General features: G+C 43.0%; 2 protein-coding genes across 2 annotated transcripts in view; both read left to right on the top strand.

Moving 5' to 3' along the window:
• The first annotated feature begins 526 nt into the window (after positions 1–526).
• Positions 527–30,520, top strand: LOC123774138 (uncharacterized). The gene is made up of 4 exons (XM_069312861.1): positions 527–1,525; positions 24,015–24,083; positions 28,045–28,135; positions 30,441–30,520. The coding sequence occupies exons 1-4, from the start codon at positions 527–529 to the stop codon at positions 30,518–30,520; spliced, it is 1,239 nt and encodes a 412-aa protein (XP_069168962.1).
• A 28,139-nt stretch (positions 30,521–58,659) lies between these two features.
• Positions 58,660–60,948, top strand: part of LOC138356531 (gastrula zinc finger protein XlCGF57.1-like) — a 2,292-nt gene continuing 3 nt past the window's right edge. Inside the window, exon 1 of the mRNA XM_069312697.1 lies at positions 58,660–60,948. This exon is cut by the window's right edge and continues 3 nt beyond it. Coding sequence (XP_069168798.1) covers positions 59,805–60,734 — 930 coding nt within the window. The 5' untranslated portion in view covers positions 58,660–59,804 and the 3' untranslated portion in view covers positions 60,735–60,948.

The following is a 60,948-nucleotide window of genomic DNA, read 5'->3' as shown; positions in this document are numbered from 1 at the left end:
GTGAAAAAGTCCACCATAAGCAACTTCAGGTCACGGCTCAGCAGGTGGTATTAGCTTCAGTCACAATTTTCTTTCACGTTTTTATATGTATATATGTGTGTATTCACTCATGTGCTAGCCAGGAAAATATATATCAATCTGTATTAGCATTTGCGTGATTTGTGCAAACAGCAATACTCGTTCACTGAAAAACAGTGATCGTCATAACTATTTATTGTTGTCGCCAGCTACGGGTTGTTTATTATGCTCGTAGTGTTCGTCCTGTGAGACATAACTCGCCTGCATTATCCGGAGTGCATAATGTCCGCGATGTTGGAGACGATAAGCCATTACAGGTATTGATTCCAATGCGGCCCATTAACATTGACTCCTCCAGGAAAATGCTAGATGGTGAGGGAAGTTGGCGGTGGTCAATGGTTGGGATCACTGTGACTGAGCCCTCACTGTTGATCTTGGCGCGCGACACTGACAAGTCACGGCAGCAGGAGGCACAGACCGTTGTGCCGTTGGCATGTGTGGGCGAAACATGGAGGTGTGTCTGCTGGGAATGACTCCCATTATCTCCATGTACAGGCTCATAGGCGGGCTGCCTTTCACTTGGACTTGTGGCAGAAGTAACAAAGAAACATTGACTCTTGATTCACTCCAAAAGACGAAACGAAACAAAAAGTGGACCGTATGGTCTTTCGTCTTCGGGTTTGCGATCGCGTCGTACTTCTCTTATGGCGGCCTTGGGTTCATGTCCATCTTTGACAAGACTGCCTCCACCTACACGGTCATTCTCAAGGTGGAGGACGTGGTTGGTATGTGTACCAGCATTTTACTCAGGATTCACATGCTAGGCCAAGCGCCGGCACTCATCAAGGCTCTAGGCAGGATGCAGATCCTGTGTGGCATTTACGGCTTCAAAGCTGCGCCCTTCTACAAAGAGAGGCATATTATCATTGTGATGGGTCATCATCTGATTGCCTTCTTGTGCATCTGTTATGGAAATATAACAATGGCACTGAAAGAAAAACAGTTAAAGTTTTTCAGAATTGGCAATATGTTCAAAGCCTCTGTAAAGCCGCTGGTGTTCAACCTGACTATGATGATGTACTGTCATCTGATCAACCTCCTGGCTGTAGTATACAGTAAGTTTTTTGACACAGTGGTTGACGATGTCGGTCCGTCACTATCCCATCTTAACAGCTGGACCAGTTCGTCCAAAAGGAACACAACCAAGAATCTCTCAGCATCTGTAAACCATCTTGGCATTAACGCACCGAGTCGCATCAACTTCGAGAAGGCTAAAGCTTTACTCATCGACTTATACGATTGTCACCACATGATCAAAACCTACTTCCAGTTCTTGATTGCTCTGGCGCTGCTGCATTGTACAATCAGCTCCATTGTGAGCTGTTTCCTGGCATCCCTGCAGGCTCATCGTCACTTTCCCGAGCATGTGGCCGCCTTCGGACAGCTTCTCCTGACGCTCTTCCCGCCATTCTTCCTCACCAACGTTCCCCGCGTCCTCGACATTCAGGTCTCTATTAAGTTCTCTCTCACTTAACTTTGTGTGTATAAAACACCTGGATAGCACTCCAGAGGTGTGCATTATTGTCCAATAATGTCACATATAGTGTCCAATAACGTCATGTTTAGTGTCCAATAACGTCATGTTTAGTGTCCAATAACGTCATGTTTAGTGTCCAATAACGGCACATTTAGTGTCCAATAACGTCACGATTAGTGTCCGTAACGGAACATTTAGTGTCCAATAACGACACATTTAGTGTTCAATAACGGCACATTTAGTGTCCAATAACGACACATTTAGTGTTCAATAACGGCACATTTAGTGTCCAACAACGTCACATTTAGTGTTCAATAACGTCACATTTAGTGTTCAATAACGGCACATTTAGTGTCCAACAACGTCACATTTAGTGTCCAACAACGTCACATTTAGTGTCCAACAACGTCACATTTAGTGTCCAACAACGTCACATTTAGTGTCCAATAACGTCACATTTAGTGTCCAACAACGTCACATTTAGTGTCCAATAACGTCACATTTAGTGTCCAACAACGTCACATTTAGTGTCCAATAACGTCACATTTAGTGTCCAACAACGTCACATTTAGTGTCCAATAACGTCACATTTAGTGTCCAATAACGTCACATTTAGTGTCCAATAACGTCACATTTAGTGTCCAATAACGTCACATTTAGTGTCCAATAACGTCACATTTAGTGTCCAATAACGTCACATTTTGTGTCCAATAACGTCACATTTAGTGTCCAATAACGTCACATTTAGTGTCCAATTACATCAGGCCAATAACGTGTTCAATAACGTTTCCAATAACGTCTACATATCCTTCCCTTCATTGGGATCCTTCATTACCCAATCAGTTTTCCTGCGATTAAAGTCCCCGAGAACTAGAAGCTTTTCTCTCACTCTACATCTGCCCGAAACGCTGCGCGTACTAGTGGCTTTACAAGAATGTAATTACTATGCTATGTATCCTCACAATCCCAATGTACCTTCTTGTATATATATAAATAAATATATAAACTTATCAGCGTTACCCCCTGTCAATGTCTTTGAGACTATTTCCATTACTCTCTTTCATTAATCATGAAAACATATTTTTCTCATAATTAAATAATAAATGTATATACGTTTCCTAAAATACATTAATAAATTTTAATTGTTGTTTAAAATATGTATAAAAGTTGCTAAAAACATTTACTTAATCTAATGTATTTTGCTGGATTAAACAAATTTAACATGCATCAAAATACCTCTTTATCATATATAGATGTGTTAAAGATATACACACACACACACACATATATATATATATATATATATATATATATATATATATATATATATATATATATATATATATATATATATATATATATATGTCGTACCTAATAGCCAGAACGCACTTGTCAGCCTACTATGCAAGTCCTGATTTGCCTAATAAGCCAAGTTTTCTTGAATTAATAAATTTTCTCTAATTTTTTTCGTATGAAATGATAAAGCTACAGATTTCATTATGTATGAGGTCAATTTTTTTTTATTGGAGTTAAAATTAACGTAGATATATGACTAAACCTAACCATCCCTACCTAACCTAACCTAACCTATCTTTATAGGTTAGGTTCGGTTAGGTAGCCGAAAAAGCTAGGTTAGGTTAGGTTAGGTAGGTTAGGTAAACGAAAAAACATTAATTCATAAAAACTTGGCTTATTAGGCAAATCGGGCCTTGCATAGTAGGCTCAGAAGTGCGTTCTGGCTACTAGGTACGACATATATATATATATATATATATATATATATATATATATGTCGTACCTAGTAGCCAGAACTCACTTCTCAGCCTACTATGCAAGGCCCGATTTGCCTAATAAGCCAAGTTTTCATGAATTAATGTTTTTTCGTCGACCTAACCTACCTAACCTAACCTAACCTAGCTTTTTTTGGCTACCTAACCTAACCTTACCTATATATATAGGTTAGGTTAGGTTAGGTAGGGTTGGTTAGGTTCGGTCATATATCTACGTTAATTTTAACTCCAATAAAAAAAATTGACCTCATACATAGTGAAAAGGGTAGCTTTATCATTTCATAAGAAAAAAATTATAGTAAATATATTAATTCAGGAAAACTTGGCTTATTAGGCAAATCGGGCCTTGAATAGTAGGCTGAGAAGTGAGTTCTGGCTACTAGGTACGACATATATATATATATATATATATATATGTCGTACCTAATAGCCAGAACGCACTTCTCAGCCTACTATTCAAGGCCCGATTTGCCTAATAAGCCAAGTTTTCATGAATTAATGTTTTTTCGTCTACCTAACCTACCTAACCTAACCTAACCTATCTTTTTTTGGCTACCTAACCTAACCTTACCTATAAATATAGGTTAGGTTAGGTTAGGTAGGGTTGGTTAGGTTCGGTCATATATCTACGTTAATTTTAACTCCAATAAAAAAAAATTGACCTCATACATAGAGAAAAGGGTTGCTTTATCATTTCATAAGAAAAAAATTATAGTAAATATATTAATTCAGGAAAACTTGGCTTATTAGGCAAATCGGGCCTTGAATAGTAGGCTGAGAAGTGAGTTCTGGCTACTAGGTACGACATATATATATATATATATATATATATATATATATATATATATATATATATATATATATATATATGTCGTACCTAGTAGCCAGAACGCACTTCTCAGCCTACTATGCAAGGCCCGATTTGCCTAATAAGCTAAGTTTTCCTGAATTAATATATTTTCTCTATTTTTTTTCTTATAAAATGATAAAGCTACCCATTTCAATATGTATGAGGACAATTTTTTTTATTGGATTTAAAATTAACGTAGATATATGACCGAACCTAACCAACCCTACCTAACCTAACCTATCTTTATAGGTTAGGTTAGGTTAGGTAGTCGAAAAACAATTAATTCATGAAAACTTGGCTTATTAGGCAAATCGGGCCTTGCATAGTAGGCTGAGAAGTGCGTTCTGGCTACTAGGTACGACATATATATATATATATATATATATATATATATATATATATGTTGTACCTAGTAGCCAGAACTCACTTTTTGGCCTACTATTCAAGGCCCGATTTGCCTAATAAGCCAAGTTTTCCTGAATTAATATATTTTTTCTAATTTTTTTCTTATGAAATGATAAAGCTACCCATTTCATTATGTATGAGGTAAAATTTTTTTATTGGAGTTAAAATTAACGTAGATATATGACCGAACCTAACCAGCCCTACCTAACCTAACCTAACCTATCTTTATAGGTTAGGTTTGGTTAGGTAGCCGAAAAAGTTAGGTTAGGTTAGGTTAGGTTAGGTAGGTTAGGTAGTCGAAAAACAATTAATTCATGAAAACTAGGCTAATTAGGCAAATCGGGCCTTGCATAGTAGGCTGAGAAGTGCGTTCTGGCTATTAGGTACGACATATATATATATATATATATATATATATATATATATATATATATATATATATATATATATATATATATATATATATATATATATATATTATATATATTTATGATACATCATTAAATTCGAGAGTCTTTGGCAAAGGCATAGATTTTTCACTCTTAAAGTCAGAAAGGCAATATAAAAATTCCCTGAAAATTAATTTATAAAATGCACTGATCATTTTTACCATGAAATATAATAGATCTATCATGTAGTATTTGTTTGGTGTTTGGTGTACGTGTTTGTGAGTGCTGTGTGTGTCTGTGTTTGTGTGTAATTACCTAAGTGTAGTTACAGGATGAGAGCTACGCTCGTGTTGTCCCGTCTTCCCAGCACTCTTTGTCATATAACGCTTTGAAACTACTGACGGTCTTGGCCTCCACCACCTTCTCACTTAACTTGTTCCAACCGTCTACCACTTTGTTTGCAAAAGAAAACTTTTTATTGTTTTCGGCACCTTTGTTTCCTTAACTTGAATTTGTGTCCTCTTGTTGTCCTTGAATCTGTGTGTATTTTCTGTTCCGGAGGCCATTTTGTAGCAAGCCTTTGCACCTTTTCCAGTTTATTTATGTTCTTCTTGAGATATGGGCACCATACCACTGTTGCATATTCCAATTTTGGTCTCACAAAAGTCAGGCATAGTTCCTTTAGTTTTCACCATCCATGTATTTAAAGGCAATTCTGAAGTTGGAGAGCGACGCATATGCTCCTCGGACAATGTCCTTTATGCGTTCCACTGGTAACTGTCCATATTATACTATCCAGAACAAGCCCCTAGATCTCATTTTTTGTTAGACATCATTACTTCCTTTCCACATAATTTATAAGCTATGTGGTCTATTTTTCCTATTCCACATTCCATAACATGGTATTTGTTCACATTGAATTCCATTTGCCACATGGTGCACCAAGCACTTATTTTGTCTAGGTCATTTTGAAGGGCATGTAATCGTCTCTTATCTTCCCCAGTGGCTTAGCATCATCCGCAAACATGTTCACATACTTCTATATTACTTCTGGTAGATCGTTTATGTAAACGATACTGGTGCAAGAACTGAACCCTGTGGTACTCCGCTGGTAACACTCCTCCAGTCAGATACAGTGTCTCTGATTACTGCCCTCATTTGTCTGTCAGTTAGAAAATTGTCATCCATGTCAGAAGTCTCCCTGCCACCCCTCCAGTATGTTCCAGTTACCCAAGACAACCTCTTGTGTGGGACTATGTCAAAAATCTTTTTTAAGTTCAAATAAACACAGTCAACCCAACCACCTCTTTCCTGTAGTATCTCTGTGGCTCTATCATAAAAATGAAGTAGATTTGTTACACAGGATCTTCTGTGTAACAAATATTGTTCGAAAAAACATACTGTCTGTCCGTTATTATGTCATTACTCTCCAGGTGTTCAACCCATTTGATTTTAGCTATTTTTCTGGTGTTTTGACTACCACGCTTGTTAATCATACGGGTCTATAATTTAGAGGGTCTTTTCTGCCACCATTTTTGTAGATTGGAACTATGTTTGCTTTCTTCCATTTATCTGCTAAGATTCTTGTACACAAAGATGTCTGGAAAATCAACTGAAGGGGGAATGCTCAGCTAAGATGCACATTCTCTCAGAAGGTGAAACTCCATCTGGTCCAACAGCTTTATTTCTTCCTAGCTCCTTGAGTAATTTTTCCACTTTGTCTCAAGAAACCTCTATGTACTCTCTGGTGTTCATTGGAATTGATGCTGTGTCTGGCTCTCTGAAAACCTCATTTTGCACAAACACACTTTGGAACTGTTCATTTAATGTTTCGCACATTACTTCTTCATTCTCTATGATTCTGTTCTCCATTCTCAATTTCAAGATTTTATCCTTTCCATGCAGCTTGCTTTTCATTAATTTATAGAAAAGGCCTGGATCTGTTTTACATTTGTCTGCTACCCCGATCTTAAAGTTCCTTCCTGTCTCTCCTCACTGCTGTGAACTTGTTTCTTGCTTGCTTGTAATGCTGGTATGTTTAAGGGTTAGGCCTCTTCCTATATTTTACCCATTTTTCTTGTCTTTTCCTCTCTGGCCTTCTTACAATTACTGTTGAATCCTTGATGTTTTCAAGTTCTGCATCTTTGTTGTTGGTATAAATTTTGTTGTCCTCAACGTATATCTCACAGAATTTGGCATATATTTAATTTACTTCCTTGCCTAGCAATAATTAAGTCTTTATAATCAAATTATGCAAAGAATTTTCTAAATCACCTATAGTGTCCGCTTTTGAAATTAAGTTTATCAACTGTTTCAGTTCCCTCATTCTCTTTATGATTATATCACACAGCATATTTAATTTCCAAGAGAATATGGTCGCTCTTTATCAGTGGAGGAAGGTGCTGAATGTCAAATATCTCCTCTTCTTTCCTAGTGAATATTAAATCCAGCATTTACAGAACATCCCCTTCCCCTGGGTTGATTAATGTGTTGATACATGAATGTCTCCAGAATGAGGATTGCAAATTGCAAATGTGCTTCCCCAAATGTCCTCCGTTCTTGATTCATAGGCCTCCCAGTCTATTGCTTTCAAGTTGAAGTTCCCCAGTACAACAACCATGATTTATATTGACCTTTTCTTTCAATACACCCTCATCGTGGCCCTTGTAGATTTGTTTCTCTCAATACTTTCTGTCGGGACCGTTATGGAAAATAACGGTCCCCCTTTCGTTTGTTATCTAGTCCCTCCTTTGTTCATGTGTTGCTTGTTGGTGGATTGAGTGCTCTGATGATTCTCAGTTTATCATCCTGATTCCAAATCTGCAGTGCCATTATATCAGCTTCTCATTGGTTGTTGATTATTAAGTCTCTTACCTTCAAGTGGTCGTTCACCAGTACACCAACACCTTTACTTTCTCTAATTTTTCTGTCGCATCTACAAATTGATCAGCTCCTTGGAAATATGACCTCATTTAATATATTTTCTTCAAGTTTTGTCTCTAAGAGTGCGACAATATCTGGCAGTTTAATCTGAATTATATCGTTTAGATCCAATATTTGTTATCTCACTCCGTCAGTATTAGTATATACAATTTTTTTTTTTTTTTTTTGAGATATATACAAGAGTTGTTACATTCTTGTACAGCCACTAGTACGCGTAGCGTTTCGGGCAAGTCCTTAATCCTATGGTCCCTGGAATACGATCCCCGCCGCGAAGAATCGTTTTTTCATCCAAGTACACATTTTACTGTTGCGTTAAACAGAGGCTACAGTTAAGGAATTGCGCCCAGTAAATCCTCCCCGGCCAGGATACGAACCCATGACATAGCGCTCGCGGAACGCCAGGCGAGTGTTATGAATATGTTCCCACTAACTTTGTTCTTTTATTTCCCTTCATCTAATGATTTTGTTGGTTTGTTTTTATCTACCATTTCCCAGACTTCCCAGTCCCTATCATCTTGCAGATTTTTTTTTATTTCTTCTTTGTTCCTATTCCAGCTTAGACGTTTCGCGTCATCAAGGTTTAAATTTAGCGTCTCTCTTCCTTCACTCGAGAGGTCTTATCTTAATGACAAGAGTTTTCCATCCACATTGTTCTGCAATTTCCTGGCATTTCTAAGCACTTCCGTCATTTGTTTCACTTCATTAAGTGAGTATGTGTGTACTCACCTAGTTGTGCTTGCGTGGGTTGAGTTTTGGCTCTTTGGTCCCGCCTCTCAACTGTCATTCAACTGATGTACAGATTCTGGAGCCTATTGGGCTCCAGAGACATTAGGTGACATCTCGTCACTCTGATGTCTTCCTCCCCCTCACAGTTACTCGCTGTTTCCTGTTGCTTAGATACTCCTTTATCCACTGGAGCACCTTACCTTTTACTCCTGCCTGTTGCTCCAACTTTTTACATCTTTATGACTCATCTGAGTCTCAAGCTTCCAATCGTGCCGCCTTGTTCTATTGGTGATAATTGTAAACATTTTCTTTGTTTTCACCCTGCCAATCCCCTTAAGTATTTTGTCTGTATTATGTCCCCCCCCCTCTCCTCCTCATCCTTTCTAGCGTCGCCAGGTATAATTCCTTCAGTCTCTCTTCATACGTACTCTGGAAAATAGTGTTCCATGTTTTTCATATAATTATTCCAGGAATTTGTGGAAAGGTTATGTTTATCCAAATGTGGTCATGGGTGGAGGAAGTCATTTGAGTACTACTGGTGGGGTTCAGATAACTTGGGTATTAGTGTATAGTTGAGGAAGCCAGCAGCTAGTTGGTTCTTAAGCTGGCTGAGGCCAATATTAAAATCTTCCCTTAGTATTACTTAATTTTTGTTGCCTAACAATAAATTATTGACGTCAACACTGAAATCAGTTACACTGTGTTTGGAATTTTGTATACCACTCCCACTCTTCACGTTATGTTGAAACTCCTTGATTTCTGAATTTGGAAAATATATACCCTCCTCAGGTGTCTCCAGCTCTGATAACTAGTATCTCCTGATGGTAGTAAAATGCAGTACCACCACCTCTCTGGTTTGGTTTACAGTTGTGAACAACTCAGTAATTGGGCATGTAAAATAGCTCGATTGAGTCAACCTTTAAGCACATCTCTGTCAATACTAAAAAGAGAATTAGTTGCTTAGTGCTTTGCAGTGTGGCACTAACAGCATCACTGCGTTAGCTTAGAGACATTATGTTAACTATTGATACATGACGGTGATTTGCTAGTTCATTGTTACCTTGCGTGATGGTGATTCCGGGGGTCAAGGTCCCCGCGGCCCTGTCTCCGACTAGGCCTACTAACAGCATGACAGGGGTTTCTGCACAGAACTTGCAGTTGAGGTCATTAAATTGAGGATTATCACAGATACTTAATAAGAGACATAATTCTGGGTTTATGACTGATTGCAATCAGAACGGTGACTGGAGTAAGATAGATATAACTATAAACGTATAGTTTACGGACAATTAAAATTAATTATTAGTGAATGTATATTAAAAGTAAAGACGCTAATTATAATATTGGCTAAGAATTAATGATCATAAAATGGTATTTTTACTACTAAAATATATTTAACACCTGGTAAAATACAGTGAATTTTGGCCAAAAAAATAATTGATAAAAAATAGCACGAAACAATTTCAAACATGGAATTAAATCAATAAGAGTTGAATAGATGCAATAACACTATTAAGGTGATATAGAATTAAATTTGAATCCAAATAGTTGCACACAGTCTGATCAAAATAATAGTCCAATCAAAATAATAGTCAAATCAAAATAATAGTACAATCAAAATAATAGTCCAATAAAAAAATAGTCCAATCAAAATAAGTCTTATCTAGATAATAGTCCTAACAAAATCTTAGTCTGATCAAAATCTTAGTCCATTCAAAATCCTACTCTAATCAAAATAAGTATAATCAAAATATTTGTACACTGAAATAATAGTCTAATCAAAATGTTAATCCAATCAAAATAGTTGATAACAAATGAGAACGAAGTTATTTAATACATTTATTTATTTATATATATAAAAGAAGGTACATTAAGTTTATGAGAGTACATATCATTGATGTTTTCACATTCTTGTAAAGCCACAAACACGCATAGCGTTTCAGGCAGGTCGTTAATCTAACAGATAATTTTAAGTAGGTAATTTGTAGCAAAATTGAAAAAAATGTCAACAGGTACATTGTAATTAATAGTCTGATGAGGTAACTCATTTAACAAATTCAAGTTCAAGTATGTTTATTGAGACAAGAAAATACATCTCAAAAGGATAGAGTAGCTTAGGCTATTTCTACCCTCTTATCAATTAACTATTGAAAGGTATTTTAATGCGACTGAAAAGCAGGATTAACAGATGTGCCATCAAACTGCTACAACGTGTGCAAGGTTGGAATAATAATTATATTAATAGGAAAAGTAATGAACAAGAAGGTAGGTTGTGAGGTGTATCGAAAGATACAGACTCTACAGCTGTTAACAATTTGAGGTTTGGGTAAGGAAAAGAGGAATCAGGAGAAGCGCCAAGCCATTATGACTATATAGCACTTGGAAGGGGTCACGATAAGGATTTCGGATGGGACGGGGGAAAAGAAAGGTGCCCAACCATATGGACGAGTCACTGTACACTAGGTACAATACAATACAATACAATTTTATTTAGGTAAGGTACATACATACAATAAATTTTTACAAGGATTGTTTGACTTATAGGTAGAGCTAGTACATACAATGCCTAAAGCCACTATTACGCAAAGCGTTTCGGGCATGTAAGCTAGGATAGGGCTAGGCTATGTGAGATTATACCTCAGTTGAGCTTAAGTTCCTGGCCTCGCACAGACGCCAGATGGGAGATTTTACTCAATGAGTTTGCGAGAGTAAACACCGGAGTCCAATTACCTGGATCCTCCAATCACTAGGTCGTTAGCTCCTCAGTTGCTTAAGCAATCTTGAGGGTAGCCAATGGATTCTCCCACCAACTCTAGTATCTAGTGTTTGGGCAATGATTAGGTTCGATCCCCAGAGCCGACACCAATCAAAATCACACAATACTGTAGTTACTTGTATCAGAACAATCATAGAGGGCAGCACTCTTAAAGGTGTTGACGTCAAAGATACTTTGCAACAATAACAAATTTATTCAACAAACTTACTGACTAATACAAAGCAATAACAAGATAACGTTCCGTTAGTGTCCTGAGTGATACTTGACAGCTAATCAATTACCAGTGCAGCAGGAATTAGTCCCACCGTTCTCAGCTGGTAAACATTACTAGAACATGTCTCGGGACCCTCTTGCTTGGGCAAGAAGAACAACAATGAACTAACTGAACATTGGTGTACACTCGGACTCAATTGCAATCAACTCTTGCAGTCGCAAAACAATCAAACAATGAAAATAATCAAAACAAAGCCAAACTTGTCACTAAGACAATCTCCAGTAAATCACATTAGTTACGTTAGCACATGTCCCTTGGACAGCAATCAAATCAAAACAGGTAATTAATTACGTTAATGATTCTGTCACACAGACAAGAACACTCAATTACAATCAAATCAAATATACAGTTACTTAATTATGTTAATTATTGTCACCCAGACAGCTAATAAATCAAAGTTAATTTACGTTAAGTACAATCTGTCACCCAGACAACTAATTAATTAAAACAGTAACTCCTTACGCTACACACAGAAATCACAAGAGCGTGATGTATCAAATGAACAAATCCACACTTCGCAGGGCGAAGAGGTAGAGGTAGAACGGCCTATTGACATAGTTCAAGTGCAGGGGGGGAATTGTGTAAAATCCTGGCTTGTGTCTCGGAGAGGCTGCAGGATCCAAGTAAATTCTGTAGAATTTCTGGTTGCAATTCTTATACCATGTCGTAGCTCAGTCGATTAAGGCAGCATCTGGGATGCTGTCGGACGTAGGTTCGAATCCTCGTCACGGCCCTTGTGGATTTGTTCCTTACGCTAATTACTCTGTAATCAAGTAATTCAACAATCAGTGAGTAATTATTTCAACAATCTGTCACATAGACAGTTAATCAACCAAGATGAATTACGCTATCACACAGATAGTTATTAAAAAGACATCAATTGTTCACTTCAATTCACAACACAATAAACTCACCACACTTTACGATAAATGCACAACAGTACAACACAATAATAATCACAACACTAAGTAATCACTTGACAATTAAAAATAATAATCACAGGCTATCACATAGATAACCCACTCAAATGACTTACACAATCTCTGATTCTCTGAAACGAGACAGAAACATCACATGGAAATTATGTCAGTTCGTATCAGTATCATTAAACAAATCATCCATTCCCATTTTATTTTTACATAAACAATTTCTTCAATCCTTCACACCTTATAGATACAATGTCAGCTAGTTACAGAGAAAGTGCTATTACAAGAGCTACATATTTACAGTAAGTCATCATACATTAATGGTAGGTCTTGTCGTTAATACATAAGTTTGGCCAATGGGGATATTACAGAGTCATAGGGGAGCTTCTGTTTATTATTAGTCCTCACAATACACTACTTGTTTCTGAATCTCATATGTCGTTCATCTACTGGAAGCAAAATGTGGGTACAGTGCAAGGATTTCAGGTAATTTATCCATGGTAATAAGATAGGTTGCCATATCATACAGAGTGAGCTTAGATTTATCTCTAAAAGGCTCAATTTTACAACAATCCAAGATATAGTGTTCGAGTGTGTGTCCCTGCCTATGTCCACACACTTTACTTCATCTAGATCCCTATACAAGCCGAACTGCCAGAGATACTTGTAGCCAAGTCTTATACGAGCTGTGACAACATCTGTTAGTCTACTGACTTTGTTACTTGCCCCATACACATGTTTTACTTCATACATTTCATTGTGATGAACAATGGACCTACTAGTTCCAGTTTGCACTGTTCTACTTTCTTCAAATCCATCTAGGAGTTCTCGTCTAATGACACTTTTAAGGGACCTATTTGATAACTCAAGATTCCATTCAATACTGTCTTTATTTACTGCAGCCTTAGCAAGGGCGTCAACTTTGTCATGTTCCTGCACCCGGGATCTGGTTTGTACTGCTACTACTGGCCTTACCACATCTTCTACAGGACTTGCAACAATAATAAGATGGTTACTGTTCAATTCCAAAGCTAAGTCATTGGCCAGTATTACCTCTATCCCTTCTGTAGGAAGATGGTCAACTACTGCCAATGTACATTTCCCATTGATATATGGTGATTGCAAATGAACCTAAAATGACACTTTGCTTTCCTTCAGTAGGCACTCCCTTGGGTAACGAGCTCTTCAAACCCAGAGATTTGGCTGCTCTAATAGCTCTGAGAATTACTACTGACTTACCACACTGGTCACTCGATACATACCCTTTCTAAGTGCAGGTCAAACAATCCTGGTTTCTCCCTTCTATGTATCCATGGGAAACGGGTGTGCACTGGTGGTGTCACATAACTCACCATCATAACCTCTCTATGAGGGTCATTACCGGCCCTGCTCTGACACTTAGCATACATGTGTCCTTTCTTCCCGCATGTCCAACACACTATGTCTCTCCTTGGACTTGTTCGTCTTGGACTACTTGGGGTTTTGTTCACGGCACTATGGGAGATGGTTCTCCCCTCCTGCTTATACTTAGTAAAAGGCTTTGAGTAGGACTTTGAAACATATCTTGAAGAGGATCTATGGGTTAAAATGTATTCTTCAGCCGTGGTGGCCGCAGCATCCAATGTCTCTACTTGCGTTCCTCCAAGTACGTTTTCAGATCACCTGATAGACGCTCCTTGATATCTTTTAAGAGGATAAGTTGTTCCAGCTGCTCCTTAGTTTCCACCTTCCGAGACGCGCACCATCCGTAAAACAACCGCTTCTTAATGCAAGTGAACTCCTGAAAAGTGTGCTCTGCTGTCGGAAAATCCGACACCATTTAATATCATACAGACAGATAATAAGTGCTGCTGTATTACCAACAAGTTACCCATAGAAAACGTAACTTGTAGTGGAATTACCGTCTATAGAAAACGGGATATCATCACCACATACTATTATAATTCACCAGCTATTCTGCTGGGAATTATTCTTAAATACATAAGTCTTTGGACTTTACCATCATAAAAACATCTTATATAAATTAACTTAATTATCAATATTAAAGTAGAGTAAATGTGACCCTTCTATCACGTTCTGAAATCTGGACAATGTAAGCCAGGCGTCAGAGGGGGGAAGGAGGGCAGCCATTGTTGTGTCACCTCCGAGACGTGTGGAGCATATTTAGCTCCTATCATTCTGGACAATGTCGGCCAGTAACGTCAATAGGATGGAGTGTTAAACAGCCATTGTTTATATTGAGACCAGAGGCTCACACGGGAGCAAATTCGGCTCCTGTTAATTTACTTGGACGTAGTGTTATGGAAACCAAAGGTACCATCTCCAACACGATGTCTACAATCAAGTTAAGTGTCTATCCGAAACCCGTTTATCATTCATTTATGGCCATTAATGTCAGGATATAGGGTGACCCGGTTAGATCACATGGAAGCCTCAAACTAAAGGTAATTAAGCCAGGTCTTTAATGTTCCATGTACAGTTTTCTCTGATATAGCTTGTCATATATAGGATTCTGGCTTCACAGCTAGCGCACTTTTGACAGGTCAAGACGAGGATGCAAGATTATGTGCACCAGTTACTGGGTGATGGAAGCTACCTCAAAGAGGATAATTTGGTGTCTACACCCTAGTTATACCTGGTGGACTAACCTGCTGTACTATAAGAGAAGGAACCTCATCAATGTATGTAGCTATTACTGTAGTTTGATTGGCTGCATATATATTAATTTAATAAACCCCCCCTAATGTGTAGAGGATCGATTTGTGAGATTATGAGATTATTGCAGAAATACAGTCCACTTATCATTATACAAATTGCTATCGAAGTATATAAATTAACGTAAATATAAATTCATATAAATTAAATAAATATAAATCTCACAGGTCGGTTCCCACATTATTTGGTCCTTCGAACCGGATGACGGATTATTTGATCCCTTGAACCCACATTTGGTCATCTTAGTACCGGATGAACCAGTTATCCAGTGGATTCATTAAATATACTAGTGCAGTGTTATTTAAACAAAGCCAGCAGTCAAGACGGCAGCGTAGCCTCGAGGGAGCTCAGGAGCCTCCCTCAGCCCAGTTCAGCTTCGTCAGCGGTTTCATGCACACCCACAGATATTTGGTGGCGTGTTATTTCGTGAAATGACAGCGCTAATATAGAATCCAGCCAAATTAGTGACTGTGTCTTCGCGATATTGTTCACGGATTTCGTGGTGTTACATTTCGCGAGAGATTATCCACGAATTTTGTGGACTTTATTTCGCGAGGTCACTAATAATATTTAATACTTCTAGATAATATTAGAAGTTTCATAGAGGCTAATTAAGAGGCTATTATCAATAATTGTGTATATTATTTCTCCAAAATAGAGAATTATTTAATATATTGCACTAGTGATCACAGTATAATATTTACTAATTGCCAACCCACAACAGGGTAGGATATTAACCATTGACTAGTTGAACTATTATCGTTCATCCTAGTCCCATTATTACCATAGTCAGTTGTACTATATTGATTAACCTAACACCATTAATGAATGGTCCAGACCCTATTTTGGGTGTAATTTTTATCAACTCGAGTTGAGTTGTGTATATATAATAATTTACTTATGATCATTACACCTTTGAGTGATTAATTAGTGTCAATTCCATCCTAGGGTGATATAGAAGAGCTAACCTAAAGGTACTTCCAGTGACACTGGTTTATCACTCAAATCATTAGTGTGTATGATTGTATATATATAATGTGTATTAATTTTAAGTGCTAACCTCTAGTAGAGGTAGGATTATTGCCTAGTGAGTGCAGAATTTACCCTAGGCTACCATTAGTGTTTGTTCAGTATTATGAGCAGCCCAAGTACAAGCCCCACAAGGCTTCACCAACGAGCCAGTATGGATAATGCAGGGAGAATGAAAAGAACCCTTGCAGGTCTTAAAGGCCACTTAACAAGACAGATCAAGAAATGTGAAGATTTGTCACAACAATCAACAGTTGATTATGCTGACCTGGAAAGCTATTATCAAGCAGCTGCAGGTAAATTTGAGCAAATCAAATGTCAAATAGCAACATATGTGGCTGAACTTGCCAACACCAATTTATCAGAAACAGAAATAGACGACATTATGGTTGATCTTGCGAATTATGAAGATCACACTCAGGCCACGTTACAGCCTTATGTCAAATTAATTGCCCAGAACAAGGCAACAGCAACAACAACAACAGTTGCATCTAATACGAGTCAAGCAGAAGCTCGACTCCCTCCAATTAATTTACCCACTTTCTCAGGAAAAGATGAGGAAGATTGGGACGAATTTTGGAACAAATTCGTTGACCTTGTAGACTCAAAACAATCTTTACCAAAGAGTAGTAAATTCTCTTATTTGCAAGGCCAATTATCAGGTGAGGCTAAAACAGTAGTATCCCATCTGAGATTAACTAATGACGGCTATGATCTGGCAGTAAAACTCCTCAAGGATAATTATGCTGATCCAGAAGTAAGAACATCACATTTAGTTCATGAGCTGTTGCATTTAGCCCCACCGGAGGCTTCAGCTGATTCACTCCAAGTCTTCAAGCTGGAGGTAGAATCATTGATCAATGCCCTCAGCCTGACAGCAGATACAAACGGGGCTGAGTGGGTCTTGAAAATAATTGTCCAGGAGAAAATACCTAGGGACATATTGAGACAAATGAGTGCTCATTACAATAAAAGTATCTTATCCATGAATGAAATATCTGAAGGTTTAAAGTCAGTAGTTCATCAATTACGAACACATGACAAATTAAAACCACCAAGTAAACCCTCAGAAACCAATAATAGTAAACCACAGAGTACCAAAGGTACTCCAAATCAATCTAGACAATATAATTCAACACCAAAGTGGAACAGTGGCAGTGTGGGCGTATATGCAGTGGGACCCTCCAAGCCTATAGTTACTGTGTCACCCAAGAACGTGACACCAAAGGGTACTGGAAGCTATGGAACATGTTTGTTCTGCAAAGAGAAACATTCAATGTACCACTGCTCTAATTATCCTAATAGTGACGCCCGTGTTGAGCGACTCAAAGATTTGCAACATTGCACGAGGTGCCTCAGGAAACATAACATCAACGACTGTGATACCCAATTACACACCTGTAATAGGTGTAACAAAGGTCAGCACCATGCAGCATTGTGCAGAGACACCAAAACAACGTCTCCAAACCCCAAGGTGGAAGATAGCATTCCCACCACAGTACAGTACTGCAAGGTGCAACAAACAAAGAGTGTCCAATCGGCAAAGTCTAAAGGTAATACGACTTTGCCTACTGCCCAAATTACCATCCTGAATAAGAGGGCCAAGGTCCATACCCGAGGGTTGTTTGACCAAGGATCCCAAAGAACATATATCACTAAAAAGTTGGCAGATGAACTACAATTAAGGCCTGTAGCCCAGATGTCATTCAACATCTCAGGGTTTGTAACAGATGCAGGACCTCAAGTCTACCAGGTGGTACAACCATCAGTACGTTTAGGCAGGTACGTCTGTCGAGTACAAGCCATTGTGGTGGACAAAATACCAGTAGACCTACAAGTTCAAGGTCTGAGAGCAACAGCCAAATTCCTGAGAAATAGAGGAATAAAATTGGCAGATAATATTAAGTCTGATCACCTCACCGACTTCGGTCTCCTTGTAGGGACAGACTATTGCCATCGATTCATCGGTAGCCCTACTAAATATCAGGGCATAACCATGTTAAAGTCTGCAGGAGGTAAATTACTCTCAGGCCCAGTATCAAGCCTGAGGAGACCTATGCCTGCAGATAAACAATACCAGTAGAGATCTAAATTTGTCAGCTGATTATATTTCTCCAGTAGCATTATACTAAGGAGATTACAGCTGACTATAGTAACAGAGGTTGATGTTAGTATCATCATTTAAAGCTGAAGATGAGTTCATGAGGCCTCAGTGGCAAATCAGTGAACAGTAGCCTAAAACAGCTACAAGTCACTGCGACCAATGTCACTGAACCCACTGCAGTCTCAGAACCATACTTTACTTTAATGATGAGCTATTCAATCTTCTGAATCAATTAACTAAATTAAACCCTAATAAATCTGATGACTGATTTGATACATTTATTATTTAATCAAGATGTATTCCATGGGCCTCAGTGTTTATATATCAGTGACCAGTTACCTGAAGAAACTTCAAGTTATATCTAATGTCACTGATCTCACTGCAGTCCCTGAATCATACTTGACTGTAGTACTTGATCACATTCAGTCTTCTGGGTTAAATAATATGTAATAAGGCTTGAATATTAGCCTTTCAAGAGTTGACAGGGAAATGAAATCGCATTAGACTTCTAACCCCTACAACTCTAGTACGGGACATCCGTCCTGTACGAACAGACACACAAATGTGTGATTACTAACTACTAACATCAAATTAATCTAATAATTCGAAGGAGGAGTATCGGTGTTCGTCTGTTCTAATTAGGACTTCGACCCGTGAGCAGCCCCCTGGGGAATTATGTCGGAAAATCCGACACCATTTAATATCATACAGACAGATAATAAGTGCTGCTGTATTACCAACAAGTTACCCATAGAAAACGTAACTTGTAGTGGAATTACCGTCTATAGAAAACGGGATATCATCACCACATACTATTATAATTCACCAGCTATTCTGCTGGGAATTATTCTTAAATACATAAGTCTTTGGACTTTACCATCATAAAAACATCTTATATAAATTAACTTAATTATCAATATTAAAGTAGAGTAAATGTGACCCTTCTATCACGTTCTGAAATCTGGACAATGTAAGCCAGGCGTCAGAGGGGGGAAGGAGGGCAGCCATTGTTGTGTCACCTCCGAGACGTGTGGAGCATATTTAGCTCCTATCATTCTGGACAATGTCGGCCAGTAACGTCAATAGGATGGAGTGTTAAACAGCCATTGTTTATATTGAGACCAGAGGCTCACACGGGAGCAAATTCGGCTCCTGTTAATTTACTTGGACGTAGTGTTATGGAAACCAAAGGTACCATCTCCAACACGATGTCTACAATCAAGTTAAGTGTCTATCCGAAACCCGTTTATCATTCATTTATGGCCATTAATGTCAGGATATAGGGTGACCCGGTTAGATCACATGGAAGCCTCAAACTAAAGGTAATTAAGCCAGGTCTTTAATGTTCCATGTACAGTTTTCTCTGATATAGCTTGTCATATATAGGATTCTGGCTTCACAGCTAGCGCACTTTTGACAGGTCAAGACGAGGATGCAAGATTATGTGCACCAGTTACTGGGTGATGGAAGCTACCTCAAAGAGGATAATTTGGTGTCTACACCCTAGTTATACCTGGTGGACTAACCTGCTGTACTATAAGAGAAGGAACCTCATCAATGTATGTAGCTATTACTGTAGTTTGATTGGCTGCATATATATTAATTTAATAAACCCCCCCTAATGTGTAGAGGATCGATTTGTGAGATTATGAGATTATTGCAGAAATACAGTCCACTTATCATTATACAAATTGCTATCGAAGTATATAAATTAACGTAAATATAAATTCATATAAATTAAATAAATATAAATCTCACAGGTCGGTTCCCACATCTGCTGTTTTCTTAAGGTTACAAAACGTCTGCCTATATGCTTCAGGCACCAACTGGTAAGCCATCAGCACCACCTTCTTGACAGCGTCTTCAGTCACTTACTAACAGTGTGGAGAACGTTGTTTGGGCCTTCCCAGTCAGCAATGATTGAATCATAAGAGCTCTATTGACCCTCGGCCAGTCCAATGAGGCAGCAACTTTCTCGAAGGGCAGCAAAGAACTTTGGCACCTCGTTCTTATTGAATTTAGGCACCATTTTTCTATTCTGCACTTGGTCGAAACCACTTTATTCCCTTCTACCACTTTATCTTAGCATTTCCAGTTCGTGTTGACTTTCTTTCTCCTCCCTTTCTTTCTGGTCTTGTCTCTCTCTCCCTTTCTTGTCTTTCTCTCTACGTCTTGTCTTTATCTCCCCCTTTCTTCTCTTTCTCTTTCATTTTCTAGTTCAAATTTGTTCAACTCTATTTCACGTTTCATTTCAATTTTCTTCTCTTCCCTTTCCTTTATTTTCTCACTTTCTCTCTTTCTTACCTTTCTCTCTCTTCCTTTTCCTTTTCTAATTCTAACTTTTTTCTTGCGATTTCACAATTTATTTCTAATTCTCGCATTTTCACTGTCAATAGGCTCACATTTAGTTCACCTCGATCACTCTCACCATCACTGTCCTGGTCCTCCTTGTCAGTGGAATCCAGGACACTCGCTACTTTGCTACGGACTAAACATTCCTGTTTGCCGCCTGGTTTCAAATACCTATGCACTTTGGATAGGATTTCGACACGTGAAACATTTTCTTTCACTTTTAATTCTAGGTAGGTGCTTACCAACACTAGCTCTGGTTTCTCTAAAAGCTTCAATTTGGAGCGGCAGCTCTCCCATTTTAAGAACTGAACATCGTCCAGCATATCAATTGTAATTTTCTCCGCCATTGCTCACTCTCTTAACACAAAAAGGGAATCTGTACAAAAGGTGTTGCATTAGTCACTTGTCCGGTCCCGTCAAACTTATCTGACAAGAAGTCGGATCCCGCTGGGGATGCCAGTTATGTTATGGCGTCACTTTGCCAGTAACTGGATTCTTTTCACATCAAACTTTATATGGGGCCATAGTGTCACTTCTTACTCAATCCAACCCCGAATCATAGGTAAGATATTTAGAACTGGCAGTAATAATTAATCTAAAGGAAAAGGGGGTAAACAACACAAAGCAGAACCATCACCAAGTGTACTTCTTAAATATATATGCACATATGTATATCACATAACACAGCAGGTTTCACTTTCACACAGGACACTATACAAGAACTTCTGCAATTTTCTTTCCTGGCGAGTCCACTTGTATCTTCTATTGTACACCACTCAAGGTTACCTCCCTGAGTCTTTTATGGTCCTCACACTGGCAAGTTTACCTTTCTCAGTAAATCATGGGCCAGTCCTCTACAGTATCGTCACGATGCCAAAACACAACTTCACTTTCAGCAACACGTTTGCAGAGGTCTCCAGCAACATGCTGACAGGGGTCACTAGCAACACACTGGCAGGGGTCTCCAGCAACGCATTGTCAGGGGCCTCTAGCAACACACTGGCAGGAGTCTCCAGCAACACACTGGCAGGAGTCTCCAGCAACACACTGAAGGGGTCTCCAGCAACACACTGGCAGAGGGTCTCCAGCAACATGCTGGCAGGCTTCCATACAGGCTTCACTTATAACAAGCCTTAACAGATGGACATTAATTCCATCTCGCAACTCAACTTGGCCATCCTGGGATACGTCGATCCAATCACCAATATTTCACTAAGTATCACAGAAAAATCACAGTCTACACCGACTTGGGTGCTTATTCCCATTGAAACATGTCTTGAGTTCAGGATAGCCCTGGGTGAACTGATTCCTGTCAACCAAGGGAATTACCCACATCACTTCTGAAGACTAAAATATGAATAGTAAAAAGGAAACTATACAGGTGTCACCTGAAGAGTAAAATATGAATAGTAAAAAGGAAACTATAAAGGTGTCACCTGAAGATTAAAATATAAATAGTAAAAAGAAAACTATACAGGTGTCACTAGACCACAGCCATCCACTGGGGAACAGAAAATGAGGGTGGGTATGCTCAACAGATGGCATCGACATCATCACAATTAATTGTTGATTAATTGCACTGATTTTTTTATTTGATTTTAATCAGGATCCGGTTCGAAGGACCATAAAATGTGGGGAAATCTATCAGCGAATAATTTCTTTATATTTATTTAGACTGTAAATTTATTAATTATTATTTATTAAGTGGACTATATATTATATTATTTATCTTCACTGACAAACTTCCACATCACACAATTTTAGGGTTTATAATTTCAACTACACGAAAATTAATTCACGAGTTGTTAGTGTAAATTAGATTAATTATTATCATATTACTGAAATCTACCAATTATTATGATTATTATTTAAAACATTTCACAGCTTAGCTGTCTTAATAGTAGAAGTTCTGTGTGGCCAAGTGATTCATGGTATTGTTTAATGTGCAGGATTAGACAAGAATCAGTCACATTGTATCGCTTCTCTAGGCGGCATTCCATATTAGTAACTTCCATGCCTCAATATACCTGCCAATGAAATACACCATTAAATCAACAATAGTGTATTCAATTTATATGAATTGATTAAATAATATGACATGAAATATGATATTAAATTTGCTCACCCATGGTTGTTATTAATTATACATTATAACTGCTACAGTATGTAAATAAATGATAGACCTCTAACACTACAAATACTGAACGGGTACAATGCCTTCTCATTAAACGATAGTGTCAATTTGAGCAGCACAATTCCACGAGAATAACTTGTAGATCACAAATACTGGGGGTGACAGTCGACACATTACAGCGTTCCGGTTTCAATATGGCTTCTCTCTTCCTCTCTCCCTCCCGCATTGGGCATCTTCCCCAGATATGGTACAAAATTGGATGGAGTAGTTATATTTAATTAATTTAAGTACTGATAATTAAGTTCATTCCTGGGAAAAGCCTTTATGACTATTACAGTTCACAGACTGTTGTTTTAAAGGATAATTTATAATATTATTTGCTGATGAAGTTAATTTTGGCCAGCGGCTATGTAATTCTCATTTTCTAGTGCAAATTTACCACGTACACAAATTCTTAGTAGGGTTAACTAAGGAATTTTATTATATGTTTGTTTAATATGCATTTAACTTAAAACTAGAAACTATTCACTTACATCTTTTGCTAAAAGTTAGTAATAGGTGTCGGAATTTTCGACAGAGGGGAGAATGGTGCCTTACTATCCATGGATTGCGAAAACCTGCAGCCGTTGGTATTTGCATAGTTGTTGATAGCCTTGCCTGGTGGATTGGTGTTCTCACCTCCCTGCACATTCTTGTTTTGGGCGATAAGCACGCCTGCTTGTTCGTAGGTAAAACAGCTTGGACCCGGAACTAGTCTGGCAGCTTAGATGTAGAAAAGAGGGTGACTAGTTTGGGGTGATGTAAATTGGTTTCGGCTAGTCTCTGTTTGCTATGACATATTTGGTCGCCATGTACTTAGTTTCTGTCCCATGAAAAATGATGTCATCTAAGAGTCGCTGAATACTTTACAATCAGCTAAAATTGTGAATCGGCGTCGGACTGACTCTTAGGAGTCGTCCTAATGTGTTGCACAGGCGGTGATGGTAAAGTTGCACATCTATTTAGAGCATGTTGCACATGTGTTGACGGTATTGTGTATCCAACAGAGGGAGAAGCTACGGGTGCAGTTCAAACGGATGCGTCACACAACAAGCAGAGCCATGGACAAGACTGAGGTGAGTATATTCTGAGCCGCCTCACATCCTCAAGAATAACCTTGAAGGTCTTATTTTGTTGTTGTTGTTGTTGTTATTCATACAGTTTTAGTTTAGTTCATTTATTATGCACCCCATACCCATCTTGTGGGCGGTAGTGGAAAGGGTTACAGAGGCACATAATGGGTTCAGGGACTGAACCCCACAATTCATTTAGCTAAGCAAGTTACAATCTTGATGAGCTAGTTACAAAATTCAATATAAGTCATCACATCAACAATGGGTTCGAGATCGACCTCAAGTACAGGTTCTACATACAAGAGTTCTTACATTCTTGAACAGCCACTAGCATGCATAGCATTTTGGGCAAGGCCTTAATCCTAATTTTCACACACACACATTCCCAGGAAGCAGCCAACACCAGCTAACTAACACCCAGGTACCTATTTACTGCTAGGTAACACCCTTATGCCCATAAGGGTGAAAGAAACACTGCCCATTTGTTTCCACCTTCTGCCGGGGATCAAACCCGGACCCTTAGGACTGTGAACCACGAGCGCTGTCCACTCAGCCATTAGGGCTCTATATGAAAGCCATTTAAACATTCGTGGAAATAAAACATTCCATAGTTTGTTACGTCCCAGTTTCAGGAACTAATTGCTAAACATTAAATAAATTTATATATAGTAATTATTCATCAATTATATTTCCACAAAACGAAATTGCAATAAAAGCTACTGCAGTGTTGATTCGACTTAAATAAAAATGTGAAAATGACCCTTGGAGAGTTAATTTTTCAATTACCCTCGACAGTGAAGAAATACGTAAGAAATATTGAGAAGATTCATGTTAGAATCATTAATCTTACCCTTTCGGTCATATTCAACATATATTGCTTCACAGATAATAATAATAATAATAATAATAATCACATAGCTTAAATGATATTCTAGCTCACCTAGATCAAGATGTAATGGAAGGGAAATTATTTACCTTAATTCTCTCTGCTATAGAGTCGACATGTCCTCTGGTTATCTTGAGATAGTTATCTTGAGATGATTTAAGGGCTTTAGTGTCCCCGCGGCCCGGTCCTCGACCAGGCCTCCACCCCCAGGAAGCAGCCCGTGACAGCTGATCTATTTTACTGCTAGGTAACAGGGGCATAGGGTGAAAGAAACTCTGCCCATTGTTTCTCGCCGGCGCCTGGGATCGAACCCAGGACCACAGGATCACAAGTCCAGTGTGCTATCCGCTCGGCCGACCGACTCACTGGTGATTATAGTTAAGATCCTCTGTGCCCGTGGTTGGCCCTCCGTTGATCAAGGTCCGGTACACACAAGGTCCTTAGATGACTTGTTGTTGCGTGTCCTCGCCTTGCTCATTCCCGAAAGGCAGGTCCTTCTCCTTAGCACTGATGGCAGGTCCCTGCGCAGGTCGTCTCCCTTCTCACACACTATAACTGTAGACAACCTTGCAGTCTGGTTCAGTGTCCCGTTCTCATCCTTCCAGTGGACTTGACCCGGTCGTAGCAGCTTGCTTGACGTGTCAGAACGTGGCCCGCAGGGCGCCACACATGACCCTCCCAGCGCCGCCATTCACCTCCGTCGTAGACTAACAGCAAAACAGTCTCCGTGGTGTAGTGGTAAGACACTCGCCTGGCGTTCCGCGAGCGCTTTGTCATGGGTTCGTATCCTGGCCGGGGAGGATTTACTGGGCGCAATTCCTTAACTGTAGCCTCTGTTTAACGCAACAGTAAAATGTGTACTTGGATGAAAAAACGATTCTTCGCGGCAGGGGATCGTATTCCAGGGACCTGCCCGAAACGCTACGCGTACTAGTGGCTCTACAAGAATGTAACAACTCTTGTATATATCTTCAAAAAAAAAAAAAAAAAAAAAAGAGCTCTGCGTGCACTGACACCAACTAGGCCCTGCTTGCACATACTCCCCAGGAGTCAACTAGTCTTCCTCGACGTCTTTAGTACTATTGCGGCTGCTTAGGTCCACTGGCTGAGGCTTCCTGGCCTCCAAATCGAGAGCTCACTTGCGTGTGTCCGTGCTCAATGACAGGCGGTGACATTCTGAGCTCCGCAAGGCTAAGGGCCGCCCGGCACCCACCGCCCTGTGATGTCACACCCCCTAGGGGCGCCACGCCATTGGTCACTTCTGTCACGTGACCTTACCTGTCCAATCACCAGACGGCAGGCGCCCTGGTCCCTTTGGCGGGAACCTCCTCGTCTCGGTGCCATTTTGCAACACAAAAGGGAGTAAGCCACTTGTAGAGCCAATACTAAAACAGTCAATTCATCTCCCATACGATAACTCTGAATACCTTTAAATATACCAAAATGCTCCCTGTGCATCAGAGAACGTGCAGGTTGCGGAGATATGACTCTTTACGCCAGAATAGGAAAGATGTAGGACGAGTCACCGTCACAATATGCAAATGAAAACTCCTCACCCCTGAAGGAATCGAACTCAGACAACCAAGGTTTCATGCACCTTAGCTGGTACAGTACTATACGCTATACATGTCTAGTACTATACTAGAAACACATGCTGACCTCCTGACACATACTGACGCCGTGTTATCCATCACGGATATCCATCATATTGACACCATCAGACACCAATATGTAGCCATCAATGATATAACTTCACCCACTCTACGATTAACCGTAGGAGTGCCACAGGGCAGCATCCTTGAACCTCTCCTATTTTTTTATATACATCAATGACCTGCCTAATGTCTCTAACATCCTTAAACCTATACTATTTGCTGATGATACTACCCTCATCTACTCTGACCCCAACCCACACACTCTAAATAATGTTGTAAATAACGAATAAAAAAAATTCACATATGGATGTCAACCAACAAACTCTCCCTAAACATAAAAAAGACCTACTACATCTTATTTGGAAACAAATTAACAAATGCAATTCAGCTTCAGATAGACAATGTTAATATCAGCAAAAAAGATAGAAATTTCCTTGACCTATACTTAGACAAGAGACTAAACTTCACCACCCACATACAACACAACCAAAAAGTCTCAAAACGGTTGGTATACTCTCTAAAATCAGACATTATATGTACCAAACTCTGCTCTCCTCTCATTATACTACGCTCTAATCTATCCCTATCTTACATATGGTATCTGTGCATGGAGTTCAATCACTGCAAACTACCTCAAGCTCATCATCACCCAGCAAAAATCTGCTATCTGGTAAAAAAACTGCTAAAAGAACAATAACAAACTATGTTTTCAGACAACACTCAGCCTCCCCTTGTTTAAATCCCTAAACATGCTAAACAAAAACTCACTCCACACATTCTCTTGTGCCATTTACATGTACAAAACCCTGTTTATAGATGCAAATCCTGATTTGAAACTTTTCCTGGTCAGATGTAATAGAACCCATGATCACCACATCAGAAATAAATACTGTATTTCTTTGATATTCCCAGAGTCAAACTCAATCAGTGTAAACATTCTATGCAAATAAAGGGACCTAGTCTATGGAACTCACTCACTAATGAATTACAAAGCTGTCCAACCTATGCCTTATGAAAAAGTAAAACAAAAAAGTACCTTAATTCATCCTCATAGTTTCCTACCTATTTGTTCAAACTCACACTGTATCTTGTGCCAAAGCTCCCCCAATATATGTACCTAAGACAGACAACTTCACCATTGTAATCACTGCTATCAACTTATATCATGTAACTTAAGTTATATTGAACGCAAATTTTACTACAATGTACCAGTTTCTTCACATTTTCTAACAATGTACCTAATAATATTCTTCAATTTTTTCTATAAATTACCTACTTAAAATTATCTGTTAGATTAAGGACCTGCCCTAAACGCTATGCGTGCTAGTGGCTTTACAAGAATGTGAAAACATCAGTGTTCTGTACTCTCATAAACCCTATGTACCTTCTTGTATATAAAAAAGTAAATAAATCAATCAATCAGATGCTGGACCTGTTGGAGTTGCTGGAGGAGGATCCGGGATTCAACATGGGAGGCTTCTTCACCCTCAGCCGCGCCAGGATAGTTGATGTGGGTACTCACTCACCTGTCACTATCCTCTCACCTGTCACAACCCACTCACCTGTCACTATCCTCTCGCCTGTCACAACCCTCTCACCTGTCACTATCCTCTCGCCTGTCACAACCCACTCACCTGTCACAACCCACTCACCTGTCACAACCCTCTCACCTGTCACAACCCTCTCACCTCTCACAACCCTCTCACCTGTCACAACCCTCTCACCTGTCACAACCCACTCACCTGTCACAACCCTCTCACCTCTCACGACCCACTCACCTGTCACAACCCACTCACCTGTCACAACCCTCTCACCTCTCACGACCCACTCACCTGTCACAACCCACTCACCTGTCACAACCCTCTCACCTCTCACGACCCACTCACCTGTCACAACCCACTCACCTGTCACAACCCTCTCACGACCCACTCACCTGTCACAACCCACTCACCTGTCACAACCCACTCACCTGTCACAACACTCTCACCTCTCACAACCCTCTCACCTGTCACAACCCACTCACCTGTCACAACCCTCTCACCTGTCACAACCCTCTCACCTCTCACAACCCTCTCACCTGTCACAACCCTCTCACCTGTCACAACCCTCTCACCTGTCACAACCCACTCACCTGTCACAACTCTCACCTGTCACAACTCTCACCTGTCACAACTCTCACCTGTCAGAACCCTCTCACCTGTCACGACCCACTCACCTGTCACAACCCACTCACCTGCCACAACCCTCTCACCTGTCACAACTCTCACCTGTCACAACCCTCTCACCTGTCACAACCTTCTCACCTGTCACAACCCACTCACCTGTCACAACCCTCTCACCTGTCACAACTCTCACCTGTCACAACTCTCACCTGTCACAACCCACTCACCTGTCACAACCCACTCACCTGTCACAACCCTCTCACCTGTCACAACCCTCTCACCTGTCACAACCCTCTCACCTGTCACAACCCTCTCACCTGTCACAACCCATGCACTCACCTGTCACAACCCTCTCACCTGTCACAACCCTCTCACCTGTCACAACCCTCTCACCTGTCACAACCCACTCACCTGTCACAACCCTCTCACCTGTCACAACCCTCTCACCTGTCACAACCCACTCACCTGTCACAACCCTCTCACCTGTCACAACTCTCACCTGTCACAACCCTCTCACCTGTCACAACCCTCTCACCTGTCACAACCCACTCACCTGTCACAACCCACTCACCTGTCACAACCCTCTCACCTGTCACAACCCTCTCACCTGTCACAACCCACTCACCTGTCACAACCCACTCACCTGTCACAACTCTCACCTGTCACAACCCTCTCACCTGTCACAACCCTCTCACCTGTCACAACCCTCTCACCTGTCACAACCCACTCACCTGTCACAACCCTCTCACCTGTCACAACTCTCACCTGTCACAACCCTCTCACCTGTCACAACCCTCTCACCTGTCACAACCCACTCACCTGTCACAACCCACTCACCTGTCACAACCCACTCACCTGTCACAACCCACTCACCTGTCACAACCCTCTCACCTGTCACAACCCTCTCACCTGTCACAACCCACTCACCTGTCACAACCCACTCACCTGTCACAATGTTATACTCAAATTCTGTCAGTTGAAATGTAACCAATCACAGGCAAGTAGGCCTCTGACGTCATGCCAGACAGAGGAGCATCAAGCATGCTCCCAGCAGCCTCAGTTATCCTCACAAACTCAGAGTAGAAGGACCTCGGCTGGGCAGATATTTACCTTGCTATCTCAGTCAATAAATATATACAGAAGCGACTACTGAGTCTACATTCTACCCGAACAAGGCAAACGAATACTGGTAGCAGCAGTGGGATCCAGAAATTTTTTTCTGGAAAGAAAAGTTCAAGTACCCAGCATCGCCTCGTGTTCCAGCCGCCACCGCCACCGCCATAAGCCGCCATCCTGCCACCCACGCATCAAATATTGTGCCAGACCGGGGTCCTGCCATCAACCACTACTCCAGGCCAACGTTTCAGAAGTAAGGGTCAATATTTTCCTGTGAGAACGCTCATTCATCAGTGAGGAGGAAGGAAGCTTCCCGCGCCAGCCATTTTTTTGAATCTCGCGCCACCACGTGGGAACCACCTAGTGCACCCACCACCACCACCGCCACCCAAGCTGACAGTATCTAAGCTTTGTGAGTGTTCAAGCTACTGAAATCGTGGTCAGTCATCGTCGCAAGCATCACCTGATCATCGTATGTGCTGTATTGTTCCTTGAGAATATTTGGTGGACTGCAATTGTTTGACTAGTGTCGCCTCCCCAGGCTCACACACCTCGCCTCCCTCTCCAGCTCACACCTCGCCACCAGCCCCTGCTACATCGTTTTGTGTGAACTTCTCCTAGAAAATTGTATTCTCCACCGCCATCGTCGCAATATCGTCGTCTCCGAGTTTATCTTCGCGCTCCCAACATCAATTCCCAGCTTGGGGGTCTCCACGGAGCTTCGCGCCACCGCCGCCAGGAGCGCTCCCATCGCACCAGTTTGTAAACAAGCCCTCACATGGTCCTCTTCACACGTCTGGTCACCGTTTTTCGTTTTGGCCACTGTTATATTGCAAATCCTGCAGCCCTGAGTTAAGTAAATATGAGCTAAGATATCGTGTGCTATGATTTAATGAGGTTTAACGTAAATATATCCAAAATATCTTATGAATTAATCTTTCAGTGACTTGTTAAATATTGGAGCCGGTTTAGTACTCCAGAGGCCCACAGTTTCTCTGAGACATTTCAATATTCCCTGCATATGATTCCATTATTCATTAATTGTTACTAGTGTCATTAGTGAATTCAAAGGTGAGAGAAGTAAGAAATAATTGTTTCTAGCAGTTATATACATTCCTGTGTCCAGTTCATGTGCTACATCCATATTTCTTGCATTGCCACTTGTTGTGTTGAATCTTTTTAATGAAATTTTGCAATTGCATTTCCCAGTTTTTATATTCTCAATTGCTGTGCTTAGTCTGGTTTAATTAATTTACACACATCTAATTCCAGTCATTTTTTTAATGAAAGATTGCTAAATTTAGTTTACAATTGCTAGTTCTTAATTATTTTCTTGCCTAGCCCAATTTAATAATTTTATTTCTGCCATTTTTACTTTAGCCAAGTTGATATTTTTTTGTGTTTATTTTTGTGTATACTATTTCTGATGCCAGGTGCACTTAATTATAATCTGCGTTCAAATATTACTTCCACGGCTGTGACAATGCCTACCACTGTTGAAACCCCTTCAGAATCAATGGGAACAGTTGCTCGTCCCAATGGCCAGAGATCAGCTCAGGAAATGGCTATTCCTCTTTTTGCTGGGGAATCGCGTTTATTAGAATCATGGTTTAGTAAGGTTGAAGCGAAAACAGTTGCACGTTTTTCTAAGCCTACTGATGCCGAATACTTAGCAATTGCACGGTCAGCCGTGGACACAACCAAAGGTGATGCACGTTTTGTTGTTGATGAGAAAGCCATTGTTAGCCTCCAGTCTTGGCCTGAATTTAAGGATTTCTTTCGCCGTCGCTTTGTTAATAAAGGAGACCTTGACCCATATAGGTTAGTCAAGAAAATTGCCAATGCCACCATGCAGCCTGGTGAATCGTTTAATGCGTTTACTAGCTGTCTCGATCAGTATCTGTATGCCTTAGTTTCTGCTATGAATAATTCAACTTGGTTAGATAAAGACAATAATCTGTCCCCTGAGGCTATGGCCAAAATGATAGCATTTGGTACTTTAATGCATTTTGCCCCCGAGCATACAAAACCAATCGTTGAGCAACAAAATTTTGGTGTTAAACATGAAATTGGTGAAGTATTTGAGGCTATTAACAATGCCGCAGATAAACTAGCTCCCCGAAGTGCTCAACTGTTGCCACCCTCTGATGCTGTAAATGTAGTCACAAGCTCTCAGCATCCTCCCACAAATTCTCAAAACTCTTGGTCGCAGAAGCGTACCCATGCTCGTAGCCCCCAGTCAAATTCGCCGCCTCATAAAATGCCGAAACGCCATAGTCCACAACCATCCACTCCCTCATGTTGGCATTGTGGTAAGAGTAACCACCTTGCAAGGGACTGTTGGTCCGCCCCTAGATCATCACCTCCTAGACAATTCTCTCGGCCCCCTCATCAATCTAATCATTCTAGGCTTCCATATTGCACGTACCATAAACAAGTTGGTCACCACACTGCGGATTGTAGAGCTAGGCAAAGGACATCTCCACCTCGTAACTCCCATGGTCAGTCTTGGCGAGGCTCACAGCGTCCAAGACATTATCAGAACTCTCGTAATTACAACTCCCAGCCCAGCTATAATGCAATTTCAAATTATAATGCTCAGTCACAGAATGCTGGAGCTCAGAATGTTCACTCCATGTCGTCGGGAAACCCCCAAGGCCATCCGCTAACCAATTCAAGCTAGCCAATCCTAGTGCCCTCCCTGTGTATTCAGTAGCTACCCAAAATAGATTTGGACACTTGACAGAGGAGGACACTGACTCTAGACCAGTTGTAGATGTTGACGGATCCACAGTAAATTTGACACAAACAAGACGCAGATATCCCAGACAACATAAGTCAAAAATAGTAACTTGTCCAGTCTCAAGTGATGGTCCCCTTGTATCAGCCATTGTACATGGTAGAGTTTTAAAAGTTTTTCTTGACTCAGGTGCAAAAATTAATATTGTCAAGCCCTCAGCTCTTAGAGACATTGAAAGTATGCACCCTACTATTTTAAAACAGTCACACATACCTTTTCTAAGTGGTATTTCAGGAAATAAAGTAAAAGTTCAGGGTGAAATTGACCTCCCACTCAAGTTCAATGATGTCACATTGTCTATAACATGTTTAGTTGTTGACATTATTCATTTTCCTGGAGACATTCTCTTAGGTCTGTACACCATGATTGATGAAAATATTGCATTGTTTCCCCATCGTTGGAACATAAGTATCAAAGACCACGTCATACCCTTGTGTAGCATGTATCGACAGGGCCACGAGTTCAACCTTCAATCAGATTATGTTAATTTTGTTGACACCCGCCTTGCTAGCGTAGGTTTGTCAGATCATTGTCGTGGTAGCATACCCGAGAAAACAGGCACTCGATTGAAGCATAGTAGTTGTGCAGTTGTTAAGGAGAATGAGTATCGGGACTTTCTGGAAGGGGACGCCCTAACGGATTCTCGTTGTCTCGCTCGCCTGGCAGCTTCCATCTCTGAAGTCAGTGGTTCCACGGCTACTGACACTGTGTTACACCCTCATTCTCTCACCAGAATAAGAGTTAAGGTTCAGGGAGTGCCTGAGTTGTCGGATGTGATTGCGGAAAGTGAAACATGTAAAGTGAATGGTACATTTGTTGAACCCTCCTGGCACACAGTGCAGGATGGTACTGTCTCACTTTTTATCGCGAACACAAGTAATGCCGATATCCATCTCCAGTCTGGTACCCATGTTGTAGATTTTGCCCATTACTCGTTACCGGTGCGAGTTGTGGATGATGTCTCCATGGATCATACTGTTTGTACACTCACACCAGGAGAACAGGGATCTCAGCCAGAGGTGCAAGCGCAACACCTCAGTCCTACTGATTTTCCTGACTCTGTGGCTCAGCTTTTGGAAATTTTGAACAGGAATAGAGCTGTTGTTGCTCTACCAGGAGAAAAATTAGGTCTCACTCCTCTCATTACACATAAAATTCCCCTTGAACAAGGAACTACGCCTATTTATGTACCAGCTTACCGACTTCCCCATTCTCAGAGAGCAGAAGCAGATAGACTTGTAGAAGAAATGTTACAGAGTGATGTAATTGAATCGAGTAATTCGCCATGGAACGCTCCATTGATTCTTGTACCAAAGCGAGATGGGACTTGGAGACCTGTAATCGATTATCGCAAGCTTAACAGAGTAACAATACCTGATCGTTTCCCACTTCCAGTTCTCAATGATTTGTTGCAAAGTATTGGTCGAAACAAAGTATTCTCAACGTTAGATTTGTTGCAGGGATTCTGGCAAATCCCCCTTGATGAGGAAAGTAAACAATTGACAGCCTTTAGTACTCCCAATGGTCATTTTCATTTCAAAAGAATGCCGTTTGGTTTGCGTAGTAGTCCAATAACCTTTTCACGGCTCATGACAAATCTATTTCGTAGATTGATAGGAAGTACGCTTCTAGTTTACCTTGATGATCTCATAATCATGTCGCAAGATGTTCAGACTCATTTCCAGAACCTTCAAAAGGTACTTGCAAAGCTCGCTGAAGCTAATTTAAAAATAAAGCTTGCAAAATGTTCATTTTTAAAGCAAAAGATTAATTTCCTAGGTCATACAGTTACACCTTCAGGTATTACATTGAATGAATCAAAAATTATTGCTGCCCGTGATTTTCCAACACCTCGTACCGCAGAAGCCGTAAGACAGTTCACAGGTCTTGTAGGATTTTATCGTTCATTTATTGCTGGATTCTCTATTATAGCCGCTCCGCTTTACAAGTTGCAAAGAAAAGATGAACCCTTTGTTTGGGGAGAGGCCCAGGATCAATCATTCAAAAAACTCAAAGCAGCCTTGATTTCGTCACCTGTCCTTAGGTATCCAGATTTTTCTAAACCTTTTACGTTGGTTACAGATGCTAGTGACATAGGTCTAGGTGCTGCATTACTTCAAACAGAAGGTCACAGAGATCACGCAATAGCTTATGCTAGCCGCACATTATCCAAAGAAGAGAAAAATTATAGTGCAACAGAACGAGAAGCCTTGGCAGTTGTTTGGGCACTTAAACATTTCAAGGATACAATTTATAATTACCCAGTTCATGTTCTTACAGATCACCAACCATTAATTCCCTTGTTCAAAAATAAGAATCCAGTTGGAAAGTTTGCTAGATATTTGCTCACAATTCAAGAATTCAATCCCACATTTGGATATATTCCAGGAAAGCAAAATGTTGTAGCGGATGCGTTTTCTCGACACGTAGCTGCGATTCAGTTAAATTACCCAGCATTAGATGCTACAGTAGTAGAAACGGAACAAAGACAAGACCCCATATGGGCACCCGTCATTAAATTTTTGACTAAGCAAGACACTCGCCCGATTCATAAACCACCAGTACCATTGAAAGAACTAGTTATGTTGGACAATTTACTGTGTAGAGTAGTAAAGCTAGGGACAGCCCCGAGGAAATGTTGTCAGTTAGTTGTTCCAGCTGTCTTGGTACCAACTGTGTTAAAAATTATCCATGATGCTCCTGCAAGTGCACATCCAGGAAAGGATCGTACACTCCAACAAGGTCGATTGAAATATTTTTGGCCAAAAATGGCTAAGGAGATTGCTCATTATGTTGACAGATGTTTAACTTGTTTACAGCACAAGGGACATGTTTCAGGACCTAATCCAATTCAGGTGTACCCAGCAACTAAAGCTCCTTGGGAACGAATATCGATGGATTTATTGACAAATTTTGCGGAAACAGAGAAAGGGAACAAACATTTGCTTGTAATGGTCGATAATTTTTCACGGTTTTGCGAACTAGTTCCTATCCCGAACAAAACAGCAGAAACCATAGCCAGCGCATTCCATGACCAAATAATTTGTAGATATAGTATGCCTAAAGTAATCCTTTCAGATAATGGTCCGGAATTCAGTAATAGTATTCTAACTAGCTTGTGTGATTTATATAACATCAAAAAATGTAGCATCATGCCTTATCATCCGGCAAGTAATGGACTAGCTGAACGTACTAACAGGAAAGTGTTAGATGCCTTGAGAGTCACGTTGAATTTTGATAACAACAATTGGGATGATTTTATACCCTTAATTCAGTGTGCTATAAATTCTTCAATTAATGTTTCTACTGGTGACACACCTCACGCTATTCTTTATGGTACAGATAAGATCCTCCCTAATGAATTGATTAACGTACCTCCTACTCCCTTATATAACGTAGATGATTTTGTTCAAGTGAAGCGTAGACAAATGCAATTAGTATTCAAGAAAATACGAGAACAACTGTCCAAAGCAACAGCCGAGTTCACTCTAGCAAGGAATGCACGAGCTAAACCCAATAAAATAACTATTGGATCTGTAGTAATGATACTTAACCAACACAGGTCTGGTCCTATGTACAAGTTAACTAAGAAATTTTTGGGTCCATATAAGGTAATCGAGCTTATTAAAGGTAACAAATACAGACTTAAGAACTTGTTAACAGGAGAGTATATAAATGAACATTTAGACCACATGAAGTTAGCTAAAATGACTGTTGACGAGACTGATGAGGAAGATGACAATGAACTTACCCAGACAGATACTCCTACTCGGACACCACCTCCTGTGGTTGACAGACCACTGGATGTTCAGCAACCCCATACTAGCAATTATAATCTTAGATCTAGACCTCTCGTTTCAACCGTGCACTCACCACATGTCCATTGGCTAGATGTTAACGAGGATATCTCTCAAGATGATAGTTTGTCGCATGAAGTTTCACCTGTTCCGGACCTTCAGTCAGAGCCAGAGTTGTATAGTGCTCTGGATGAGCTAGGTGTAGATATCCGCAGAATTTATAATTGATTGCACTCTGCAGTTATTCTGTTTGTTTTGAAAAAAAAAAACTCATTTGCAGTATTTCTACCACATGTGTCTTATTATTACCATTATATATAATGTATAGTTTTTCTCAACTTTATTTGGTTATAAATTAGATGCCATTGTTAAGTCTACTACCATTTGTATTTTTACAGTGCTTGTCATAAGAGTTATTATTGTTCTAGCAACCACATTGTGGCCAGTGAATCCTGACTGCTATCACGCAGATGTTAGTCTTCTTGATCCAGGTCTTGTATATGCTTGTAAATATATTGCACATTATATATATTGTACATTGGTCTTGTAAATATATTGTATATTTCGAAAAAAAAAAAAAAAAGAGAAAAAAAAAAAATTATCTATCTTGAAATTCAATTGTGGTTGTTAGGTCAGAACTTTGTTCTATTAATGTAATAATTGTTTAATTTTGTATGGTTTTCAAGCACATGCCATTGACACATGTTAATAATTTTGTTTAGGCAATACCTTGAGTTGTATTGTTCATATCTGATCAGTAGACATACACATGTTCTTAATACTCTGATTTAATCAAAGCATTGTTACCATGATTTTCACCTATTATGATGAATTTTTTTTTTTGGTGCATATATGCCGAGTTGTTTGTATTACGCACACCTGATCTTCTTTCAATGTTTTATTATGCAAATTTCACATGTAAGCCATTATTGTATGCCACCGAGGTCCTTTCAGTATCATTGTAACTATATAGCTAGCCAGAGCTTGTCGACAAGGGACGTCGACTTGGTAGCGTGTCCGAGCGGTGTTATACTCAAATTCTGTCAGTTGAAATGTAACCAATCACAGGCAAGTAGGCCTCTGACGTCATGCCAGACAGAGGAGCATCAAGCATGCTCCCAGCAGCCTCAGTTATCCTCACAAACTCAGAGTAGAAGGACCTCGGCTGGGCAGATATTTACCTTGCTATCTCAGTCAATAAATATATACAGAAGCGACTACTGAGTCTACATTCTACCCGAACAAGGCAAACGAATAACAACCCACTCACCTGTCACAACTCTCACCTGTCACAACCCACTCACCTGTCACAACCCTCTCACCTGTCACAACCCACTCACCTGTCACAACCCACTCACCTGTCACAACCCACTCACCTGTCACAACCCACTCACCTGTCACAACCCTCTCACCTGTCACAACCCTCTCACCTGTCACAACCCACTCACCTGTCACAACCCTCTCACCTGTCACAACCCACTCACCTGTCACAACCCACTCACCTATCACAACCCTCTCACCTGTCACAACCCACTCACCTGTCACAACCCTCTCACCTGTCACAACCCTCTCACCTGTCACAACCCTCTCACCTGTCACAACCCTCTCACCTGTCACAACCTTCTCACCTGTCACAACCCTCTCACCTGTCACAGCCCTCTCACCTGTCACAACCCTCTCACCTGTCACAACCCTCTCACCTGTCACAACCCTCTCACCTGTCACAACCCACTCACCTGTCACAACCCTCTCACCTGTCACAACCTTCTCACCTGTCACAACCCTCTCACCTGTCACAACCCTCTCACCTGTCACAACCTTCTCACCTGTCACAACCCTCTCACCTGTCACAACCCTCTCACCTGTCACAACCTTCTCACCTGTCACAACCCTCTCACCTGTCACAACCCTCTCACCTGTCACAACCCTCTCACCTGTCACAACCCTCTCACCTGTCACAACCCACTCACCTGTCACAACCCACTCACCTGTCACAACCCACTCACCTGTCACAACCCTCTCACCTGTCACAACCCACTCACCTGTCACAACCCACTCACCTGTCACAATCCACTCACCTGTTACAACCCACTCACCTGTCACAACCCACTCACCTGTCACAACCCTCTCACCTGTCACAACCCACTCACCTGTCACAACCCACTCACCTGTCACAACCCACTCACCTGTCACAACCCTCTCACCTGTCACAACCCACTCACCTGTCACAACCCACTCACCTGTCACAACCCTCTCACCTGTCACAACCCACTCACCTGTCACAACTCTCTCACCTGTCACAACCCACTCACCTGTCACAACCCACTCACCTGTCACAACCCTCTCACCTGTCACAACCCACTCACCTGTCACAACCCTCTCACCTGTCACAACCCACTCACCTGTCACAACCCACTCACCTGTCACAACCCACTCACCTGTCACAACCCTCTCACCTGTCACAACTCTCTCACCTGTCACAGCCCACTCACCTGTCACAACCCACTCACCTGTCACAACCCTCTCACCTGTCACAACCCTCTCACCTGTCACAACCCACTCACCTGCCACAACTCTCTCACCTGTCACAACCTTCTCACCTGTCACAACCTTCTCACCTGTCACAACCCACTCACCTGTCACAACCCTCTCACCTGTCACAACTCTCACCTGTCACAACTCTCACCTGTCACAACCCACTCACCTGTCACAACCCACTCACCTGTCACAACTCTCTCACCTGTCACAACCCACTCACCTGTCACAACCCACTCACCTGTCACAACCCTCTCACCTGTCACAACCCACTCACCTGTCACAACCCTCTCACCTGTCACAACCCACTCACCTGTCACAACCCACTCACCTGTCACAACCCACTCACCTGTCACAACCCTCTCACCTGTCACAGCCCACTCACCTGTCACAACCCACTCACCTGTCACAACCCTCTCACCTGTCACAACCCTCTCACCTGTCACAACCCACTCACCTGCCACAACTCTCTCACCTGTCACAACCTTCTCACCTGTCACAACCTTCTCACCTGTCACAACCCACTCACCTGTCACAACCCTCTCACCTGTCACAACTCTCACCTGTCACAACTCTCACCTGTCACAACCCACTCACCTGTCACAACTCTCACCTGTCACAACCCACTCACCTGTCACAACCCTCTCACCTGTCACAAACCTCTCACCTGTCACAACCCTCTCACCTGTCACAACCCTCTCACCTGTCACAGCCCACTCACCTGTCACAACCCACTCACCTGTCACAACCCACTCACCTGTCACAACCCTCTCACCTGTCACAACTCTCTCACCTGTCACAGCCCACTCACCTGTCACAACCCACTCACCTGTCACAACCCTCTCACCTGTCACAACTCTCACCTGTCACAACCCTCTCACCTGTCACAACTCTCTCACCTGTCACAACCCTCTCACCTGTCACAACCCTCTCACCTGTCACAACCCTCTCACCTGTCACAACCCTCTCACCTGTCACAACCCACTCACCTGTCACAACTCTCTCACCTGTCACAACCTTCTCACCTGTCACAACCCTCTCACCTGTCACAACCCTCTCACCTGTCACAACCCTCTCACCTGTCACAACCCACTCACCTTCCACAACTCTCTCACCTGTCACAACCTTCTCACCTGTCACAACCCTCTCACCTGTCACAACCCACTCACCTGTCACAACCCTCTCACCTGTCACAACCCTCTCACCTGTCACAACCCTCTCACCTGTCACAACCCACTCACCTGTCACAACCCTCTCACCTCTCACAACCCACTCACCTGTCACAACCCACTCACCTGTCACAACTCTCTCACCTGTCACAACCTTCTCACCTGTCACAACCCTCTCACCTGTCACAACCCTCTCACCTGTCACAACCCTCTCACTTGTCACAACTCTCTCACCTGTCACAACCCTCTCACCTGTCACAACCCACTCACCTGCCACAACTCTCTCACCTGTCACAACCCACTCACCTGTCACAACCCTCTCACCTGTCACAACCCTCTCACCTGTCACAACCCTCTCACCTGTCACAACCCACTCACCTGTCACAACCCTCTCACCTGTCACAACTCTCACCTGTCACAACCCTCTCACCTGTCACAACTCTCTCACCTGTCACAACTCTCACCTGTCACAACCCTCTCACCAGTCACAACTCTCTCACCTGTCACAACCCTCTCACCTGTCACAACCCACTCACCTGTCACAACCCTCTCACCTGTCACAACACTCACCTGTCACAACCCTCTCACCTGTCACAACTCTCTCACCTGTCACAACTCTCACCTGTCACAACCCTCTCACCTGTCACAACTCTCACCTGTCACAACTCTCTCACCTGTCACAACCCACTCACCTGTCACAACCCTCTCACCTGTCACAACTCTCTCACCTGTCACAACTCTCACCTGTCACAACCCTCTCACCAGTCACAACTCTCTCACCTGTCACAACTCTCACCTGTCACAACCCTCTCACCTGTCACAACTCTCTCACCTGTCACAACTCTCTCACCTGTCACAACTCTCACCTCTCACAACCCACTCACCTGTCACAACCCTCTCACCTGTCACAACTCTCACCTGTCACAACTCTCACCTGTCACAACTCTCACCTGTCAAAACTCTCACCTGTCACAACCCACTCACCTGTCACAACCCTCTCACCTGTCACAACCCTCTTACCTGTCACAACCCTCTCACCTGTCACAACCCTCTCACCTGTCACAACTCTCACCTGTCACAACCCTCTCACCTGTCACAACTCTCTCACCTGTCACAACTCTCTCACCTGTCACAACTCTCACCTCTCACAACCCACTCACCTGTCACAACCCTCTCACCTGTCACAACTCTCACCTGTCACAACTCTCACCTGTCACAACTCTCACCTGTCAAAACTCTCACCTGTCACAACCCACTCACCTGTCACAACCCTCTCACCTGTCACAACCCTCTTACCTGTCACAACCCTCTCACCTGTCACAACCCTCTCACCTGTCACAACTCTCACCTGTCACAACCCTCTCACCTGTCACAACTCTCTCACCTGTCACAACCCTCTCACCTGTCACAACCCTCTCACCTGTCACAACCCACTCACCTGTCACAACCCTCTCACCTGTCACAACCCTCTCACCTGTCACAACTCTCTCACCTGTCACAACTCTCTCACCTGTCACAACTCTCACCTCTCACAACCCACTCACCTGTCACAACCCTCTCACCTGTCACAACTCTCACCTATCACAACTCTCACCTGTCACAACTCTCACCTGTCAAAACTCTCACCTGTCACAACCCACTCACCTGTCACAACCCTCTCACCTGTCACAACCCTCTTACCTGTCACAACCCTCTCACCTGTCACAACCCTCTCACCTGTCACAACTCTCACCTGTCACAACCCTCTCACCTGTCACAACTCTCTCACCTGTCACAACCCTCTCACCTGTCACAACCCTCTCACCTGTCACAACCCACTCACCTGTCACAACCCTCTCACCTGTCACAACCCTCTCACCTGTCACAACCCTCTCACCTGTCACAGCCCTCTCACCTGTCACAACCCTCTCACCTGTCACAACTCTCTCACCTGTCACAGCCCACTCACCTGTCACAACCCACTCACCTGTCACAACCCTCTCACCTGTCACAACTCTCACCTGTCACAACCCTCTCACCTGTCACAACTCTCTCACCTGTCACAACCCTCTCACCTGTCACAACTCTCACCTGTCACAACCCTCTCACCTGTCACAACCCTCTCACCTGTCACAACTCTCACCTGTCACAACTCTCACCTGTCACAACTCTCACCTGTCACAACCCTCTCACCTTGTCACAACTCACTCACCTGTCACAACTCACTCACCTGTCACAACTCACTCACCTGTCACAACTCTCACCTGTCACAACCCTCTCACCTGTCACAACCCTCTCACCTGTCACAACCCACTCACCTGTCACAACCCACTCACCTGTCACAACCTCTCACCTGTCACAACCCACTCACCTGTCACAACCCTCTCACCTGTCACAACCATCTCACCTGTCACAACCCTCTTCACCTGTCACAACTCTCACCTGTCACAACCACTCACCTGTCACAACCCACTCACCTGTCACAACCCACTCACCTGTCACAACTCTCTCAGCCGTCACAAACTCTCACCTGTCACAACCCACTCATCTGTCACAACTCTCACCTGTCACAACCCTCTCACCTGTCACAACTCTCTCACCTGTCACAACTCTCTCACCTGTCACAACTCTCACCTCTCACAACCCACTCACCTGTCAGAACCCTCTCACCTGTCACAACTCTCACCTGTCACAACTCTCACCTGTCACAACTCTCACCTGTCAAAACTCTCACCTGTCACAACCCACTCACCTGTCACAACCCTCTCACCTGTCACAACCCTCTTACCTGTCACAACCCTCTCACCTGTCACAACCCTCTCACCTGTCACAACTCTCACCTGTCACAACCCTCTCACCTGTCACAACTCTCTCACCTGTCACAACCCTCTCACCTGTCACAACCCTCTCACCTGTCACAACCCACTCACCTGTCACAACCCTCTCACCTGTCACAAACCCTCTCACCTGTCACAACCCTCTCACCTGTCACAGCCCTCTCACCTGTCACAACCCTCTCACCTGTCACAACTCTCTCACCTGTCACAGCCCACTCACCTGTCACAACCCACTCACCTGTCACAACCCTCTCACCTGTCACAACTCTCACCTGTCACAACCCTCTCACCTGTCACAACTCTCTCACCTGTCACAACCCTCTCACCTGTCACAACCTCTCACCTGTCACAACCCTCTCACCTGTCACAACCTCTCACCTGTCACAACTCTCACCTGTCACAACTCTCACCTGTCACAACCTCTCACCTTGTCACAACTCACTCACCTGTCACAACTCACTCACCTGTCACAACTCACTCACCTGTCACAACTCTCACCTGTCACAACCCTCTCACCTGTCACAACCCTCTCACCTGTCACAACCCACTCACCTGTCACAACCCACTCACCTGTCACAACTCTCACCTGTCACAACCCACTCACCTGTCACAACCCTCTCACCTGTCACAACCCACTCACCTGTCACAACTCTTTCACCTGTCACAACTCTCACCTGTCACAACCCACTCACCTGTCACAACCCACTCACCTGTCACAACCCACTCACCTGTCACAACTCTCTCAGCCGTCACAACTCTCACCTGTCACAACCCACTCATCTGTCACAACCCACTCACCTGTCACAACCCACTCACCTGTCACAACCCACTCACCTGTCACAACTCTCACCTGTCACAACCCTCTCACCTGTCACAACCCTCTCACCTGTCACAACCCTCTCACCTGTCACAACCCTCTCACCTGTCACAACCCTCTCACCTGTCACAACCCTCTCACCTGTCACAATCCACTCACCTGTCACAATCCACTCACCTGTCACAACTCTCACCTGTCACAACCCTCTCACCTTTCACAACCCACTCACCTGTCACAACCCTCTCACCTTTCAAAACCCACTCACCTGTCACAACCCACTCACCTGTCACAACCCACTCACCTGTCACAACTCTCACCTGTCACAACCCACTCACCTGTCACAACCCTCTCACCTGTCACAACCCACTCACCTGTCACAACTCTTTCACCTGTCACAACTCTCACCTGTCACAACTCTCTCAGCCGTCACAACTCTCACCTGTCACAACCCACTCACCTGTCACAACTCTCTCAGCCGTCACAACTCTCACCTGTCACAACCCACTCATCTGTCACAACTCTCACCTGTCACAACCCTCTCACCTGTCACAACTCTCTCACCTGTCACAACTCTCTCACCTGTCACAACTCTCACCTCTCACAACCCACTCACCTGTCACAACCCTCTCACCTGTCACAACTCTCACCTGTCACAACTCTCACCTGTCACAACTCTCACCTGTCAAAACTCTCACCTGTCACAACCCACTCACCTGTCACAACCCTCTCACCTGTCACAACCCTCTTACCTGTCACAACCCTCTCACCTGTCACAACCCTCTCACCTGTCACAACTCTCACCTGTCACAACCCTCTCACCTGTCACAACTCTCTCACCTGTCACAACCCTCTCACCTGTCACAACCCTCTCACCTGTCACAACCCACTCACCTGTCACAACCCTCTCACCTGTCACAACCCTCTCACCTGTCACAACCCTCTCACCTGTCACAGCCCTCTCACCTGTCACAACCCTCTCACCTGTCACAACTCTCTCACCTGTCACAGCCCACTCACCTGTCACAACCCACTCACCTGTCACAACCCTCTCACCTGTCACAACTCTCACCTGTCACAACCCTCTCACCTGTCACAACTCTCTCACCTGTCACAACCCTCTCACCTGTCACAACCCTCTCACCTGTCACAACTCTCACCTGTCACAACCCTCTCACCTGTCACAACTCTCACCTGTCACAACTCTCACCTGTCACAACTCTCACCTGTCACAACCCTCTCACTTGTCACAACTCACTCACCTGTCACAACTCACTCACCTGTCACAACTCTCACCTGTCACAACCCTCTCACCTGTCACAACCCTCTCACCTGTCACAACCCACTCACCTGTCACAACCCACTCACCTGTCACATTTCTCACCTGTCACAACCCACTCACCTGTCACAACCCTCTCACCTGTCACAACCCACTCACCTGTCACAACTCTTTCACCTGTCACAACTCTCACCTGTCACAACCCACTCACCTGTCACAACCCACTCACCTGTCACAACCCACTCACCTGTCACAACTCTCTCAGCCGTCACAACTCTCACCTGTCACAACCCACTCATCTGTCACAACCCACTCACCTGTCACAACCCACTCACCTGTCACAACCCACTCACCTGTCACAACTCTCACCTCTCACAACCCACTCACCTGTCACAACCCTCTCACCTGTCACAACTCTCACCTGTCACAACTCTCACCTGTCACAACTCTCACCTGTCAAAACTCTCACCTGTCACAACCCACTCACCTGTCACAACCCTCTCACCTGTCACAACCCTCTTACCTGTCACAACCCTCTCACCTGTCACAACCCTCTCACCTGTCACAACTCTCACCTGTCACAACCCTCTCACCTGTCACAACTCTCTCACCTGTCACAACCCTCTCACCTGTCACAACCCTCTCACCTGTCACAACCCACTCACCTGTCACAACCCTCTCACCTGTCACAACCCTCTCACCTGTCACAACTCTCTCACCTGTCACAACTCTCTCACCTGTCACAACTCTCACCTCTCACAACCCACTCACCTGTCACAACCCTCTCACCTGTCACAACTCTCACCTATCACAACTCTCACCTGTCACAACTCTCACCTGTCAAAACTCTCACCTGTCACAACCCACTCACCTGTCACAACCCTCTCACCTGTCACAACCCTCTTACCTGTCACAACCCTCTCACCTGTCACAACCCTCTCACCTGTCACAACTCTCACCTGTCACAACCCTCTCACCTGTCACAACTCTCTCACCTGTCACAACCCTCTCACCTGTCACAACCCTCTCACCTGTCACAACCCACTCACCTGTCACAACCCTCTCACCTGTCACAACCCTCTCACCTGTCACAACCCTCTCACCTGTCACAGCCCTCTCACCTGTCACAACCCTCTCACCTGTCACAACTCTCTCACCTGTCACAGCCCACTCACCTGTCACAACCCACTCACCTGTCACAACCCTCTCACCTGTCACAACTCTCACCTGTCACAACCCTCTCACCTGTCACAACTCTCTCACCTGTCACAACCCTCTCACCTGTCACAACTCTCACCTGTCACAACCCTCTCACCTGTCACAACCCTCTCACCTGTCACAACTCTCACCTGTCACAACTCTCACCTGTCACAACTCTCACCTGTCACAACCCTCTCACTTGTCACAACTCACTCACTTGTCACAACTCACTCACCTGTCACAACTCACTCACCTGTCACAACTCTCACCTGTCACAACCCTCTCACCTGTCACAACCCTCTCACCTGTCACAACCCACTCACCTGTCACAACCCACTCACCTGTCACAACTCTCACCTGTCACAACCCACTCACCTGTCACAACCCTCTCACCTGTCACAACCCACTCACCTGTCACAACTCTTTCACCTGTCACAACTCTCACCTGTCACAACCCACTCACCTGTCACAACCCACTCACCTGTCACAACCCACTCACCTGTCACAACTCTCTCAGCCGTCACAACTCTCACCTGTCACAACCCACTCATCTGTCACAACTCTCACCTGTCACAACCCTCTCACCTGTCACAACTCTCTCACCTGTCACAACTCTCTCACCTGTCACAACTCTCACCTCTCACAACCCACTCACCTGTCACAACCCTCTCACCTGTCACAACTCTCACCTGTCACAACTCTCACCTGTCAAAACTCTCACCTGTCACAACCCACTCACCTGTCACAACCCTCTCACCTGTCACAACCCTCTTACCTGTCACAACCCTCTCACCTGTCACAACCCTCTCACCTGTCACAACTCTCACCTGTCACAACCCTCTCACCTGTCACAACTCTCTCACCTGTCACAACCCTCTCACCTGTCACAACCCTCTCACCTGTCACAACCCACTCACCTGTCACAACCCCCTCACCTGTCACAACCCTCTCACCTGTCACAACCCTCTCACCTGTCACAGCCCTCTCACCTGTCACAACCCTCTCACCTGTCACAACTCTCTCACCTGTCACAGCCCACTCACCTGTCACAACCCACTCACCTGTCACAACCCTCTCACCTGTCACAACTCTCACCTGTCACAACCCTCTCACCTGTCACAACTCTCTCACCTGTCACAACCCTCTCACCTGTCACAACTCTCACCTGTCACAACCCTCTCACCTGTCACAACTCTCACCTGTCACAACTCTCACCTGTCACAACTCTCACCTGTCACAACCCTCTCACTTGTCACAACTCACTCACCTGTCACAACTCACTCACCTGTCACAACTCACTCACCTGTCACAACTCTCACCTGTCACAACCCTCTCACCTGTCACAACCCTCTCACCTGTCACAACCCACTCACCTGTCACAACCCACTCACCTGTCACAACTCTCACCTGTCACAACCCACTCACCTGTCACAACCCTCTCACCTGTCACAACCCACTCACCTGTCACAACTCTTTCACCTGTCACAACTCTCACCTGTCACAACCCACTCACCTGTCACAACCCACTCACCTGTCACAACCCACTCACCTGTCACAACTCTCTCAGCCGTCACAACTCTCACCTGTCACAACCCACTCATCTGTCACAACCCACTCACCTGTCACAACCCACTCACCTGTCACAACCCACTCACCTGTCACAACTCTCACCTGTCACAACCCTCTCACCTGTCACAACCCTCTCACCTGTCACAACCCTCTCACCTGTCACAACCCTCTCACCTGTCACAACCCTCTCACCTGTCACAATCCACTCACCTGTCACAATCCACTCACCTGTCACAACTCTCACCTGTCACAACCCTCTCACCTTTCACAACCCACTCACCTGTCACAACCCTCTCACCTTTCAAAACCCACTCACCTGTCACAACCCACTCACCTGTCACAACCCACTCACCTGTCACAACTCTCACCTGTCACAACCCACTCACCTGTCACAACCCTCTCACCTGTCACAACCCACTCACCTGTCACAACTCTTTCACCTGTCACAACTCTCACCTGTCACAACTCTCTCAGCCGTCACAACTCTCACCTGTCACAACGCACTCACCTGTCACAACTCTCTCAGCCGTCACAACTCTCACCTGTCACAACCCACTCATCTGTCACAACTCTCACCTGTCACAACCCTCTCACCTGTCACAACTCTCTCACCTGTCACAACTCTCTCACCTGTCACAACTCTCACCTCTCACAACCCACTCACCTGTCACAACCCTCTCACCTGTCACAACTCTCACCTGTCACAACTCTCACCTGTCACAACTCTCACCTGTCAAAACTCTCACCTGTCACAACCCACTCACCTGTCACAACCCTCTCACCTGTCACAACCCTCTTACCTGTCACAACCCTCTCACCTGTCACAACCCTCTCACCTGTCACAACTCTCACCTGTCACAACCCTCTCACCTGTCACAACTCTCTCACCTGTCACAACCCTCTCACCTGTCACAACCCTCTCACCTGTCACAACCCACTCACCTGTCACAACCCTCTCACCTGTCACAACCCTCTCACCTGTCACAACCCTCTCACCTGTCACAGCCCTCTCACCTGTCACAACCCTCTCACCTGTCACAACTCTCTCACCTGTCACAGCCCACTCACCTGTCACAACCCACTCACCTGTCACAACCCTCTCACCTGTCACAACTCTCACCTGTCACAACCCTCTCACCTGTCACAACTCTCTCACCTGTCACAACCCTCTCACCTGTCACAACTCTCACCTGTCACAACCCTCTCACCTGTCACAACTCTCACCTGTCACAACTCTCACCTGTCACAACTCTCACCTGTCACAACCCTCTCACTTGTCACAACTCACTCACCTGTCACAACTCACTCACCTGTCACAACTCTCACCTGTCACAACCCTCTCACCTGTCACAACCCTCTCACCTGTCACAACCCACTCACCTGTCACAACCCACTCACCTGTCACATTTCTCACCTGTCACAACCCACTCACCTGTCACAACCCTCTCACCTGTCACAACCCACTCACCTGTCACAACTCTTTCACCTGTCACAACTCTCACCTGTCACAACCCACTCACCTGTCACAACCCACTCACCTGTCACAACCCACTCACCTGTCACAACTCTCTCAGCCGTCACAACTCTCACCTGTCACAACCCACTCATCTGTCACAACCCACTCACCTGTCACAACCCACTCACCTGTCACAACCCACTCACCTGTCACAACTCTCACCTGTCACAACCCTCTCACCTGTCACAACCCTCTCACCTGTCACAACCCTCTCACCTGTCACAACCCTCTCACCTGTCACAACCCTCTCACCTGTCACAATCCACTCACCTGTCACAATCCACTCACCTGTCACAACTCTCACCTGTCACAACCCTCTCACCTTTCACAACCCACTCACCTGTCACAACCCTCTCACCTTTCAAAACCCACTCACCTGTCACAACTCTCACCTGTCACAACCCTCTCACCTTTCACAACCCACTCACCTGTCACAACCCTCTCACCTTTCAAAACCCACTCACCTGTCACAACCTAATCAACTGTCACAACTTAATTAACTGTCACAACCCTTGGTTCCATCTCCCGAATTGTGTAGCCCGGACATGTGGCCCATGTTGAGAGTGTTGTGCAGCCCGTACATGTGGCCCATGTTGAGAGTGTCGTGTAGCCCGTACAGGTGGCCCATGTTGAGAGTGTCGTGTAGCCCGGACATGTGGCCCATGTTGAGAGTGTTGTGTAGCCCGGACATGTGGCCCATGTTGAGAGTGTCGTGTAGCCCGTACAGGTGGCCCATGTTGAGAGTGTCGTGTAGCCCGTACAGGTGGCCCATGTTGAGAGTGTCGTGTAGCCCGTACATGTGGCCCATGTTGAGAGTGTCGTGTAGCCCGTACAGGTGGCCCATGTTGAGAGTGTTGTGTAGCCCGGACATGTGGCCCATGTTGAGTGTCGTGTAGCCCGTACAGGTGGCCCATGTTGAGAGTGTCGTGTAGCCCGTACAGGTGGCCCATGTTGAGAGTGTCATGTAGCCCGTACAGGTGGCCCATGTTGAGAGTGTCGTGTAGCCCGTACAGGTGGCCCATGTTGAGAGTGTCGTGTCCTCACAGTGTTCAAGAGAGAACTGGATAAGCACCTCCAAAGGATACCTGATCAACCAGGCTGTGACTCATACGTCAGGCTGCGAGCAGCCGCGTCCAACAGCCTGGTTGATCAGTCCGGCAACCAGGAGGCCTGGTCGACGACCGGGCCGCGGGGATGCTAAGCCCCGGAAGCACCTCAAGGTAACCTCAAGGTAAAGTAAGGCAGCCCGGACAGCTGACCCATGTTGAGAGTGTTGTGTAGCCCGGACAGCTGACCCATGTTGAGAGTGTTGTGTAGCCCGGACAGGTGGCCCATGTTGAGAGTGTTGTGTAGCCCGGACAGCTGACCCATGTTGAGTGTTGTGTAGCCCGGACAGGTAGCCCATGTTGAGAGTGTTGTGTAGCCCGGACAGCTGACCCATGTTGAGAGTGTTGTGTAGCCCGGACAGCTGACCCATGTTGAGAGTGTTGTGTAGCCCGGACAGGTGACCCATGTTGAGAGTGTTGTGTAGCCCGGACAGGTGGCCCATGTTGAGAGTGTTGTGTAGCCCGGACAGCTGACCCATGTTGAGAGTGTTGTGTAGCCCGGACAGGTAGCCCATGTTGAGAGTGTTGTGTAGCCCGGACAGGTGACCCATGTTGAGAGTGTTGTGTAGCCCGGACAGCTGACCCATGTTGAGAGTGTTGTGTAGCCCGGACAGGTGACCCATGTTGAGAGTGTTGTGTAGCCCGGACAGGTGGCCCATGTTGAGAGTGTTGTGTAGCCCGGACAGGTGACCCATGTTGAGAGTGTTGTGTAGCCCGGACAGCTGACCCATGTTGAGAGTGTTGTGTAGCCCGGACAGCTGACCCATGTTGAGAGTGTTGTGTAGCCCGGACAGGTGACCCATGTTGAGAGTGTTGTGTAGCCCGGACAGGTGACCCATGTTGAGAGTGTTGTGTAGCCCGGAGAGCTGACCCATGTTGAGAGTGTTGTGTAGCCCGGACAGGTGGCCCATGTTGAGAGTGTTGTGTAGCCCGGACAGGTAGCCCATGTTGAGAGTGTCGTGTAGCCCGGACAAGTGGCCCATGTTGAGAGTATGTTGTCTTACAGATCCTGAGCTTCGTTGCCACCTACCTCATCATCCTGATGCAGTTCCGCTTGTCTGAGAGCGAGTCTGGGAGCCCGCCTTGCTCCTCCGGCGTCAACACCACACGGACCTCGGGTTAGGGCCTGTTTTGGTGACGGCTCGAACCTCCGTCCCCTATTGATAGTACCTGGAGCCGCCTTGGAATATATCCATTATGGAGTGTTATAAAAATGTTTATCTTTTGTGCAATCACTTGGGGTGGACGGTAGAGCGACGGTGTCGCTTCATACAGGTCGGAGTTCAATCCCCGAGCGTCCACAGGTGGTTGGGCACCATTCCTTTCCCCCCGTCCCATCCCAAATCCTTATCCTGTCCTAGTGCGATATAGTCGTATTGGCTTGGTGCTTTCCCCTCATAGTTTCCTTCCTGTTAACTTTGTTCTGGGCCAGAGAATAAAGGCCGCATCAATATCAATCTTTTCCTAGGCCTAGCATGCTAAATTTGTTATTTATTATTTATTTATTTATTTATTAATTTATTTATTTATTTATATACAAGAAGTACAGTTACTAAATTATGCGTAAGATTGCGTGAATTGGGTTAAGGATTTCTTTTTCTGACCAAGGGGAGAAAGATACTGGCAGTATGGGGCGTTACAGTTTATTGAAGATTAAATTCTGCAGAACATGTAAATATATAAAGTTCACATAAAGTAAGTAATTATATAAAGTTTATATTAAACACGGTTTATATTATAGACGTGCTGAGTCTGTCCTGTCTGTGGGTGCAGTCTATAGAATTCCCAACACTGATGTGTCTGTATTCAACTCAAACCTTAGAAATCTAATACTTGATAACAGACTGAACAAAAACCACCTAATTATCGCAGGGGACTTTAATATTGACCTCTGCGAGCCAGAACACCCTACTGCTGTTAGCTTCCTCAACTGTATGAATTCCTGCCTCCTCATACCCTTAATCACTAGACCTACTAGAATCACTGATAGCACTGCCACGACTCTAGATCACATCTGGACCAACATAACCTCTCCGCTTACTTCAGGTATAATCACCGATAGCACTACAGACCACTACCCCACATTTCTCTTAACTAACATTAGCAAACCACCTCTAGAAACAAGGGAGTTAAGCTTTAGGCTGCACAATGAAACTGCTATAAACAATTTTATAACTGCTGCTGATAATGTCAACTGGGAGTCCGAGTTAGGTAACATAGGGGACATCAACCTAGCAGTGCAATCTTTTCTACAAACAACTCTTAGCATTTATAACACCCACTGTCCTAGGCTTACAAAACAAGTCACAAGCAAAAGGCTTAACAATCCTTGGCTTACAAAGGGAATACTGAAATCCATTAACAAAAAACACGACCTTGAGAAGAAGTATAGGTTAGGAATTGTCTCCAAAGAATTCTCAAAGAATTACTCATTATTGCTAACTAAGATAATTAGACGAGCCAAAACTAATTACTACGAAGATAAATTTACTCAAATAAAGAGCAACATTAAACAAACTTGGAGCACAATTTCACAAATATTGGGATCAAAGAAATCTTTAAATAACAAACCGACTCTCCTGTCTAATAACGATGGTCAGCTTTCAGCCTCTGATTCTGCTATTGAGTTCAATAGGTTCTTCTCTTCCATTGGTTCATCCCTTGCAAATGATATTCCATCTTCCAGTACTGACATTAAGGACTATCTTACAGGGAACTATCCCCAGTCTCTGTACCTAAAGCCTATTAATTCCACTGACGTCAATGAGATAATCCTTTCCCTTAAAACCAAGTCTAGTGCCCTTGAGGAGATACCAACTTTAATATACAAAAAAGCCTCCAGATCTTTAGCCCCTGCTATTGCTTTGCTCTTCAACAAGTCACTTGAACTCCAAACCTTTCCAGATATTCTAAAAAAAGCGAGAGTAACGCCTGTCCACAAATGTGGTGATCCCACAGATGTTAACAACTACAGACCTATATCAATCCTGCCAAACTTGTCAAAAATTTTTGAAAAACTTATATACAAGCAGCTTTACTCATATCTAGCCAAACTCAATATACTTAGCCCTTGCCAATATGGCTTCAGACCCAAAAAAAGCACTAACGATGCACTCATTAGTATGCTTAACTCGATTCATACAGCCCTTGATAAAAAGGAGCTCCCTGTTGGGTTATTTGTGGACCTGCGTAAAGCTTTTGATACTGTCAACCACCATAACCTTCTTCTTAAATTACATCATTATGGAGTCAGAGGGCACTCCCTACAATACCTCGAGTCCTACCTTACTGACAGGCTCCAATATGTTTCTGTGAATAATACAATTTCTCCCACCCTACCCATCAACATTGGTGTTCCTCAGGGCAGCATACTTGGCCCTCTCCTCTTTCTCATCTACATTAATGACCTTCCAAATGCCTCCCAACACCTCAAACCAATTCTATTTGCTGACGACACAACCTTCATTTACTCCAGTCCTGACCCTCTTGCTCTAAATGCCACAGTAAATACTGAGCTAAATAAAGTCCATCATTGGCTAACTGCCAACAAACTCACCCTTAACATTGACAAAACCTTCTATATTCTGTTTGGCAATAAATCCTCTAGTCTTATAAATCTCAAAATAAACAATACCCAAATTTGTAACAAATTAGATGGCAAATTCCTTGGCATTCTCATTGACAACAAGCTGAATTTCCAGGGACACATTCTAAATATATCAAAAAAAGTTTCAAAAACTGTGGGCATTCTTTCTAAGATCAGATATTATGTACCACGCCCTGCTCTGGTGACTCTCTATTACTCCCTTATCTATCCTTATCTCAACTATGGTATTTGTGCTTGGGGTTCTACTACCCAAAATCACTTACGTCCTCTAATTACCCAACACAAAGCCGCTATTAGAACAATATCCAACTCTGGCCCCAGACATCACTCGGTACCCCTACTCAAATCTCTTAATATGTTAGATATTAAGTCACTGCACATTCTCTCATGTGTATTATACATATATAAAACGCTAAACTATAATGCCAATCCTGATCTTAAAAGCTTCATAGAAGGTTGTAACAGAACCCATGAGCACCACACCAGAAATAAATACAGTTTTGATATTCCTAGAGTACGTCTTAATCAAACTAGAAATGCTCTGCAAATCAAGGGGCCCAGAATGTGGAATGACCTTCCCAACCATGTTAAAGACAGTCCCTCTCTCAACCAGTTTAAGATAAAAACTAAACACTACCTAATAAATTCCCTGTAATCTACCTCACTCCTCTATTGTCAACCCATGTCTGTTATTTTCTTTTTTTTTTCTTTTTTGTAATCAACACTGTTTGTCAACCTATTGTATTTGTGCTGCTTTTTCAGTCATGTTCCCCCTTTTTTTTTTATCTTTATTTGTATTTGTTCTCAACATCTTTTATTCTTTATGCTCAATTAGTATTAAGTTCTAGATATTAATGTTTTTCTTGCCCGAAACGCATTGCGTAATAGTGGCTTTAGGCATTGTATGTACTAGCTCTATCTATATATCAATCCATTAATGTAACATCACTTGTATGTATATACCTTACCTGAATAAACATCTGAATCTGAATCTGAATCTGAATCTGACTTAACAAAGTTGATATTATATAAAACTTAATATTGAACATGTAAATATACAAAGTTTCAAATATAATTTAAGGAATATATAACGTTTATATTAAAATATATAAAGTAAATATATAAAGTAAATATATAAAGTAAGAATTAACAGTAACAATTCCAAGGACTAGATTTAACTTAAAAGGTACACCCGTAGTAAGTATGAGACCTTAGCCTATAGTGACATGGAAACTAATTCTGCAGAAACCTAAAGGTTAACTGGTACTAGAATTAAGGCCGAGTGCAAATGTGTAGTAATTATATAACTAGGATATAACAGGCAGGACACAAAGAATAACTAATAAGTGAGAGACCACATAACACGTAATGTACCCGGCCAAGAGGCCGTAAAAGACCTAATGGATAAGGAGAAGGGGGTGTGACTACAAGTAGGGCTTACTAGCACCTAGACTGGGCAAAGTATTAGCTGCGGACAGCGGGACACTTGGGGACCGGCGCTGCACCCCCCTTCCCACATGCAGTGGGGAGACAATCGGGACAACTGTGCAAAGCATGACGGGGGTACAAAAGCAGCCGCTTGCAAAAGGGGGGGAGGGTGGGGTTTTGCGAGGGCAGCGGCGAGGGCAGGCGGAGTGAGGCGGAGCCCCGTTGTGCGCCCGTATTTATACGGCCCCAAACTGCCCGCGCAACGCCGCGGGACGCGCTGCGCAATTGTTTCTTTCTCCCCCGCCAGAAACATCCCCGCTTGTGATGCAAGCAGTGACCATTTTCTGACCAGGGGGAGAAAGATACTGGCAGTATGGGGCGTTACAGTTTATTGAAGATTAAATTCTGCAGAACATGTAAATATATAAAGTTCACATAAAGTAAGTAATTATATAAAGTTTATATTAAACACGGTTTATATTATAGACTTAACAAAGTTGATATTATATAAAACTTAATATTGAACATGTAAATATACAAAGTTTCAAATATAATTTAAGGAATATATAACGTTTATATTAAAATATATAAAGTAAATATATAAAGTAAATATATAAAGTAAGAATTAACAGTAACAATTCCAAGGACTAGATTTAACTTAAAAGGTACACCCGTAGTAAGTATGAGACCTTAGCCTATAGTGACATGGAAACTAATTCTGCAGAAACCTAAAGGTTAACTGGTACTAGAATTAAGGCCGAGTGCAAATGTGTAGTAATTATATAACACTAGGATATAACAGGCAGGACACAAAGAATAACTAATAAGTGAGAGACCACATAACACGTAATGTACCCGGCCAAGAGGCCGTAAAAGACCTAATGGATAAGGAGAAGGGGGTGTGACTACAAGTAGGGCTTACTAGCACCTAGACTGGGCAAAGTATTAGCTGCGGACAGCGGGACACTTGGGGACCGGCGCTGCACCGAATCCTTATTTTGGCTTAGGATAGGTTAGGTTTAGTTTGTACTTAATAGATTTAATGTCTTGGTACACCCATTAGGTTTTGTGTGGTGCAAAATGTGAACATTGTTTAGGTAACTCAATGGTGTGTACATTTTATGCATAGTAGATATAGATTATATAATGTTATAGGTTGAAGTGTGATATTAATGGCTCTGAACAAATATTTTGTCATCATGACATTCACTTAATTTTCTTAAATGGTATGAATTGTAAAGCTTTCAGTTTGTTGTTTGTGTTGAGGCTGTCAACATTAAAGTCACCTCTACCTAGCAGAGAACACACACACACACACACACACACACACACACATACACACACACACACACACACACACACACACACACACACACACACACACACAATTAAATGAAGATGAGAAACCCATGGTTTAATCAGAGATGTAGGCTAGTTAAGCAGCAAAGTAAAAGGGCATGGAGAAACTATAGGAATAACAGGACACTGGAGAGCAGAGAAAGGCACCAGAATGCGAGGAATGAATATGTCAGGTTGAGAAGAGAGGCAGAAAGACCATACGAAAATGACATCGCAAGAAAGGCAAAGACTCAACCTAAATTGCTGCACAGGAACATCAGGAGAAAAACAACAGTAAAGGAACAGGTAATGAAATTAAGGATAGGGGCAGAAGGATTCACTACGAACGACAAGGAAGTGTGTGAGGAACTGAATAAGAAATTCCAGGAGGTCTTCACCTTAGAGCAAGGAGAAATTCCAGAGATATGAGAGGGAATAGTTAACCAGGAACCACTAGAGGAGTTTGAGATTACCAGCGGGGAAGTAAGGAAGCTTTTACTGGAGTTGGATGTGACAAAGGCTATAGGCCCAGATGGAATCTCCCCTTGTATACTAAAGGAAGGAGCAGAAGCACTGTGCCTACCACTCTCCATAGTGTATAACAAATCGCTGGTAACAGGAAAACTGCCAGGATTTTGGAAAGCCGCTAATATAGTCCCGATATACAAGAAAGGGAATAGACAGGAGGCACTGAAATACAGGCCAGTGTCTGTAACTTGCATACCATGCAAGCTGATGGAGAAGATTGTGCGAAAAAAGCTAGTGGAACATCTGGAGCGAAAGAACTTTGTAACACAGCATCAACATGGGTTCAGGGATGGCAAATCCTGCCACACAGGGTTAATTGAATTATACATGCTTACATGCTAAATATTAACTCCCTCCACACATTCTCTTGTGTCATCTACATTTACAAAACCCTGTTCTTACATGCAAACCATGCTTTGAAACTCTCCCTGGACAGATGTAATAGGACCCATTATCACCACACCAGAAATAAATATCTCTTTGATATCCCCAGGGTCAAACTTAATCTGTGTAAACGCTCTATGCAAATTAAGGGACCTAGTCTATGAAACTCACTCCCTAGTGAATTGAAAAGCTGTCAAACTTTTGGCTCATTTAAAAACAAAACCAAAAAGTACCAAATTTCATCTTCGTAGTTTCCTACACTTAGCTTTAAATTTGCTCTGTATCTAGTGCTACCCAATCTCCCTATCTTTATGTACTTAATCCAAACAACTTTATCATTGTGTTCATTGCTGTCTTCTTTTATGTGCTAGCCATATGCTGTATTGTGCCTACTAATTTTTTGTTAAACTACCATTCAAGCTGTTATTGCAATCAATCTGAGCTACCTATGTGCTTTAATATATCTATAATTTCTCTCTCATCTTTTATTTTTTCCTTCTTGCTATGTAACTTATCATTTTTATAAATTTTGCAAGTATTTACCTACTTAAAATTTTCTTAGATTAAGGACCTGCCCGACACGTTGGCGTACTAGTGGCTTTAAAGAATGTAATTACTATGCTATATATCCTCACAATCCCAATGTAGCTTCTTGTATATAAATAAATAAATAAATAAATAAATAAATAAATAAATAAATAAATAAATAAATAAATAAATAAATAAATATAAATAAATAAATAAATAAATAAATAAATAAATAAATAAATAAATAAATAAATAAATAAATATAGAATTGGGGTTGCAGCACATTGCTGTGTATACGTCATTTTGCTAATTAAAAAAAAATGTTTTTTTTTCAGTGCGTTAGTGGCAAGTTAGAGTGTAGCTAATTTTGCATGTGTGGAGCTAAGCCAGTTATTGAGTCTCACACTAGTGGCTGTGTTGTCTGGGCTGCTTTGTACACAGACACCTAGCGTGAGGCGGCCACCATTATCGGTGCGACGCCTTAATGTTTTGGTCTGACGTCACCAGAAGTTCCAACATAGATGGCAGAGCGTCGCCCCTCTATCTACAACAACATGGATGGAAGGATTTACACTCTCTGTGAAGAGCGCATCCGATCCTTCGATTATATTCGTCTCTAAATTAGTCACAACACTCTGAACTTCTGGGTAAACCTGCTCTATTAGAAGAACGCAGGAATACTTTTCATCTGGGGTTACTGGAAAGAGTATAGATTTTTAAGTATTCTGGCTGGATCTTCGGACGGGGAGGTTATAGACAGTGGCCAGTGCCGGCTTGACTGAGAGGTGCCAGGAATTGGTGGGTTCCTGGTTTACCTTGGAGTGGTGGGCCGCTAGCTCCTGCTCTGCCGGTGGTTACTGGAAGACAACAGTGTGGGGTCACTGGGTGTCTTATATAACTTTTGTGTTTTTGTGTGTGGAGTTGGGGGTCCATCGTTTGTTTTCCCAGGGGACTTGAGGGACTCGCCAAAACAGCTGCCAAACTGTGTGTTTATCTGCTAGTATACACAACAGTTTTCCACGTTCAGTAATGTGTTTATAACTGCAAGGCTTTGAATTTTACCCTACATGGGAATTCCTGGGCACATCTTAAAAGTGTCTGCTAATGCCACCTAATTAAAAAAAATAACAACTAACATGGCTGGTGGTTGGAACCGCCATCAGCAGCTGAGAAGCAAGTCTAGGAGGGAACATTACTTCAGCTCAAATGGGATTAGCCTCCACTGTGACTCTTTGCACTTTCATATCTTCCCAGATGTTTTCTATGCTCCTTGATCGTGCTTCCAGCAGGAAAGTATTGCACCTCCATTGTCCATGTTTCAACTCCACCAAGTCTAGCCTCCACTAACCCCAACTCAAACACCAATAATAAGACTTCAGGCTTGATTTTGCTACCCAGCAGGAGAGTTGTCTAAAAAGGATGCTCCACATCACAGTCTAGTAGACTTCATCAGGAGATAACCTATATGCAAACTACACAATTATAGAGAAGATGAAATTCCACCAGTGTCTAGAGTGTGGGAAAGGATTCAGTCTTCTTGGAAATATGAAGACTCACATGTTGGTGCATACAGGTGATAAGCTTCATGAATGTAAAGAGTGTGGCAAAAGATTCAGTCAACTTGGACATTTAAAGACACACATGTTTGTGCATACAGGTGATAAACCTCATGAATGTCCAGAGTGTGGGAAAAGATTCAGTCAACTTGGCTCTATGAAGCGGCACATGTTGGTGCATACTCATAATAAACCTCACGAATGTCCAGAATGTGGGAAACGATTCAGTCGACTTGGATATATTAAGGCTCACATGGTAGTACATAGGGGTTATAAACCTTTCGAGTGTGCAGAGTGTGGGAAAAGATTTAGTCACCGTAGTATTATGATACAACACATATTAGTGCATCAAGGTGATAAACCTCACAAGTGTCCAGAGTGTGGGAAAAGATTCAGTCAACTTCCAAATATGAAGGCTCACATGATGGTGCATACAGGTGATAAACCTCATGAATGTCAAGAGTGTGGGAAAAGATTCAGTCAACTTTCAAATATGAAGACTCACATGATGGTGCATCAAGGTGATAAACCTCACAAGTGTCCAGTGTGTGGGAAAAGATTCAGTCAACTTTCAAATATGAAGACTCACATATTGGTGCATACGGGTGATAAACCTCATGCATGTCCAGAGTGTGGGCAAAGATTTACTCGTCTTGGATCAAAGAACCGGCACATGTTGGTGCATGCAGGTGATAAACCTCACGCATGTCCAGAGTGTGGAAAAAAATTCAGTCGACCAGGATATATCAAGACCCACATGTTGGTACATAGGAGTTATAAGCCTTTCGAGTGTGCCGAGTGTGGGAAAAGATTTAAGTACCGTAGTAGTATGATACGCCACATATTGGTGAATCCTGGTAATTAACCTCACTAGGCCTGGTATCTTTTCTTTTAAGATAAGTAAACAAATGTATTTTACAGGCACTAGATGGTGTGTATGTTAGATATGTAAAGCTTGCATGCCATTTATTATAAAAGCAAAGTAATGTATCGATATATATCAGAACATTAACTATTCACTAATATATATAATTACAGTAATTCTGAATTATTTATGTTCAATAACTGTACCTTCTTAT

The sequence above is a fragment of the Procambarus clarkii genome, chromosome 73, assembly GCF_040958095.1.
Source record: "Procambarus clarkii isolate CNS0578487 chromosome 73, FALCON_Pclarkii_2.0, whole genome shotgun sequence".
In the NCBI taxonomy this organism is placed as follows: Eukaryota; Metazoa; Arthropoda; class Malacostraca; order Decapoda; family Cambaridae; genus Procambarus; species Procambarus clarkii.
Note: the sequence above shows the minus strand (reverse complement) of the source record. Positions and strands in the feature narration are given on the sequence as shown.

Excerpts from the sequence above, each read along its gene's own strand:
- LOC123774138 (XM_069312861.1), top strand. The coding sequence starts at position 527 with ATGGAGGTGTGTCTGCTGGGAATGACTCCCATTATCTCCATGTACAGG. Across the intron at positions 1,526-24,014 it reads CCCGCGTCCTCGACATTCAG|AGGGAGAAGCTACGGGTGCA; the intron begins GTCTCTATTAAG and ends TGTATCCAACAG. Across the intron at positions 28,136-30,440 it reads CGCCAGGATAGTTGATGTGG|GCTCACACACCTCGCCTCCC; the intron begins GTACTCACTCAC and ends TCGCCTCCCCAG.